A 71,221-nucleotide genomic window follows, 5' to 3' on the forward strand; every position below is an offset into this window, starting at 1 on the left:
GCTGTAATTTCTGCAGCGTTGCAGGTGTGCCAGAAGATCTTATAAACCTATGTTGCTGACCTGCCCAACCAGCTAATCTCAGTGGGCGTGCCCCTGGCACCGAGCTAGCCCAAATTAATTGAACTTGCTGCAGTCCCTGTCATGATAGCGGTTGCTAATTGGTGTCTACATTCTGTTCTATAACTACTAGTACCTAATAATTACTATATAAGTGCTGCTCTCAGATCTGTGTTAGTGACACACCTGCCTCTCTAATACAGGAACACGGCGGATCTCGACCATAACGACGATCGGCCAGCCGATGTGGCCGAGCGGTTCTAGGCGCTTCAGTCCAGAACCACGCGGTTGCTACGGTCGCAGGTTCGAATCCTGCCTCGGGCATGGATGTGTGTGATGTCCTTGGGTTAGTTAGGTTTAAGTAGTTCTAAGTCTAGAGGACTGACGACGTCAGATGTTAAGTCCCACAGTGCTCAGAGTCATTTGAACCAAAACGGCGATCGGATATTCCGCGCCCAACGGTACTGTTGTCTGTTCTTTTGATTGAGGTTCTTTTGTGATACCTCGTTTGCCAAGGAGTTGAGTATCTGAAAGGTATCGTCGGGTCTTAGTAAGGAAAAGGTCTCACAGTTGGGTAGTTATTATCGTAGTCCGGTTGGCACATCGTTGTATGTCGGGCACTCATAGATCACGTGATCAGGAGTGCCTTCTTCAGTGCCACAGTCACACGCAGATGTAGCCCGATTTCCAAAACGACATAAATATGTCGTATATGATCCATACCCTGTAAAGAAGTGCAGCAGACCCCTACTCGGTTTAAAGTAACCCATCTGTAACCTTTCCCTATCGTCTGGCAACAGTTGAAACCCCTCCGCTCTGTTTCCTCATTTTCCCATGACTCTTGCCATAATTCCTACCCTCTTTTGATTGCAAATTTGTCACCCACGTGTACCCACATAATCTCCCTAGTCTTTTCAATTTTCCTTTGGTTACCCAATAATGTGCTGCCTGTTCGTGGATTCCAATGCGTAGAGGACATAGCCCCATAAACACCAGCAAAGCCCCCCTCCCCCCCCCCAGGAGTTGTTCTGAACACCCCAACAGAGCTTAACACCGTATTCCGCTACAACCTCCTCACAGCCACGGCAGGTATCACCCTCATGAGCCTTTGCGCCCAATCTCTCACCCCATATCCTACTATAGAGGTTAATATGCTGTTGTGGTAAAGTTTAATTAAGTTGGGTGGCAAATGGAATCTTTTGTGCCCAATCTTAATTAGATTACTTAAAACTTCTAAAGATAGTTGGGCTACGACATCTGCATGGGCTTTGTTGTTCCATTTTTCGTCTGTAATTACTCCTAACTATAGAGCCTCGCGGCGCTGAAGAGCTGGTGTCCCCTCTATCCTCACAGAGGGATTCCTAATTGGGCTACCTTTAAGTAGTAAATATGTCGACTTATTTGGTGTGATCTTCAGTTTGGATTTGTGGCACCATTCAGCAACTGATGTCATGGCCCGTTCCACTTTAGGTTCTAAGTTCTCATGGCTATGGCCACGAACCAGCAGGAGGAGGTCGTCTGCATAGGCTATCACGTCTAGTTTTTCCAGCAAGGGCTCCATATTTATATCCCAAAGGAGTGCCCCCAGGACAGAGCCCCGTGGACACCCCTTTGTGATCTTTTTACTTATTTTTCCGCTAGCGTTGGTAAGCAGACCTCCCTTTCCTCACAGTAGCTCCTCAGACAGCCACAGAGCGGCCCTGGACACTCCTCTCGCAAGCAGGAGAAGATCGAAGGCTACTACAGGTTGTCAAAGGTGCCACTGGTGTTCACCATGATGCCCACCATATACTTATGCGCGGCCGAGCTGCAGACCCCAGCTGCCAGGGCGATTGTGTCAGATGCCAGTCGCCCCAGCCGTAAGCCAAACCTGCCTGTCGCTCATCCCACACAGCACCCTGTGTGCCGCCAATCTGTCAGATAATAGCCTTTCAAATATCTTCCCCAAAACATCTAGAAGACATATTGGCCTATACGGCTTGGCTTCCATTGGATTTTTTTCTTTTCCCTTCTTTACGATCACAACGTTCGCCTTCTTCCAAGTTTTTGGAAATTTGACAAGCCTCAAATCTAGTAAGAGGTGCACTTAGCTGAGGGACGAGGAACTGCACCACCTCCGCTACAATGCCGTCTACCCCAGAGCTTTCCCCCTTATGAATTTTTCTTTCTCAGTGAAGGGGCACACCCCAGTGTTGTTGATGTACTCAGCAATATCATCCACGTGGATCTGACGCTGCATTTGTGTGTCCTCATGCTCGTCATCATCTGGCAGGAGAGACCGAAGGAGGACTTCTGCAGTCTTCTGCCAGGAGTCTGTCACCTGGCCGCAGTCGCTGATGGACGACAGAACTGTAGGAGGCCATATTTTTTCCCTGACCAGTTTAAAGGAGACTCCCCAAGGGCCATTGGCTAACTGGCTCTGAGCTCTATGGGACCTAACATCTATGGTCACCAGTCCCCTAGAACTTAGAACTACTTAAATCTAATTAACCTAAGGACATCACACAACACCCAGTCATCACGAGGCAGAGAAAATCCCTGCATTAGCTAACTGACGCAGCACATATTTTTCCCAGCTCTTGATCCTTTCCTCCTTTAGTTCCTTCTTGAACCACTCTTTCGCGTCACGATACCTTTGTAGCCGGAAATGCTTTTCCTGCCAGATGATACTTCACTGATAGTACCTCATCACCCTTCTTACAGACTGACACATACGTCCAAGGTCGGCAGTCCATGCGGATGGGAATGCCACAACGTCTCTCGTTCTGGTTGGTACAACAGCGTTCACCGCTCTGACTATTGATCCCACCAGCTCCTCGGCATATCTACCCACATTTTCATCACCTTCTGGCAATGGAGGAACTTCACACTCCCGAGCTAGGCGTTCCCAATCTGTTTTGTTAAACTTGAATTGAACCTCCCATCCCATGTCCGAGTGGAACTCCTTGTCACTTAGGGTGAACAAAATCAGGTTGTGGTCACTTGTTGTGACCTGATCAAGGACTCTCCAATTCCTAATAGTGCCAATGACACTGGGTGTCGACAGAGTTACATCTGTGTTGGTTCTAAAGCCACCTCCACCCCTATAGATATGGGGATTCCCAGGCCTATTTGCAGCAACTAGTTGTGAGGCCATTTTTAGTTCTTCAGCTCTCTCACCATTTGCGTCTCGAGTGCCACTGAACCATAGTGGGGATTTAGCATTCCTGTCAGATGTTACAATAACTTTGCGCCTCCACAATGCCATGGTGACTAATGTGAGGTAATCTACGTTATCTTTAAAATTACCTCCATATTGGAAGTACATATTTGCAATGTAAATGAGTCCAGCAGGTGACTGAAGCTCCACCACCTTGCAGTGGCTGTTCAAGAGTCGTGACAGGACTGTGACATGTAACGCCTTATTAACTACAATTAGAGCTGCTTTTGGCTCATCCCCGTTGCTTATTATCTGCCAAGTGGCAGCCATAGAGGAAATTTGCCCAGCTTGGGAGTATAGCTCCTGCAGGCAGATTACATCCAGCCTCCACTCCTTCACCACCCTTCGCAGTTCCTGCATCACCAAACAACTGTTGTGTGTATTTACTTGTCCAAATGTTTATTTTGGGATGCATTATGGGACACACGTGTGCACATTGCACTCAGGCCAGTTCTTTTTCCAGTCTAACGCAATACGCCTATTAGCTAGTACGGACTGTATATAAATTTCGTCTAAGTCGAACCTTTCGCCTCTTCTTTCAAAAACTTTTTTAACAAGGTCACGTAGGGCTTCGAAGTCAGTGGGGAGATTCATCGACTTTAACTGTATTCTGTCCACAGCCTCCATTGTCGAGAGGGTGATGTTTCTTCCATACCTATGTCCTGTACAAACGACATGTCGTAGGCCAGTTGACAGGACATCCGGCTGTTCCAAGTGCGAAAACTGCATGGCGTGCTGTAATTGGGGTATACCCTTCTTGTGTCTGCACCCGGAGCTCGCACTTGTGGCACTTCCTGTACTGACACCGTCCTAGTTACAGTGCTATCTTGAATTTGTTGCTGTGACTGTTTCATGTGCGCAGGTAGGGTACTGTTGATTGCGCCTGCTCGCAAGTGGTTGTCCAAAATTTCGCTGCGCTGAATTACCACTGGCCGGCCAACTGCCACTGGACGCCCACATGTCTCTCGCCTTCCTCTGTCTGGTTGTGTCCTCAGTTGTGGGAGGAGGAGACGCTTGGAGGAGCCTGAGCCACTGGCTCGATCTGAATGCAAGCGCCCACTATTACTGCTCTTCGAGCTCTCACTTCTGACAGTGACTTCAGAAAATCTTTAAACTTGCATGCCCTCTCACCATCTCTCCTCCTTTCGTTGGGGGACTTCCCCTTCTTTACTAGCCTGGTATCGATGATGGCAGCAGCGATAATCAGTTCGAGTTTTTGTATGTACATTCTTTTGGGAAGAGGTCTTTGTGACGACGGCCGTTTGCTATTGTGATACAGTAAAACACCTATAGCCATCCTTATGATTTTTATTTTGTTGCAACCAGTTTCAACGCTTCAGTGCGCCATTTTCAGGCTGTTGTTGATGCCGTACGGGTTGATATGATCCCTATTATTATCACACCAGTTGCCAGCATAACTGGATACGCAGATAATGTGTCAGCACTCCAACCATCACATAATGGCAAGATTGAAGTGCTGAAGGGATTTGGTATAGATCCTGGTGTGTTTATAACAAAAGCATTTTACACCATCGACGAGAACAAGTCAAGAAAGCTAACAGATCAGTGTCTTACCTGCAAATACAGTATTTATAGTTGGAGTGCTGACACATTATCTGCATATCCATTTATGCTAGCAACTGGTGTGATATGCAGGGTGGTCCATTGATAGTGACCGGGCCAAATATCTCACGAAATAAGCTTCAAACGAAAAAACTACAAAGAACGAAACTTGTCTAGCTTGAAGGAGGAAACCAGATGGTGCTATGGTTGGCCCTCTAGATGGCGCTGCCATAGGTCTAACGGATATCAACTGCGTTTTTTAAAGTAGGAACCACCTTTCTTTATTACAAATTCGTGTAGTACGTAAAGAAATATGAATGTTTTAGTTGGACCACTTTTTTCGCCTTGTGATAGATGGCGCTCTAACAGTCACAAACATATAAGCACGTGATATCACGCAACATTCTGTCAGTGCGGACGGTATTTGCTTCGTGATACATTACCCGTGTTAAAATGTACCGTTTACCAATCGCGGAAAAGGTCGATATCGTGTTGATGTATGGCTATTGTGATCAAAGTGCCCAACGAGCGTGTGCTATGTATGCTGCTCGGTATCCTGGACGACATCATCTAAATGTCCGGACAGTTCGCCGGATAGTTACGTTATTTAAGGAAACAGGACGTGTTCAGCCACATGTGAAACGTCAACCACGACCTGCAACAAATGATAATGCCCAAGTAGGTGTTTTAGCTGCTGTCGCGGCTAATCCGCACATCAGTAGCAGACAAATTGCGCGAGAATCGGGAACCTCAAAAACGTCGGTGTTGAGAATGCTACAACATCGATTACACCCGTAACATATTCCTGTGCACCAGGATTTGCGTGGCGTCGTGTACAGTTCTGCCACTGGGCACAAGAGAAATTACGGGACGATGACAGATTTTTTGCACGCGTTCTATTTAGCGACGAAGCGTCATTCACCAACAACGGTAACGTAAACCGGCATAATATGCACTATTGGGCAACGGAAAATCCACGATGGCTGCGACAAGTGGAACATCAGCGACCTTGGCGGGTTGATGTATGGTGCGGCATTATGCGAGGAAGGATAATTGGCCCCCATTTTATCGATGGCAGTCTAAATGATGCAAAGTATGCTGATTTCCTACGTAATGTTCTATCGATGTTACTACAAGATGTTTCACTGCATGACAGAATGCAGATGTACTTCCAACATGATGGATGTCCGACACATAGCTGGCGTGCGGTTGAAGCGGTATTGAATAGTATATTTCATGGCAGGTGGATTGATCGTCGAAGCACCATACCATGGCCCGCACGCTCACCGGATCTGACGTCCCCGGGTTTCTTTCTGTGGGGAAGTTGAAGGATATTTGCTATCGTGATCCACCGACAACGCCTGACAACATGCGTCAGCGCATTGTCAATGCATGTGCGAATATTACGGAAGGCGAACTACTCGCTGTTGAGAGGAATGTCGTTACACGTATTGCCAAATGCATTGAGGTTGACGGACATCATTTTGAGCATTTATTGCATTAGTGTGGTATTTACAGGTAATCGCGCTTTAACAGGATGCGTTCTCAGAAAAGATAAGTTCACTAAGGTACATGTATCACACTGGAACAACCGAAATAAAATGTTCAAACGTACCTACGTTCTGTATTTTAATTTAAAAAAACTACTTGTTACCAACTGTTCGTCTAAAATTGTGAGCCATATGTTTGTGACTATTACCGCGCCATCTATCACAAAGCGAAAAAAGTGGTCCAACTAAAACATTCATATTTCTTTACGTACTACACGAATATGTAACTAAAATGTGGGTTCCTATTTTTAAAAACGCAGTTGATATCCGTTTGACGTATGGCAGCGCCAACTAGCGGGCCAACCATATCGCCATCTGGTTTCCCCCTTCAAGCTAGACAAGTTTCGTATTTTGTAGTTTTTCCGTTTGACGCTTATTTCGTGAGATATTTGGCCCGGTCACGATCAATGGACCACCCTGTATAAGCATTGTCTCTCATCTCAGTTTTAGAAAAGAAACATATCTATATGGCCATCATATTATGTATTAACATGTAGCACTTTGAGATGCACTTGATAACGGCTTAATGTGAAGACCGAAATCGGTCGCGTGAACTTCATGAAGTTCTAAAGAAAAGCAACTGTAGCGGCCTTTCATTAAATGTTCTTCACATGTCGCATGATGATTCTCTTCACAAACATCTGTTTTAAGTTTTACAGTTCCTTCCTCTGTTGATGTTTGCAGCCTTCCTGATCACTGCTTACTCCCACGCTACCAATAGAAAAATGATTACACCAGCGATAAACTGTACCACAGTCCATTGTCAGTTCCCTACAACCTTCATTTCGACCAATGTCGACTTATGTCGTGTTTATGCCTCGTAGAATTTCGATATTAACGTACGATCTTTTTTATTCATGAGTCTCAGTATGCAAGACCCGAGAACTTTCTATTTCGGCAACAGGATACTTAACAAAGCCAGAACACTGTGAACGAAACAAAATACTTACTTCTTACTCAAGAATTAAACTGAAACATACTAGTTATTGTTGGAAGATTTAACTTTTGTTTTGTCAACCTGCGCATTACTTATGAAATTATTCCCGCATATTGCTCCCCACTGGAGGATACCAAGTGGTCTTGAGTATTTAATTCGCCGCCTAGAGTGTCCATAATGAGGAGCAATCGACGTTGGATAAGATATCCACGATGGAACAACGCATTGTGATAGGTGCACGTTGTATCTTCATTGTGTTGCAGGTACCAGAGACAGTAACGTACGAACAACGTACACTGATAAGTTGGTAATATAATTTTTCTGTGCCATTACACCATTAGCAATAATTTTGATATTTTTGAAACCGCTTGTCTATTGCGTGCTCCACTCTTGTCTGTAACAGGTAAAGGCTTACACATGTTTTTCAAGACAAACTCTATCTTTTCGCCTTCTAGCTACTGTTCTTCTTAAGACGCATACTGTTACGTCACGCGATAAGAGAATCGTGATCTGAGAACAGGTATATTGCAACTCATACAAGACGTGATTCACGATGACTGTTTGCATGAGTGTAATGTAGAACGTCCTGTGTAGATAACCATTTTTTCTTGCCAAACAAGTCGTAGATTGCATGAGGAATTTCAGACACACATCGTAAGTCATGTCTATTTTGAGATGGAATACGCTTGTCTTTAAATCAAGACTCTCTTATGTCCAAGACGTAAGAGTCGGCGTCTTACGAACAAGAGTGTCTCGAAGGGTAACGAACAGAGTAAGCCTTCCAACATTTATGTAAGCCATTCGACATACACCGTTGTAACATCTAGAATGCGTAGCGTGTCCTCCAAACTACTTGATTCATTAGAAGAATTCTTGCTAGATAAGGTCCACTGAATAGTCACGCATGGCGAGTGTGTCCACTAAAAACTAATTGCACATTCTCCAGAGATTTGCCGGCCGGAGTGGCCGATCGGTTCTAGGCGCTACAGTCTGGAACCGCGCGACCGCTACGGACGCATGTTCGAATCCTGCCTCGGGCATGCATATATGTGATGTCCATAGGTTAGTTGGGTTTATTCTAAGTTCTAGGGGACTGATGACCTCAGAAGTTAAGTCCCATAGTGCTCAGAGCCATTTGAACCATTTTTTTCCAAAGAATTGTGAATTGACTGGCATTATTATCAATACACAAGTCAATCAATTGACAGATTGCCCATCATTGTGGGTGTTGTGTACGACTTCGTACACAACAGTAAAGAGAGATGGCCAACAGAGTCGTAAGAAAGCTAGATAGGAGTGAATAAGTTAACACAGCAAGCAGAAGATTTGCTTAACTTGTATTTCTCCAAGCGAGTGTAGACTCATTACAAATAATGTCACAAGAATTGGAGTTCAGCTATCACAATGTCAACAAGGAAGACACTCGTTCTACTAAGCATAGAGGATGGTGGCATAGCGATGAGACTCCTATGTGCGAGTGGACTGAGAGGCTGCCTTAGGCCATCCAATATTGTTGTGGCTGAGGGCGCTCGTAGTTCAGAGCAGAGCCGCTAGAAGCGTGAATCAGCGGACGCACACCACTGGGTCCGGCCGATCCTGCATGACAACTATCAGCGTATAATGTTGTTGTTGTTCTGGTCTTCAGTCCTGAGACTGGTTTGATGCAGCTCTCCATGGTACTTCATCTCCCAGTACCTACTGCAGCCTACATCCTTCTGAATCTGCTTGGTGTATTCCTCTCTTGGTCTCCCTCTACGATTTTTACCCTCCACGCTGCCCTCCAGTACTAAATTGGAGATCCCTTGATGCCTCAGAACATGTCCTATCAACCGTTCCCTTCTTCTGGTCAAGTTGTTCCACAAACTCCTCTTCTCCCCAATTCTATTCAATACCTCCTCATTAGTTATGTGATCTACCCATCTAATCTTCAGCATTCTTCTGTAGCACCACATTTCGAAAGCTTCTATTCTCTTGTTGTCTACAAGGATAATGGAATGTAGTCGAATTAAGTCGGGTGATGCTGAGCGAGTTAGATTAGGAAATGAGATACTTAAAGTAGTAAAGGAGTTTTGCTATTTGGGGAGCAAAATAACTGATGATGGTCGAAGAAGAGAGGATATAAAATGTAGACTGGCAATGGCAAGGAAAGCGTTTCTGAAGAAGAGAAATTTGTTAACAACGAGTATAGATTTAAGTGTAAGGAAGTCGTTTTTGAGAGTAGTCAGTGGATAAAACAGTTGTGGTATAGAGTGAGAGAAGACATTATTGTTAAATCTTACAAGAAGAGCGGCATAATCACCGCTTTCGCGGAAATGAATACAATCTTACATATATGAAGAGGACAACGATGATGACGAAGAGCAAGAAGAAGAAGAAGAAAGTTTAGATGGCGATTTTAAGGGATTTTGAAGATCAGTTCGGTTTTATGAACTAAATATACTTTTTTAGTCTGGCTTTGCAACGTAATAATAAAAATGATAAAAACGTTATTTTTTTAAAAAAATGCTTAAAAATTAAGGTGCGTCTTACAATCCGTAGCCTCTTATAGTCAGTAAAGTACTGTAATTCTCAGTATGTTAAACACAGAACAAATCTTTCACTTTGCTGCAGAGAGAAAGATTCATATCTTGCCTTACAAACTGAGAATTTTTGTTAAATTATCGATAGATAACAATTTAGTTTGTTCTACAGTGTTTCCACTGAACAAGACAACTTCGCTTACTCTGCAGGGAGAAAGAAAACAGTCTGCCAGATTATCTCCAGGCCATTTCTCCACAATGTCCTTTCTTCCAAGACCACACTATCACAGCAAGGTATGCGTGAGAGCTTCTGTGAAGTATGGAATGTAGAAGAGAGGTGAAACTTCCTGGTGGTTTCAGACTTGTATGTGACTGGGACTTGAAGTTGAGACCTTCCGTTTGGCAGCCAAGTGTTCTACCAACAGAGCTATCCAAGTAGGACTCACGACCTGCCTTCACGGGTTTACTTCCACCAGTGCCTCATCTCCTAGTTTCCAAACTTCCCAGATTCTCCTGCATATCTCGCAAGGGTAGCACTCCTGGAAAAATGGATAAAGCCAAGACGTGGCTAGGTCACAGCCTTGGGGGGATTGTTCTCAATATGAATTTATTCTAGAAGAGATTTATGCAAAATTGCAGCTGGAGGCCGGGTCATGAATCGTGCCAGGATAGCTCAGTTGGTAAGAACATTGCCCACAAACGCCATGGTTCGAGGTTCGAGTCCCAGCCCCGTACAGATTTAATCTGCAAATGGTGTAGAGAATATTTGCTCTCCATGTATGAATACAAGGCGATACACATAAATAAGAGGCAAAATCTTGTAGCTCTTGTTTAGGGTATTTGTCAATTGTGTAGTACTGCGAATCATGGCTGTGAGAGATATCTGAGTCCCTAGTGCGTTGACGGCAAGGGATGGAGTGTAGTGATGCAAGCTACTTGACTACAGTCCCTTGCACCAGTAGCTGGATGATGTCACAAACCCTCCACGATGTTTTATGGCGTGAGGGCCTCTGACACTGTTGACAGTGATAAATGGTTTCACAGTCTCATTTCTTTGCTTTTTCTATAATCGTCCACGTCAATACAAATATAACATTACATGACAAAAATTCACAGCAGAGGAATACTCATGACGCAGTTTGCTGAGGCACGAAGAGAGGCTCTATTTCAATAATTGGTTGTATTTTATCAACAACTGTGAATACTAGACACGGTGTCTGCGTTTGAACAAGGGCCTTGTTTCGCATGCAAGTGCTTGAAGGATGTCACAGCAGGCAGACTGGTTCATTGGCAGCGGACTACCACACTCGCGCTAGGAGAAGTCGTATCAGCTTGTAGGCACAGCTGGTGCCGACGCTACAGCCTGAACTATCAACATAATTCTCCTACCACAGCAACAACGAATCTGCCGAGGTGCTGCGCGTACTCGTGCACTGGCAAACGCTGTCCTTGGTCACTAATAGATATTGAAATCCTTGCATCATAGAAAGAGATTCTCAACCTTGCATAGCGATGATAAGAAGGTACAAAGTTGATTTCTCACTGCGGTCTGCACTGACTCATTCGGCTGGGCTTTACTGACTCCTATCTAAATAGGAAGTGACTTGTTCTACAACTGCTATTTCAAGAATTATCAAAACTAGACATGATTGTCTTAATGGGATTTCCCCGATCGTTCTTAAAATAAAAATATGGCATTTCAGTCTTTGATCGCTATTTTTTATTTTCAATTACCGGTGTCAGGCTAGCTGCCCATCTTCAGATCTGTTAGACAAAGTTAAAATGGTTCAAATGGCTCTGAGCACTATGCGACTTAACTTCTGAGGTCATCAGTCGCCTATAACTTAGAACTAATTAAAACTGCGACAGTAGCGGTCGTGCGGTTCCAGACTGTAGCGCCTAGAACCGCTCGGCCACCCCGGCTGGCGATTCCTCTAGCAGATCGTCAAGGTGGGTTCTTAAGTTGAGTGAGTTCATTCGTAAACCTGGGAAGAAATACACAAGCGAACATACTTTGAGCTACAATGTCACAGGGAAAAGTGTGAGTGATCGGCAGAGAGCTCAGATGACGCAAATTGTCAGTAATTTTTGTCTCAGCCGCAGTTCATGACGCATGATGGCTTGGTGAACAAGTCAACAAAATGTTGACTGTGCGTAGTGCTGTTGTCACTGAGGAGAGAAGTGTTGCAACAGGCATGTGACCATGTGTTCTCGGGATATGTCGGTCGAAGTGTGACGGATAGGAGGGTAGACGAAAAATTTTGGTGGCAGATGAAAAAACATGATGTGGATCACTATGTTCGAAACTGCATACTGTGCACACAACGGGCCAATCTTAGCAAAAAAAAAAAAAAAAATACTTTCCAAAGGTTGCCAGAGGCATCAAAATCTTACCCGGTCATGATTCACTTCACACTTCACGATTCTGGTTATTCTACAGTCGCCGGCGCCTATAACTGCGACGCTTTTTAGCATCCTTGGATGACGCTTCCGGACACGGGTTCCTACTCAAAATATTATGTACTCACTCTCCTCTGCAAGTCCTAGAAGTTTGTAAAGGGGAATTTCCGAACACCCTGTATAAATACAAAACTAAAGCCAACACAGTCTAACATCGAAATGTTCATGTTTACGTGAATACTTAACACTTAACTACAAACCAGGCAGGACAGATACGCTTGAAAGAAAGATAATTAAGAAATAATGGGTGCAATAAAAGGACCAGAGAGTTAATGAGATATACCATATATACGGAAAATATTGGAAATAGTAGCAAACTGAAGGATCATCCTCTTTGAACACCTCACCAAATTAGTCTGAATGGACTAAAAAAATAAAAGTTCGTCCTATATATATGGAAAAATGGACTTGAAAGGAGCATATAAGATGAACATCAACAAAAGCAAAACGAGAATAATGGAATGTAGTCGAATTAAATCGGGTGATGCTGTGGGAATTAGATTAGGAAACGAGAAGCTTAAGGTAGTAAATGAGTGTTCCTATTTGGGGAGCAAAATAATTGATGATGGTCGAAGTAGAGAGGATATAAAATGTAGACTGGCAGTAGCAAGAAAAGCATTTCTGAAGAAGAGAAATTTGTTGACATCGAGTATAATTTAAGTGTCAGGAAGTCGTTTCTGAAAGTATTTGTATTGAGCGTAGCCATGTACGGAAGTGAAACATGGACGATAAATAGTTTGGACAAGAAGAGAATAGAATCTTTCCAAATGTGGTGCTATAGAAGAATGCTGAAGATTAGATGGGTAGATCACATAAATAATGAGGAGGTATTGAACAGAATTGGGGAGAAGAGAAATTTGTGGCACAACTTGAGTAGCAGAATGGATCGGTTGGCATATTCTGAGGCATCAAGGGATCACCAATTTAGTATTGGAGGGCAGCGTGGAGGGTACAAATCGCAGAGGGAGACCAAGAGATGAATACACTATACAGATTCAGAAGGATGTAGGTTGCAGTAGGTACTGGGAGATGAAGACCTTCCACAGGATAGAGTATCATGGAGAGCTGCATCAAACCAGTCTCTGGACTGAAGACCACAACAACAACAACAACATCTGGAAAAAAGAAGCCAACAGTAGCATGGGTTACAGAAATAAGAAAATAACTAGAGTGGAACAAAATCAGAGAATAGGAAAAAAAGACAACCCATTTTAAGAATAAAATACTTGATTTACAAGGTTTTCAACACAGAAAAAGTAAGGAAGCGCGGAAAATATTTACAGAAGAAAGAAAAAGACGACATGAGAAGAAGATGAAGGGGTACTGTGGGAACATGAAGAAGTGCTGAAAAAATACGAAACATGAAGGAGGAGGAGACATTAAATTTGTGACGTGATCTTAATCAGTCAACACAGAGATTAAAAGAAAGTAGTAGATACTTACTAGGTACGAGGCAACAATGGATTTCTTTGGAGAAGCTGTTTCTTACTTTATTTTATTATGTTTGTTTATAGCCTGACTATGGACAGAGAGTATACTGCATTTTAACGATAGTTTAATGTTAATATACTTGGTTTCTAGCCGCTACTACTCTCGGTTAGTGTTTACCTTCGGGTATCTCATACGTTTTCTCCTCCAATAATGAGATCCACATAATAGTGTTTAGTAGGACAGGGTTAGTTCGTGACGCTGCTGTGATTCAGTCGCAGGGCCGGAATTGTCAACGCCGCTGAATCTTGACTACATACGTTTCCGTCAGTTATCTTATCAGCAACACTCCTTATGCGCAGCTGCATTGTCATGCCGTATTTACGTGTGCGCCTAGTCAGGTGCTCTTTCTCATAAAAGAGGGGACGACAACAACAGTGATACGACTGGCGGGCCTGTTCGACATTGTCTGCAGAGGTAAGAGAATTTCCTAGCTATATTGCTGATTTTGTACTCACGAGGTGGCACTAACCTGCATAGTATACGCCAACATCATGTCAGCAATAACGCATTCTAAGTCCAAATGGAAAATCTTGTCCCGCGGAGTTGTTCTCATGCCTAAATTCTGTCATAGGGTACTGTTCTGAGACTATATTGTGCAGCAATGTCGTGCCCTTCCTCCGTCAGATCCGTACAGTGAGTTGTAATGCATTACGTAAGGCAATACCGATTTTTTGTAGTGATGCGTGTGGGAGTCCCAAAAGACTGTGTACAGCTGGTATACAGGGTGTTACAAAAAGGTACGGCCAAACTTTCAGGAAACATTCCTCACACACAAATAAAGAAAAGATGTTATGTGGACATGTGTCCGGAAACGCTTACTTTCCATGTTAGAGCTCATTTTATTACTTCTCTTCAATCACATTAATCATGGAATGGAAACACACAGCAACAGAACGTACCAGCGTGACTTCAAACACTTTGTTACAGAAAATGTTCAAAATGTCCTCCGTTAGCGAGGATACATGCATCCACCCTCCGTCGCATGGAATTCTATGATAGCGCGTTGCTTCTGACGAGCATCAAGTGTAGCAGCCATCTTGAAACATGCTGTGACGGCGCCACTCACGGGAACAGATTGAACTAAGTTTTAAAACAAGCGGGAGGATATATCTACACACTGTAAAACTTTCACACATGCAGAATGAAAACTGTATTTTTACAAAAATAGTGTGCATTTCCTTTGGAGAGACCCTCATATACAGGGTGTTACAAAAAGGTACGGCCAAACTTTCAGGTAACATTCCTCACACACAAAGAAAGAAAACGAGAGAGTGGGAAACATCCACAAGAGGTTGAAACAGGTGTATGGAGATGCTGCTGTCGATCGCAGTGCAGTTAGTTGGTGGGCAAGCAGGTACGTGATGAAAGCGGGCACGGCAATATTGAGGATTGTCCTCGCAACGGCAGGCCTCGTACTGCACACACTCCAGGCAATGTGCAGAGAGTTAACAAATTGGTAACTGCTGACAGACGCATATGTGACGACACTGAGTAGTGTTCGACCACATCGGCAAAAGCAGGATGTTTTGCTGTTGCACGACAATGCACGGCCACATGTCAGTCAAAAAACCAGGGAAGCGATCACAAAACTCGGATGGACAACACTGAAACACCCGCCTTACAGTCCTGACCTGGCTCCACGTGACTATGATCTCTTTGGGAAACTGAAAGACTCTCTTCGTGAAACAAGGTTTGAAGATGGTGACTCCCTTGTGCACGCTGTCAAACAGTGGCCCCAACAGGTTGATCCAGAATTTTACCGCGCGGGTATACAGGAGCTGGTTCCAAGATGGAGTAAGGCAGTTGAGAGGGATGGAAATTATGTGGAGAAATGAAAATACTGTTCCTAAAGGATGTATCTACACACTGCAAAACTTTCAAACATGTGGAATAAAAAATGGATTTTTAAAAAAATAGTGTGCATTTCTTTTGGAGTGACCCTCGTACTTGGCTGTGTAGATGAGAAATGAATCAGGAGAAATAAATTTAATTGCCCTGGTCTCTGTAACAAATCATAAAATTATGTTTTGCAACATATGTAGAAAACGACATTACTTTTCAGTAATCTATGTAATCTATAAACTAAAAAATGTATATTTGTTTACAAAATACCCTGTAGAAAGTAAAAGTTGTAGCGGAAATTTAGGCGAGTATACACTGATTTGCTTTCAAAGTGTAGTGGTCGGCTGATGTCGCTTTTTGGCTAAGTAAGTGCTATGGCGAATTTATGGGCACGGGAGCCGTAAATAAGTCAACCGATGCGCCCTTTTTTACTCCTCTTTACTATAAGCTGATACAATAGTGATTGGTTTTTAATGGACCGAGACACCGACAATGTTAATTCTTTTTGCACCAGTCGATACCGGCAATGTTGTTTTATCGACAGTCTGGGGGCAAGTATACTCGCCGCGTAAGACAGCATATTTACTTCAGTAATAAACGCCAGGCTTAGCTCTGTATAAACCGAGGATCCTGAAATTTTTTTGTCTCCCAGACCGCACACATTTTTTTTTTTAGGTACACCCCTTTCCCTTTCATATATTGAATTATTTTCAAAGTCGTCAACTTCAAATGCGTTTTTGACAGTTAAGATGGTGGTACTCACTTTCATAGGTTCTAGTTGAGAAATGTAGAGTTTCCTTTTTGTGTAAAAAGTTTGGTAACCGGTTTGAAACCCCTTGCCACAAGATATGAAGATGGGAAAGCTATAAAAAACTTTCTCTGATAATCCATAATACAGGATAGGTAACAAATACGTTTCTCTGAAGCCGGAATTGCTTGTATCTTTTTACAAATTGTAAATTAAGTTCTTCGTTAGCGATTATTCGGATTAGTTCTTGTTGTGATATAAGATCCATGTTTCCAATATCACTGTATGGACTGATAATCCACTGTCTTTTTTCCATAGTAAAAAACCCTCAAATCTAATTTCAACGTCTGTCTGAAGAGCATTTAAATGTTGAGCATATGCTGAGACGTCATCATTCTGCCAGTTCGTCTGTTCTACATTGGGAAGCTGGGAAGATTCGTGCCGTCCAGTGTTCTGCTCCATTAGTTTAATTCTGTCAAGAACAGCTGATATAATGGATTTTGTTTTTATCACATTGAGATTGTCATTACGTAACTGCAGGTAAACCCAACTAAAAACATTAAACAAATTTGTTAAATAAGAAATGTGTGAGATTCACTTGATGAAATTTTCTTAGAAATTGAAGCTTTAGCATCTGAAAACTCGAAAACAGTTTCAAAAAGCGAGAAAAGTCTTGTCACACATAAGTCTTTTGACAGCCATTGTATTCCAGTGCGAAGGAGTAACGATGAAGCTATCGGCATTTTCTTCACATAACTGCGCAAACAACCTGGAATTCAAAGCATTGCTTCGAATTTTGTTTGCTGTGTGGATGACAAATCGGCGAGATTGATGCATTCTGACACTCAGATGTTTAGCAACTAACAGAATGACGCATGTACAGCAAATATACCAGGTTAATTTGGTTTTATATGGCTTGTAAATGCACAGCACCGAACAAACATGGCAGGTGCTTCATCAGCTGTCACTAATATTACTCGTATATTTAATGAAGGTATCGCTTTTTCCATGAAATAATCTTCCAGACATTAAACACTAATTCATCTTTAGCGACTGTTGTCACAGTTCTCGCAAATACGAGTTCTTCGTGGATTTCTTGGTTCACATCAAAACTACGTCAATAACTATGCTTCAGTACCAGGTAAAGTTGACTCATCCAGTTGTATGGAGGCATGGGTAATTTGCAGATAACTGTATAACATGCTTCCTTTATCATAATTCATGTCATAAACATAACTGTATTGTTGCCCAAAGAAATTATTTGGAGTCCGTCACAAGTAAGTTTTGCGTAGAACATTTTTCAAACCTCTTGAATGGCTGCCAAAATTGTTCCCTGACAATATGGGGGTTTCAAAGTTTTGCAGTTAGTAGCAAAATATTGTAAGACGCCCGCAAGCCATCATCATCTCTTTCTTACATCAAAGCGAATATACTGTCCACTGACGTTTGAAAGTATTTCAAACCTGACTTGGCTTTGTTAATGTGACACTTCTCAGATGAAACTACAACTTGGATGGTTTCTTAGCGTCATTAATTAACACTTTGTTGCATACAAGGCACATAGGAAACTACTTGTTCGACAATGGTGGAATGAAGGTAAACTTCAATATTAACTGATGGGAAAAAAATTGAAGCACCAAAAAATAATTAAGGTGGAGTAATGAAATTTCGGCAATAATTTTGTCTAGGTAGCATATTTCCCACAGTCCGGCCACAGAGGAGCATTCCCCCGTAACTCAGTACCATCAGGGCCTGGAGCAACTGAATTACATTCTCTGCCAGGGTTTCTATTACCTCTCGTTGTGGCTTTATATGAGAAATGTCCTGCCTACTATCCTTCCCACCCCTCCCACAGTTTATTCTGCCGTCCACCGAACCTACACAATATACTCGTCCATCCTTACACAACCCCTGCTCCCAATCCCTTATCTCATGGTTCATACCCCTGTAATAGACCTAGATGCAAGACATGTCCCATACATCCTCCTACCACCACCTACTCCAGTCCTGTCACTAACATCAGCTATCTCATCAAAGGCAGGGCCATCTGTGAAACAAGTCATGTGATTTACAAGCCAAGCTGCAACCACTGTGCTGCATTTTATGTAGGCACGACAACCAAAAAGCTGTCTGTCTGCATGAACAGCCACCGACAAACTGTGGCCAAAAAACAAGTGGACCACCCTGTTGCTGAACACTCTGCCAAACATGATATCACTCATCTCAATGACTGCTTCACAGCCTGTGCCATATGAATCCTTGCCACCAACACCAGCTTTTCTGAATTGCGCAGGTGGGAACTTTCCCTGCAATACATCCTACGTTCCCATAACCCTCTTGGCCTCAACCTTCGTTAGTCACTGTCCTCACCCATCCAGCCCCCTTCCTGTTCCCATTCCAGCACTAAACAGCCGTCATTTCACTGCCTCACCCAGTCTTTTAATTTCTTTTTATTTCTCTCCTTTCCGCCACTTACCCCCTCCCCCCCTCCGCACCTTCTCTCCTGTCCTTCGTCTAAACTGCAACACTTCAGTGTCCGTCACTCCCTCCATACTATCTCTCCCCCTTCCGCCCCAGCCTCCTCCTTACCCCCACCCAGTAGCCACTCCCATCATGGACTGGTGCTGCTGCTCGCAGTGTACTTTCAGCTGTCTGAGACTGCAGACGTGTGTGGAAGTTACGTTTGCGTGTGTGTGCGTGTGTGTATGTGTATCTACTGCTGACAAAGGCCTTAATGGCCGAAAGCTATAATTATGTGAATCTTTTTGTTGTGTCTATCGCGACTCAGCATCTCCGCTATATGGTGAGTAGCAACTTTCCTTCTCTGGTATCGTAACATACTTGAGTGATTAACATTGCAAGATCACAGGTTAATGTAAGTGAAAGATAAGCCATTCCAAATGTGAAATGCTGGTACACTGACTATTGGTGTACTGACAGAATGCTGAACACTAGAATGCAAACCTGAATGCTGGATGTCAGTTTGTGGGATGGAGTTCCATGTCCGGTGAACTTGGTCGGATAATACAGGGACGGTTAAAGCTGTTTGTTGATGGTGCTGGAGTTATCGTCCAATGATGTTCCAAATGCGATCGACTGGAGACAGATCTGATGATCAAACAGGCCAAGATACCAGGTCTGAACTCTGTACAGCATGTTAGGTTACAACAGTGGTATGTGGGCGAGCACATCCAGTTGGAGTACACACCCTGGGATGCTTTTCATTAACGGCAGCACAGCAGGCCGAATCACCAAACTGACGTTCAGACTTCCAGTTAGGGTGCGTGGGATAAACACGAGAGTGCACCTGCTGCCATACAAAATCACACCCCAGACCATAACTCCAGGTGTAGGTAGAGTGTGTCTAGCATGGAGGAAGGTTGATTGCAGGCCCTCATGTGGCTTCCTTCCAACCAAAACACGCCCATCGCTCGCACGAAGGCAGAATCAGCTTTCCTCTAGAAGAGACAAGACCGCCACGCTGCCCTCCGACGAGCTCTCACTTGATACCACTAATGAGCAAGTGCTAGTGGTTAGTGGTCAGTGAAATGCACGCTACTGGGCGTCTGACTCGCAACTGTCCTTGAAGTAATCGATTTGTAACGGTTCGTTGTGTCACTGTGGTGCCAACTGCTGCTCAGATTGCTGCTGCAGATGCAGTATGGTGCGCAAAAGCCATACGCCGAACACGAGGCAGCAGTGGAACGTGGCCATCCACAGCCCGGTCTTCTTGCGTCCGTACATTCCCGTGACCGCCCCTGCGAGCAATTATGTACAGAAGCTACCTTCTTGCCAAGTCTTTCTGCAATATCAAAGAAGGATCGTCCCATGTATCGTAGCCCTATTACATGACCACGTTCTAACCCGGTGAGGATGAATCTGTGCCGGCCGGGGTGGCCGAACGGTTCTAGGCGCTTTAGTCTGAAACCGCGCGACCGCTACGGTCGCAGGTTCGAATCCTGCCTCGGGCATGGATGTGTGTGATGTCCTTAGGTTAGTTAGGTTTAAGTAGTTCTAAGTTCTAGGGGAGTGATGACCTTAGAAGTAGTGCTCAGAGCCATTTGAACCATTTTTTTGATAGATCTGTTGAGTCAAGGGCATTCTTGACTAACATCAACACACCACGTCCAATCCCAAAAGTAGCTAACACTCACAACCGATTTAAAGCAAATCTGATCTGCATCTTCATAGTGGTGCTACTAACGCCATTCTTATGAGGATTCCATGAAATTTGAATAGATGTCATCTTTCTGATGTAGAAACACACCTATCAACTTTCGTCAATGTTACAAAACTCCTTATTGGTTTTTCCGATTTTTTCCGTCAGTTTATAACCGACACTGTACTGGCTACATTTCCTTTTAGATTTGTTAATTGTGGGCTAAAATTACGGTATTTAAGCAAACATGATAAAGCATAGGGCTCAAAACCAATCCTGTCAACCTCATGCTATGATTGGCATGTCTGTATATTGCTGGTACAAGAAACATATTAGGAAGTTGCTGAGAAAGCAGAGAATTTTGCACAGTCGTTTTAAACGCAGTCACTGCCCCGCTGACAACATAAATTATGCGAAATGAAAGCAGCTGTCAGAAGGACAGTGACAGATTCTTTTAACGAATTTGAAAGCTGTATTTTATGTGCAGATTCTAAAAATGACCCCAAAAAATTTTGGTCGTACGTAAATCTATGAACGCTACAAATAATTAAATACCTTCTCTTGCTGACAGTACGGGTAATGTAACTGATGATGATTAACAGAAGGCCGAAATTCTAAACTTAGCTTTCAAATACCCGTTAACGGTAGAGAACTGCAGCACCATTCCCCTTTAAATTATCGAACAAACGCAAGGATGGCTGACATAGTGTTTAGTGTATCTGGGATTGTAAAACAGTTAAGATCCTTAGGGGCCAGGAAGGCACTTCCGGTCCGACTAGCAGTGCCAAACCTACAGGTCAGTGGAGTCGCTGGTCCATTGCTAGAAATAAGGGAATTCTGTAATGAATAAAAAGCGGGTTCGCAGGTTAGATTCCTGAAGTGGTCAAGGGCTCCCTCTTGCTCCCCTCCCCCCCCCCCCCCCCTTCGCCCTGGTCTCCCACCCTTGCAGACGCCTATGTATTGGACGCATGTTCACCACGCAGCTATAATGCAATTGTTTGAATGTTGCGACTGCAGTTAGAAATGTGTCGTCGTAGTCACGAAGAACATTGGATTGTGCCGATTTGTATCTGACAAGAGTAGGGAATGGTTCAAAATGGCTCTGAGCACTATGGGACTTAACATCTGAGGTCATCAGAACTTTGAACTACTTAAACCTAACTAACCTAAGGACATCACAAACATCCATGGCCAAGGCAAGATTCGAACCTGGCTACCAGGGGAGAGGGTCGTGGAGAGGAGCAGAGTGTTGTATGGTTGCAGAGGTGATTTCAGGCGCCTAAAGGTTCATAAAAGGCACTGGAGGCCTCCCAAATTCTGGATTGGCAGAAGTCTGTAGAAGTTGACCGTCTTTGGAATGCTCATGTTTTTTATCCAGCCACTGCCAACCTCAGTGATATACAGTGCTGCCAATTCATTTTCGACTACGTCCCTGCAGGACATGTGGAAAGTCCCTACGTTCACCTTGAAAGTCCTTAGGGAGGAAAAAATTTCTACACTGACAAAAAAAAAAGCTAATCACTTATTGGGTGGTAACATTTCCACTTTATTAACAGTTCTGTACACTGGATGGTCACTGTTTTTAAACAATACATTCACAAAGTTATTTGCGAAGCTTGCTGGTGCTAGCGTTCTGGGCAATTTTAGAATCGTCGGAAACGTCTTTATGAGCTCAGCCACATGATCTTTTGTCGACAAGAATAGTGAACGCTGAGCAAATGTTGCCGCAGTTTTATTTCAGCGGCTTTGGTGCCCTCTTCCAGCTTAGGACATGCAATGCTTGTAGTGGTTGATGCACCCAAAGTGAAAGCACTGATTATTTATTAAATTGTGCGAATCAAGATTTGTGTGTTGTTTCAGAAAATCGCTTCTTCCAACATACGCTTTGCAACGAATGCGATAACTGTCCTTGGGATCTGCAGCTAATCACCCTTTAAACTGTTCTTCCTCTTCCCACACTTCCCTAAATATAGGGTGGCCATATTTTCTTCGGACAAAAGTGGGACTTTCATACATTTTCTTGGCCAAAAAGTGGGACAATTTTCATTTCTCGTTAAATATCACTTTTAATGCTAACATTTCCTCTTCATCTGCAAATATAGCCTTCACTGATGTGTGTGTGTGTGTTTGTGTGTGTGTGTGTGTGTGTGTGTGTGTGTGTGTGTACAAAACCAATCAAAGAATGGAAAGACTGGAAATAAGTACATTTCAAGTTTTCAGAAATTTAGTTATTAAGAAATGTAACATTTATAACACAGAATGTAGAAAGACATTCAGTAACTATCACTACAAAAAAGGTTCTTAGTGAACACAAGGAATTTATGGTTTTGTGGGTTCCACACTGCAATCATATTTCTTCGAAGATGAAATTTCATGCAGCAACTCAGGTTTGCCTAATAGGCATGAATATAAGTCAGTGCAACTGTATTTACTGAAGTTTAAACAGTTCAGTAAAATACACTTAACGCTCCTCGCCGTAAATATATTTCTCTCATCTGTCCGCTGTGACGATAGTAAGCTGAAAACTCTTTCAACATTTGCATTGTGGGCAGAGAGTGAAAAGAAGTACTGTGCTATTTTAAGCGATTCTCTGAACTGTTCATTACACTGGCGAGATCTGAAAAACCTACACCATTTTTCATGTGCCATCAACTGATTCCATTGTTCACTGTCCACTTGTTCCACTTGTTGTTTTACAAATGACTGTATATGAACTATTTCATCAAATAAGAGGCTGTCATTTACTAGAATGCCCTTTTCATTTAGCCACATTAAAGTATTTTCAACTTCTGACCATTCTGGTGGTTCTGTGAGCATCATCCTTGAGAGTACAGAAAACTCAACTATTCCCTGTAACCACAGAGGATAAATAGTCTACTGAAGCATCATAAAACGTTGATACTGCTATGTCAAATTTCTTAACAGACTGGTCATCACAATCATTCAGCAGTTTTTTTACACTTAGTGGTACAAAATGTTCATGTTTCCTTGAATTTAAACTTGTCAAAGCTTTATTTAAGACTGCTAATACTTCGCATATGGAATTATTCTGTTTCTCAATGCTCAGAATGGATTGTTGGAAAACACTCATTTGTGAATGTACAAAAAGTAAATAACATTCATTTATAGGATCAATGAAAAAACTATTTAAGATTGCAGGGCACTTTGAGTTAGACTGTGACAAAAAGTAAGATTTCAAAGGTTCATACATTTTCAAGATCTTTTCTATGGCTGGCAACAATGAAAGCCACCTTGTTTTGGAAAAGGAAAGTAAATTTTTATAAGTGGCACCAACAAATTCACAGAATTCAGTGAGTTCTGCAACACGAATAGAAAAAATATGAAAATGGTTGTACAACTTCATGACAATGCAGTCAATGACAACAGGTAAAACATCACAAGCACTTTGAAGTGTGTTTGAACAACATGTGCTGGACATCCTATGCCAACAATGTTAGAGTTTTTCAATTTTTCTTTCAGATGTGTGAAAACATTATTAGCCTCTTTCATCATTAACCCCCCCCCCAAATTACAGTTAGTATTGTGTGCCTCAAATGCAACACACTTTGAGTGATACTGAATGACTGTATAACATGAGAAAGATAATTGGAAATTGTTTCGGACTTTTCGTTCTGTAATTCATCAAGATCAAGCAATTTCGTCTGCAGTCCAGAAAAAGACTGAACTATCACAGGAAAAATTTTCTGATGCCCGTGGTTGCTAGCATCAGTAGATATTGAAAAGTATTTTGCACTAATATGGCTACGAAGTCTTTCGCGACGTATTTCCTGAGTAAAAATTTCTCGGTGTACATGCCGCGTCAAATCAGGATAAATCTCCAAGCTTTCGACCACTACCTCCATGGTCGTCGTCAGGGCTAAAACTGACTGTTCACGACAGTCAATGACAACAGGTAAAACATCACAAGCACTTTGAAGTGTGTTTGAACAACCTGTGCTGGACATCGTGGACTGTCGTGAACAGTCAGTTTTAGCCCTGACGACGACCATGGAGGTAGTGGTCGAAAGCTTGGAGATTTATCCTGATTTGACGCGGCATGTACACCGAGAAATTTTTACTCAGTATTTTGCACTGTTTACAGCAGCTATTACCTGTTTCTGGGAATGTGGAGCTATAACATAGTTGATAATTGCTTCACACTTTGTTCTTCCACACGAAACATTTTCTGCAATCTTAGAATCAGGAAATTTTTGGTTGTTTAGTTGAACACTGCAGTAATGAGAACGATAGCTTTAGTGATGTTTAACAACATGGAATGACAGGGTTGCTTCTGCTGCAGCTACGTTTTTCTGTTCCTGTGTATTTGAAGTTACAAAATATCTTGTCATTTTTTGCGAGGAACCTGCCGATCGAAGATTCTTCCTGTATTTCTCTGATTCCATATGATGCTTGAGATCTGCAGCACCACCATGAGACACGTTTACAGCACAGTTACATACGTAACAGTTTGCTGAACAGTCATTGTCTGTAGCAGTGAAGCAAGGAAATTTCCTCTGAAGCTCTTCCGAAAACTTTGATTTTCGTTTCGGCATCGCCACGACGTGCTAGCACTTCACGAAACTGATACTGAGTGCTGACAACAATGGCAAGGAAAAGCAAAGAAAATAAGAGTACGCAACAATTATAGTGCTTAAGCTGTACATTATCAGGGGCTACCAACGTACGGAATGTCAGTTTCAGTTGATAGTTTATGAAATCGACACTCAGAAAATATTTTACCCACTTTGTAAATGTCTGAAAATAATCCTTGAAATTCGGGACATATTGCTTGTTTCACAAAAAAAAAAAAAAAAGTCGGGACAAATTGCAACTTTCCAGTGCGAAGTAGTACTAGCACCACTAAGACATATCATGTAGTGACCAGGAACTGAAATCAACAGCCTCCCCACTTCCGTCATGTTATATTACGGTGCAGAAAATACTTTCTAACACCGCCTATCGAAACGTGTCTGCCAGCACTTGGGTTGAGACAACTATGTCACAGAAAATGAGTAGTGATACTCTTAATCACCTACTGATGTAGTGTATTACTTTTAGTTTATTCGTTTTGTTTCCTTTTTAACAGACTGGTTGAACATTTCCGACGACTCGCCATGGGTGTGTTTCTGGAATCATGGCTGAGTGAATTCCTCGCTGTCGCCCTGGTAGTGGTGGCGGGGGTCTACACTTGGTACTTTCATCGCTACAGCTACTGGACCAGGAAGGGCGTATCGCAGGCACCAACCGTGATCCCATTTGGTAATATGGCGAGAATGTTTCTTGGACTGACTCGTCTCGAATTCATCTTCTATGAGCTCTACAATCGTTTTCGAGGTACTGTGGAGCAATACACGTCTGAGCTTCCTACTTTTTATATTGTTTCCAATTTTATTTTGACCGCAACTTTATTTACTAATACAGCATATGTTTCCGCCTACCGTTAATGGCTCACACATTTCAGACCAAAGGTACCTGGGAGTATATCTCTTCAGCAAACCAGGTCTGTTGCTGATCGACCCAGATATCATTCGGCTGGTGTTAGTCAAGGAGTTTGATGCATTCTCCCACAGAAATGTTAACTTCGATGAGAAAGATCCACTGAATTATCATTTATTCAACCTGAACGGAGGCAGATGGAAAAGACTACGAGCTAAGATGACACCTGCCTTTACTACAGGAAAGCTGAAAATGATGTGCCAAGTAAGTATTAAAAATGCAATTTTGCAGTGAACACATAATGTGTTGTGGGGCGATCATTCTGTTGTAGAATAGTTCAAAAGCCAAGATCGCTTAAGTACTGTTTACTGGGTAACGGGTTTCAACACACCAAAGGTGTCATCATCGGATCTGAATGTAGCTTAACATGTATAGATCATCTGGATATAACGATACATGAGGCAGACCAGCTGATATAAAATCATTGTCGCAGAAATAAAAGTTAAAACACAACTGCTCTCATGATCATTCTATTTCATCAGATGTATAAAACCGAAATCACAAGACTGGGCTGCCTCATGTATCGATATATCCAAATGATCTACACATGTTAAGCTACATTCAGATCCGATGATGGCACCTTTAGTGTGTTGAAACTGGTCATCTAGTAAATAGTATTTAAACGATCTTGGCTTTTAAATTATTTCTAAAAATGCAATTGTCCATACTACAGAGAAATATTGTTCACAGTTCACTAACACTCCTGTTATTTCTTAAAGTATTTAGTTGTAACTCAAAAATACGCCAATCCCTTATTTGTCGTAAATAATATAGTCCAAAAATGATTTTGTATCAACTACATTTTTGCGTGAAATATTAAATCTGAGACAGATTCCTCTAAGTAGAAGTATATGGTGACAGAGACCAAGGTCTTCTTCGCTAGCGCAAAATGTCAGTCGAAGTTTGTGTTTTAGTAGCTGTATCTATACAATTCACTAGCTGTTATTATAGTGTATTAGCTTTGCAGCTGTGGAAACTAAGTATCGCCATGCACTAATAGTGTGACAGATGAACACTGAAGGTCGCCAGATTGCGTCGTTGTGTACAGTGGAGCAGTGCGCTGCAATAATTAAGTTGGAGGCAATCAGTCATGTACCTAAACTTACCACTCAGAAAAACCTGTTACCCTTGCAATTTGATTGTTGTGGTAAACTACCACTCAGAAAAACATGTTACCCGTGCAACTAGATTGTTGTGGTAATGAACTCAGCCTCTGTGATGCCAACTGAGGAGCTATTTGATCAAGAAGTGGCGGCTCTGATGACGAAAGCTGACACAACTGGGAGAACGTTGTACTGACCCCACGCCCCTCCTTATTCGCATCAAAGACTTCTCATGTAACAGAACCCATTACGTTGTCGTTCACCAAAGACAAGAATATCTTCAAGAATCCCCAGGGCAGTGTGACAGTGTCAGTATGTGGGTGTTATGTTGACGAATTGCATAATGGATTGATCTGACAAGTACCCTTTGGCTCCTGCAAGAAGTGATTTACACCCCACACTACTACAGAAGTCAGACAGACACTCCTAACGTACCAAAAAGAAATGCCTGAAAAACTTTCAGCAATAAATATCTTCCGGAGTAGTCTGCTGTAAGGAAAAGACACAAAAATATTCTATTTTCTTACGTAACTGGTGGGATACTTGGGTACCGTAGGATTGCTAGTTAGTGTAGGAAAAACATTAAACGAACGTAAAATATTATTTATTGCAAAATCTGAGAAAATCAAGTGAAACTTTTATTTATAAACTGATACACAAAGTTCCGGGTTCTTTTCGGAATAGGTTACCTCTTATGGATAGGAATCCTGTTAATGAAATTTATACACAAAGTGTGGGAAAGCTCTTTTATCCCTTTTCTTTACAAATGTTCTTTACTCAGCAGAATGGTTGAGAGCCGTGCCTGGTCAACTTGAATAATTATCCGATTGAATTTTTCAGAGTACGGTCGAGGCTGTCACGTGAGAAATATAATGGAGTGACGTGAATGAAGTTTGTTATTTCTAATGGAGGAAAGATAGGGCTCGCCTATGCTGTAGCGCACAATACCGTGAGCTGCGACGACTGCTGCCTACGTCGTTCGCTGCTGAAAAATAACAAAACTATCTCTTTCTATCTGGATTGACCTTGGCCAGTCGAACTCTCACTACGACTTGATAAAGTCAAAGACTCCTATCTGCCCCTAGTCTAACTATTGGCGTGGCACACCAGTCAGATAACCAGTCCATCGCGATTCCACTCAATGTCTGCTTGCAGGCACTAACTAATACTCGTCTGTGTTCACTCCGCACATTAAGTGTAGTGGCCAACACAGTGAAGACTCATTATGAGTATCACTTCGATTTGCTAGCTACAGAGGTGCTCTCTCAGTGCAGTACTGAGTAGAGACCTTGTTCCTCGCACTCTGCTTACAATCACGTACGCACTCGCCCCTGCTACATGTTCCCGCTTCAAGAGCGTCACCGGAATGACTCCTCTGCACACAAAAAGCGAAAGGGTATATCATCCGCTGTCTTTCCCACATTCCTCCGGCTCATTTCATCAGAAATAGTCCGCCAATCAGCGTTACTCTTACAAATGGTAGAATGGCGCTCCGTTTAAGCCGACCAATCCGGGAATATATAGCATCTGCGTTAGGCATTATTGTGATAACTCTGAAACTGCACACTAGGTCCACCAAAAATGCATATACTGGGGCTCTCCCAACGAATACAGTGGGTTTTGCTTTTAAGGTGAACACGCAGGCCATTATCCCTTTCCTCTGGCAAAAACTGTTTTAGTCCCTGGGCAGTACGCCGGCCGGCGCAGCTGCGTGCTTACACACCCTCCTACGGACTTAACAGCGCGCTGGTTGCCCCCGCTGAACAAAAACTCGTGTGGCCGTCGTGTCTTGAATGTTTGTGTACACCAGCCTCGACTTTTGAATCTCGGTGCACAGTTGCGATTTATTTATTAGATTTGCATATCGATTAAATGGAAATATGTAAAATTGACTATATAGTATCGAGTTTAGTCTCGAATGAAATGTCTTGATACGCAGAATACGATAGTCAGGTCGGAATATGTAAGAAATGAACGTCAGGAGACCACGCCACCTTACAATGGGACTGCTATTATTTTCTGTATACATAAAATATCTGACGGACAGGATGAGCAGCAGTCTGTGGCTGTTGGTTGATGATGCTGTGCTGTATGGGAAGGTGTCGTCATTGAGGGACTGTACGACGATACAACAATATTTAAAAAAATTCTAATAGGTATGATGCATGACAGCTTGCTCCAAATGTTCAAAAATATAAGTTAATGCAGATGAGTAGGAAAACAATATTCGAATACAACATTAGTAGTGTTTTGTTTGACACAATCACATCAATTAAATACAATAATCTAGCAGTAATGTTGCAAAGTGATATGAAAAGGAGTGAGCATGTAAGGGGCAGTAGTAGGGTAGGTGAATGATCGATTTCAGTCTATGGGAAAAGTTAATAGGAAAGTGTGGTTCATTTGTAAAGATGTTGTACATATATTTAAATATGACAGCAGAAAGATTCTACTGCTGCTGCTGTTGGCCTCTGCTGTTGCTGCTGCTGGTGCTGTGCGCGGAACACGAACATAAGGTAAGGGAAATTGGAACTAGTATGCAGACATACACTCGTCTTTCCTTCGCTCTGTTTGCAGGTGGAACAGCAAAGGAAAGTACTAGTAGTAGTACAAGGTATCCTCCAGCATGTGCCACACGATGGCTTACGGAAGATGTATTTAAATCTAGTTATAGCTTTGCTTGCTTTAAGGGGTATATTTCGAATTATGGACGATTACTTTTAGGCAAGTTGTAGGTAGTTTTAGGTTACTGTTACTTCGTTTTCTCCACACCAGTTCCTTATATACTTCAGTACATTGCAGGTTGTTACATTGACTAAGCAGTAGGTTCGTTATGAGTATACAAATACGATCTCGATAATCCCTTCTTGTTGCCACACTGGTTGGCCCACTATCCGCTCATCGCTGGGAACAACCCTGTTCTTTTCACTGGATCCTCGTACATATTACCATTACAGCCAATGTGCCCTTTGCGAGCCGACAGGCACATTACTCATTCGAATTTACTGAGCTGCTCTATTAAGTTTACGACTCATACATTTGTTTCTTCCAAGAATCAACTTCACTGTAAGTGTGTTCTGAAAAATAGAAATTTATGGTCACACAAGAAGGCGCTCAGCCATGCTTAAGTATACGCTGTTTGCATGTAAGCTTAAACGCTTACTGCTGTTACACTGCTATACACACACCATGCAAAACTGACTCATTCGGTTCATTCCTTTCGTGCGCTGCCATTTTCAAAAACATTAGTGTATGTACGATGCAAATGGTTGTAGCCAGATTATCGCCGTATTGTTAGGTATACAGGGTGATTCAGAAAAAGGTTTACAGTCTGACATGGCACACTGGGCACACAACAAGGATTCATAACCACACATGAAGCGGGGCTCGTAAACGCCACGAGGGGGCGCAACCGCCACGTGTGGGCTGGCGTAGTCGGAGACTGTTTAATTGGTCCGTACATTCTCCAGGACCGACTTGATTGTCGCATGTATCTCGTAATACTGCGAGAGTTCTTGCTAGATGATAATTCCCTGCCTATTAGCCGCCGAATTCGATTTCAGAATAATGGAGCCCCTGCGGTTTTCAGTAGACAAATGAAGGAACACCTGCAGGCAACCCTTCCCAGCCTTGGATCGGTCGCGGTGGGCCAGTCACATGGCACCGCGATCACCCTATCTGCCCTCAGTCGATTTTTTCCTGGTGGCGTGGATCTCTCAACAACCTTATGTGTGAAACACCTGTTACGTCGGCGGGGAACCCACTGGGCAAGATAGCAGCGGCAGCTGGATGTCTTCGAGTTACAGCAGTTAGCTTTGAGAGAGGGCGTGGTTCAAAGTAGCATCAAAGTCACGCGTGTCTCGATTCATCTTGACAAAACTTTGAGCATCTATTGTAATGGGTATCCATTTGTAGAATTTGACTAAATAACTGCAATGCCACTCAGTAGCCCGAGATGGCCATTGCGATCACTAGTTGCTATGTGATTACTAATCCTTGCCGTATGTGCGATGCATCATGTCGTTTGTAAACTGTATTTTTAATCACCCTGTATACTGGGAAAAAATTCCTATGACCACTATTGCAGTCATTGGTCTCTTTTTCCTTGCAGACAATGCAAGACTGTGGGCGCCAATTGGTGGAGGTGTTGGAGGAGCCAGCGAAGAAGGGCCAGATCCTGGAGATGCGAGAGGTAGCCGCCAGGTTCACCACCGACATCATCGACTCCGTCGGTTTCGGGCTCGAGAGTACTTCTCAACGAAACCCGGATGCAGAGTTCCGCCGCTTGGGACGAAAGTTATTCGAATTTTCGATTAAAAAGAGGATTGCTCGGCTTATGTACAGGTTCTTTCCATTTGTGGCTAAGGCGATAAGGTGAGTTGTTTAAAAGTGCATTTACTCTTTAAAGCGTATTACATTGTAATGATACGGAGCAAAATCCTGTCAGCCCCATGAGGCTTCACGCTAAAACAGTTTAACACTGAAACTTCCTGACAGATTAAAACTGTGTGCTGGACCGAGACTCGAACTTGCGGCGTTTGCCTTTCGCTGGCAAGTACCCTACCGACTTCTTTTTCTCATTTTGTTCGTTATTGTTCGTTGCACTTAGTCGGGGCCAGATGGCCAAATAGTAGTATTCAGACATTTTTACTTAGCACTATTATTATTTTGTTTTAATATCGTTATTCTTGTAGAATTTTTCCCTTAGATAGCATACTGCTTAGTTATTACTAACACATTGAAATAATGTTAAAATGTTATGTGCCTAATTCTTACCAATACATGTGCAACATTCGGTCTGTTATTTATCTATAACAGACCAGAAGAAAGTAACAGATGATTCAAATAAATAAATTCCGTATACCGCCCCAAGTGTCACAACCCCATGGTGATAGCGCTGCGATACTAACACTAGTCAGTACAAAAATGGTTAGGTATTTATACGCTCATGGGCCGCACTTAAACTTTGCTATGGATTGTGGCACACATACTAAACACATCCGTGTTTGCTGGTTTGGAACGGCTTCCACCTTCTTCTGCTCTTCCACTTAAATGTTTGTGTCCTATCTTCAGCAAAGGCAGGTGTGCATACACTAACACCGCACAGAGCCGACTGCCTTTATACCGACTTCCACCCTCTACCACCTGAAACGTTGTTATATACTGCACTACTGGCCTCAAATTTGATACCATAAGACAGCATTTGTATGTATACTGGATTTCACACTTTTCCATATACTTTGTGTGCAACTATTCCAAACGACAACGTTAATTTTCCTGCAAATATCCATGCCTTTATACTGATTTCGTCTGCTGTGTACTCTACCATACCTGTTATCTGCACTAAACAGAAACATCACTAATGCACATTAGTGGTCGTTCTACCTATGACAGAGAACTGCAGCTATAATCATTTACATACCCGTGTAGTTGTATGAAGTTACATTCCCATTTTAAAAAAAGCTCTTCTCCATCAGAGAAAATTGGCAACTATATGTGTATTACATCAAATATCATGTACATTGGATTAACGAATGCTGAATACAACAAAAGCGATCGATGGAAACTTTTATCGAATGGGCGACAACGAGTAAAGTTAGAGAAAGTGCCTTACTTTCGTTGGGATTTAACCTTACTACTTACTTCATGACTTTGAATGTGTATACGTACTTTCCCAACTTTCAGGTTACAAAGAGGCGATAATGAAGTCTTCAGATACTTTCAGGAAGTGGTGCATAAGACTGTGGAGTACCGCCAACAGCACAGCATTGTCCGCAATGACTTCCTGCACCTGATGATGCAGCTCAAGAACAATGGATTCATTGACGAACAAAGCAAAACGGGAGCCCAAGAAATTGATAACTGGAGTAAGTATGAGGACACAGCTCGATGGGTGTGAGGACAAACAAGTTAACCACTTCTACATGAGGCTCCTGAAAAGTGATTTTATTCGCACACAGCTGAAGGTTTGAATCGCGTAAATAAAATATCCACGGACTTATTTTTAAGTTCTTATAGCAGAAATGGTTTTCCAACGATAGAACCAATGTGTGGATACACATCACAAAAGGAGAGATCGGGATAGTGCCTAATTACAAGACTAGGGATGAACGTTTTGAATGCTTCACATCGTATATGTATTTAAGAGTAACACTAACAAACAGACTACAAGCAATCGTATTATTGTAATTTTTCATATTTATGGTACGTTAAGTTCAGAACGTAAATATCAATAGATCGAAGCAATTAGAGACAAAGTCAAATATTCTCGAGAAAATCGACATTGAAATTTTCCGAGTAAGTTTAATACTCTAGAGTAATGTTGGTATTCCGGCAGGCAGTGTGGCTTTCTTGTAGAATGTTTGCCTGCCTTGCGAGGGGGGGGGGGGGGAGGGGCAGGGCTTCATTCTAATACCTTGCTGGCCAAGGTAGGATATGACAATTACGAAGACAAGCAGAAGAAGCTCTCTTCGTGTGCGAGAGGGCAGTATCTTGCTGAAATGCAGGCCCCAGATGGCTTGCCATGATGGCCAACAAAAAGGGGTGTAGAGTATCGTTGACGTCCTCCTGTGCTGTAAGGGTGCCGCGGATCACAACCAAAGGGGTCCAGCGACACTAAAGAGTCAAAGGAAATTGGCACACTTGCGATATATCCTGTAGGGACCCGTGAGCACGCAGGAGTGCCGCGACACGACGTGGCATGGATTCGAGTAACGACTGAAGTAGTGCTGGAGGGAACTGTCACCATGAATCCAGCATGACTGTCCATAAATCCGTAAAAGTACGAGAGGGTGGAGATCTCTTCTGAACAGCACGTTGCAAGGTATCCCGGATATGCTCAATAATGTTCATGTCTGGGGAGTCTGGAAGTGTTTAAACACATAAGAGTATTCCCGGAGACACTCTGTGGTAATTCTGGTAGTTTGGGGTGTCGCATTGTCCTGCTGGAATTGACCAAGCGCATCGAAATGCACACTGGACTTGAATGGATGCAGGTGATCAGACTGTACGCTTACGTACGTATCACCTGTAAGAGTCGTATCTAGACGTATCAGAAGACCCGTATCGCTCCAACTGCACACGCCCCACACCATTACAGAGCCTTCTCCGTCTACAACAGTCCCCTACTGACGTGCAAGGTCCATGGATTCATGTGGTTGTCTCCATGCCCATACAGGTCCATCCGTAGAATTTGAAACGAGACTCGTCCGACCAGGCAACATGTTTCCAGTCATCAAGAGTCCAATGTCGGTGTTGACGGGTCCAGGCTAGCAATACAACTACGTGTCGTGCAGTCATCAAGACTACACGGGTAGACCTTCAGTTGCGAAAGCCCATGTTTCATTGAATGGTTCGCACGCTGACACTTGTTGATGGCCCAGCATTGAAATCTGCAGCAATTTGCGAAGAGTTGCATTTCTGTTACGGTTAACGATTCCCTACAGTCATCGTTGGTCCTGTTCTTGTAGGATCTTTTTCCAGCCGCAGCGATGACGGAGATTTCATGTTTTATCGGATTCCTGATATTCACGGTACGCTCGTGGAATGGTCGTACGGGAAAATCCCCACTTCATCGCTGCCTCGGAGATGTTGTGTCCCTTTGCTCTTGCGCCGACAATAACACCACGTTCATACTCACTTAATTCTTGATAACCTACCATTGTAGCAGCTGTAACCGATCTAACAACTGCGCCAGACACTTGTCGTCTTGTATGGCTGTTGCCGACCGCAGCGCCGTATTCAGCCTGTTTACATATATCTGCATTCGAATACGTATGCCTATACCAGTTTCTATGGCTCTTCAGTGTATGTAAAGACATGGCTATCCAGACCACCACTCGGAGTTGTCGGGCCGTATGGCGGGCGACAGTCAGGTTGGTATCCCACCACTAACACGTCTTCTCTGGTCATCGAGGGTCAGAACGAAGCGAAACTCGTCACTGAAGACAATTCTACTCCAGACAACGAGATTCCAGGCTCAAGACGTGGCTGGAGACTCATTGGAGAGCTGTGGGATACCAGACTGAGTCTCGGCCGCCATACGGCCCGATAACCAAGTGTGATGGGCTGGGGTGCTGTTTCATTTCATGTCAGGATCCATTACAGCACAGTCGTGCGTCTACGATATTCTACGACCCGTTTTGTTGGCAAACCATCCTGGGCTTAAATTTCAGCAAAATATTGCCTCTCCACACAAGACAAGAGTTTCTACTGCTTGTCTTCGTGCTTGCCAAACCCTTGCCAGAAAGGTCACCTAATCTCTCCCTCATTGAGAACGTTTGGAGCAATGTGGGTAGGCCACTACACCATCTGGAGATTTTGACGATGTAACCCGACAGTTGTACAGAATCCGGTGCGATATCCCTCAGGAGAACATCCAACAACTGTGTCATGAGCCGGCCGGTGTGGCCGAGCGGTTCTAGGCACTTCAGTCGGGAACCGCGCGACCGCTACGGTCGCAGGTTCGAATCCTGCCTCGGGCATGGATGTGTGTGATGTCCTTAGGTTAGTTAGGTTTAAGTAGTTCTAAATGCTAGGGCATTGATGACCTCAAATGTTAAGTCCCATAGTGCTTAGAGTCGTTTGAACCATTTGAACTCTGTCATGAATTCTAAGCTGAATGACTTCTTGCATCAGGACCAGTGGCGGACCAATGCGATCTTGTTCAAATTGTGAAGCTGTCTCTCTCGAATAAATCATGCACTTTTTTCTGAAACTGTAATCCTATTTTGTCTCTCATGTACTTCGCGTCTACTAATTTCCATCCCATTCGGATCATTCCTTCGTGGTGTGTCGTTATTTTTGTCTTACAAGGAGACGGCACGACCGTGGGGTCCGGGATTTGTCCGAAATTTTGTGTGGTGAAAGAGGACCCCTAACACCTCACGTCGTTAAAATATTAGGACGCACTACTCGTAAAATCCCGAGAAAAATGGATCCAAAGTTTCTTAGGTGCCGTATGAGTATAAATTGTTAGTCCATTGCTGAGCCGCCGTCTGGCCTACATGGTTAGCGGTCGGACTCTTCCGCCAGAGGTCTCGGGTTCGATTCCTCCTCCGGCACTTCTTTTTTCCTTCCGATGCTTGCAAAATTGCAGCGCATTGTTACAGGAGAATCGTCAAATTAATTCCCGGGAAGACTGTATAAAAATTCATTCTATTATTCACGATCAGTTATCGTCACCGATATTCCGAGACATGGTTCAATATTCCTGGTTTGCCTCAAAATTATCAGAAACTCAAATCATTTTCGTAAATGTTAATGGGGCATATTTTTGTACAGATTTATTGCAAACGCCCTGTGATTGTAGAAAATCAGCTTTTATATATTGTGCAAGATGTCGCAAAAATTATTGCTTTGTTTGTTTTTACGATAATTACCACTGCGGTTCTTGTTTATAATTATTATATGTATAAAAATTGAATGTTTCCCAATCGAATTTGTTATTCTGATTACAAACCCAATGATTTTCCGTATACAGGGTGAGTCACCTAACATTACCGCTGGATACATTTCGTAAACCACATCAATTACTGACGAATCGATTCCACAGACCGAACGTGAGGAGAGGGGCTAGTGTAATTGGTTAATACAAACCATAAAAAAAAATGCACGGAAGTATGTTTTTTAACACAAACCCACGTTTTTTTAAATGGAACCCCCTTAGTTTTGTTAGCACATCTGGACATATAAACAAATACGTAATCAGTGCCGTTTGTTGCATTGTAAAATGTTAATTACATCCGGAGATATTGTAACCTAAAGTTGACGCTTGAGTACCACTCCTCCGCTGTTCGATCGTGTGTATCGGAGAGCACCGAATTACGTAGGGATCCAAAGGGAACGGTGATGGACCTTAGGTACAGAAGAGACTGGAACAGCACATTACGTCCACATGCTAACACCTTTTTATTGGTCTTTTTCACTGACGCACATGTACATTACAATGAGGGGTGAGGTACACGTACACACGTGGTTTCCGTTTTCAATTACGGAGTGGAATAAAGTGTGTCCCGACATGTCAGGCCAATAGATGTTCAATGTGGTGGCCATCATTTGCTGCACACAATTGCAATCTCTGGCGTAATGAATGTCTTACACGCCGCAGTACATCTGGTGTAATGTCGCCGGAGGCTGCCACAATACGTTGTTTCATATCCTCTGGGGTTGTAGGCACATCACGGTACACGTTCTCCTTTAACGTACCCCACAGAAAGAATTCCAGAGGTGTAAGATCAGGAGAAAGGGCTGGCCAATTTATGCGTCCTCCACGTCCTATGAAACGCCTGTCGAACATCCTGTCAAGGGTCAGCCTAGTGTTAATTGCGGAATGTGCAGGTGCACCATGATGCTGATACCACATACGTCGACGCGTTTGCAGTGGGACATTGGCAGATCATTCTGTAGAAACGCGATGTATGTTGCAGCTGTTTGGGCCCCTGCAATGAAGTGAGGACCAATGAGGAGGTCGCCAATGATTCCGCACCATACATTTACAGTCCACGTCGCTGTCGCTCTACCTGTCTGAGCCAGCGAGGATTGTCCACAGACCAGTAATGCATGTTCCGTAGATTCACTGCCCCGTGGTTTGTGAAACCCGCTTCATCGGTAAACAGGTAGAACTGCAACGCATTCTCTGTTAATGCCCATTGACAGTATTGCACTCGATGATTAAAGTCATCACCATGTAATTGCTGATGTAGCGACACATGAAACGGGTGAAAGCGGTGACGATGCAGTATGCGCATGACACTACTTTGACTCAGTCCACCGGCTCTCGTAATGTCCCGTGTACTCATGTGTGGGTTCATGGCAACAGCAGCTAACACACCAACTGCACCCGCTTCTCCTGTGACGGGCCTGTTACGGACCCGTTTGCGTGCTACGACCATACCTGTTGCATACAGTTGGCGGTAGATGTTTTGCAATGTGCGCCACGTTGGAAGCTCTCTGTCCGGGTACCGTTCTGCATACACCCTGCAGGTTTCAGCTGCATTTCGTCGACACTCGCCATAGATGACTATCATCTCCGCCTTTTCAGAGTTCGAATACACCATCGTCACAGTTCCTACAACACTACACTATCACAGACGTCTGGTAACACGGTGTACTACAGTTGGTCTGCGTGCGGAGACGAATGCAGAATAACAATAGCAGCAAGCGCTACGTGCGGACACTGCGACAGCTAGACCAAACCACAACAGTGCACTACAGCCACACTCGTAAACACGGTCGTCATCGTAAACATGTCCCTGCAGATGCTGCTCGCCGACCGTGGCCCGTGTTTGTTACAACACGCAACTGAACGTCGGAGGTTTCAAGCGTCAACTTTAGGTTACAATATCTCCGGATGTAATTAACATTTTACAGTGCAACAAACGGCACTGATTACGTATTTGTTTATATGTTCAGATGTGCTAACAAAACTAAGGGGGTTCCATTAAAAAAAACGTAGGTTTGTGTTAAAAAACATACTTCCGTGCATTTTTGTATGGTTTGTATTAAACAATTACACTAGCCCCTCTCCTCACGTTCGGTCTGTGGAATCGGTTCGTCAGTATTTGATGTGGTTTACGAAATATATCCAGCGGTAACGTTAGGTGACTCACCCTGTATACTTTACAATGTAAAATGGAAAACCCACCGCCCTGAATTGTGTTGTTGGACAAAAAGAAAATAATTTTTATTGAATAATGTTACTAATTTGTTAAAGATAATGTAGGTTTGGGAAACTTTCTGAATAATTGGTGGAATAACAAAAGAAAATGAAACAGAAGAAAAAAAGTGCCAGAGGAGGAATAGAACCCGAGACCTCTGTGGTAAGAGTCCAAGCCCTAAACATCTTTTTTTTATAAAAACATTTATTAAAAAAACAACGTTACACATTCCAAATACATACTGAATTATACATACATGAAGTTATTTAAACAAAACGGTTTGATCATTTCAATTACCAGAAAGAATTAAGCTAAATATCAAGAATTTTTTTTTAATTCATTCAAAGAAGTAAAATCTGCACTTTGAATTACATGAGCTCCAATCTTTACAGAAGCATAATTAGTTCTGTATGATGAATATCAGCAAGTTGGTGGGATAATTTTAAATATAAAAGAATTTAATAGTCATATTAGACAATTTCTGAAATACTTGAGAATGGCGGAAAGGAGATATATAATAAAGTTGACTAGCCTTCCAACTACATTTTCTGGATATTAATTGAATTTTAATTATCTGAAGTGATCAGATCTATATAATCAGTCTTTCACTGCAAAACTGACTTCCACATCACAATGCAAAAATGAACAGGGCAATGTGCCAGCCATTGAATATTGCATTTATCAGATAGAATCTTATGGTTTTAACCAATCGATAAGGACATTTCTATAAAACTGTCTATTTCCAAATTTCTGGTATAAGCCAATAGTGCACCTTTAAAGTTTTGTGTTTTGACACTATTAGACACACAATCTCAATGTCACATAAGTTCTGTACATTAGCTTATAAATTTCAAAAACTACTCTCTGAAGTAGAAAAAGCACACATCATAAATATACTGTAACATCTTAAATAGTATCCTTAAGGTAACTACAATACATCACTGTCAACACAGTCGTCTTTTTTATATTAACCAATGCCCATTCTTTCAAATACAATTTTTAACATATTACCAAACTTTTTCTTGTGGTTCGAATACCTTCTAATTTTGTGGAACTCACACAGCATGTGTACCTTGAACTCTACGATGCTATCCGATCCTAATTTGTTAAGGACGTAGTTAACAAAATTTCCCAGCAACCAGTACACAGCGTTATTTTTTGCTTCTGGGAAATAGCGTGCTTCAGGCCTGTGTATCAATGACAGCGATATGTACTCAGGGGATGTTCTTGTAATCAGAGCTATTTGCTCGCGGATCCACTTCCAACTATTCATGTAACCACTGCAAGTATATCTATGAATTACTGTGTCAACTAGATGGCATTGTTGACATAAATTTGTTTCACAGAGTCCGATTGTGTGCAGTCTTTCATTGATGCTAGCTATTTTGTTAACTGTCTTGTACCATGACGTTTTTATATTAGACGTGAGCACATTAGAACTAATGTTTTTCCAAATCTCAGTCCACTCAATGTTTGGAAACTGTCGTTCTATTTTGTTCCTTCCTTCGCTTTTCTTTCGTTACCGCATTATGACTCTCGATGTTAAGTGGCGGGGCTGCCTGAGTTCGACATTGACATAACTAAACTCAACATAGAAAATCCTTACGTGCCGTAAGCGACTGTTGATATTCTGCACGTCAATCGGGGGAAGCAGGCTTGGAGGTTTAATGATCTCGAAAAGTTGGCTGGTTATACTTTCTCGTGTGTCTCTTATTAAATTAACTTGCCTTTTGATAAAAAGAGCAGAGGCTTTATCCGTTATATCAACTAATCCTAGTCCACCATTTTTAGGATCTAAAGTGGCTACTTTAGCAGGTACTCTGAACATTTCATTTCTCCACAAAAAGTTGGTGATTTTGGACATTATTCTCCTCGCTATCATTCTCGGTATTGGAAACAGCTGGGCAGTATAATAAGTCTTAGCAAGGATGCATGAGTTGATATACTGTGTTCTTTGAACTTGGTTCATATATAGAGTTAAATTCTCTACAATGGCTCCTTGCACTTCATCTGCTGCAACTTTCCAATTTAAAGCCGTCATTTTCATAGGGCATGCTGTCAGGGTGATCCCAAGTGTTTTATGTTGTCGGACTAATTTTGCCCACTCGACGTTGATATTATCAAAACCTCTGAGATTTAACATATTACTTTTTTTTCGTTTGCATTGGTTCCAGATGCTCTACAGTACGAATCAATCACTGTTGCTAGCGTGGTTACCTCGTCATTATTCCTTATAATGATCACTATATCGTCAGCATAGGCTCTTATAACTGTTTTATTTCCTGATAATGTTAAGCCTTTTAATCTAGCATGGACATGTCGGAGGAAAGGTTCCAGCGAAATGGCGAAGAGTGACATGGACAGAGTACTTCCTTGAGGAACACCTCGTTGTATTTGCATCGGCCTGGATTGTTGACAATTCACCGCTATTTTAGCATTTATTCCAGTTGCTATGTTCTTAATCAACTGTATGACCCTATCGTTGAAACCTATTTTCTTCAATGTCTGTAGAAGATATTCATGATTTACTACATCGAACGCTTTATAAAAATCTAAAAACAATAAAGCACACTTTATGTTTGTTACAGAAGTTATTGCAATGATATCCCTGAATTACGCTAGATTTTGGAAAATGGTTCTGCCTTGCGCACAGTTCTGATGTTGACTTACAATTTTATCTGTAAGGCATGAAATTCTCTTGTTTATTATTCTAGCTATTAATTTATAATCAGAATTCAGCAGTGAAATTGGACGAAAATTATTTAAATCTTTGTTTCCATTATTTTTTGACACCAGAACAAATTTACTCTTCTCAAACTCAGTCGGAATCATTTTACGCTGAATAGTCTAATTTACAATGTCCGTGATTTTCGCACCTACTATTGGCCAGTAACGGATGTAAAACTCCGCTGGCAGACCATCCGGTCCTGGGGATTTTTTTGGTGGTGAGGCGCACACGTCTTCTTCACTGACAACCTCGAGAAAATTTTCGTTGTCATCTTCTGTCAGCTGTGGGGCTAGGATGTCAAGGAATTGTTCCAAGGAAGCATCACTACTTTGATGTTCAGAATATAGCTCGCAATAATAGCGATAAATCTCGTCCATGATATCCTGCTCGGTTCTGAGAATCGTACCGTGTTTTGTTCGAATTTCATCAATAAAAGTCCTTCTCCCGTTTTTTGTATGTTTCACTAAATGGTATAGGGAAGTAGTTTCATCTTCTGACACCGAATTTGCCTTCGATTTTATTTTCAATCCTTCCATTTGACTTCTCTTGATATTAAGTAACTTGGCTTTGACTTTTTTGATGTCTGCTATCCGAAGTGAGGAACCTGCTGAGACTTGATCATACAGATTTCTCAAAACGGAATAGTAATACTCTATAGTGCATTTCATTTCCCTTGCGCTCTGGGCACTGTATTGAATAAGAACTTTCCTCATCTTTGGCTTTGCCATTTTAACTCACCAGTCAATAGCAGTGGCATATCTACTACGGGCTCGCAGGCATATTGCCCATGTTTCTTTAATCAGATCTTCTAAATCATGATTTACTAACAAGGAAGTGTTCAAATTCCACTGATTCTTGAATCGGCGAAACGGCTATCTTGTTAGATTTATGCAAGCTAAGACACTTGAATGGTCTGCAAAGTACGTAGGAATGGTTTCTACTTTTGTCTCGGAAGTTTCAAGATTTTTAGAAATATATCACTATCAATCCTGCTACGTGATGTTGCCGTGACATAAGTGAACTCAACAGTGGAGGGGTATTTGATTTCCCATATACCCTTTGATTCTAAACCAGTAACTAGTTGTTTTAGTTCACTTGAGAAATTAAAATTAGGTAATTGATCTTTTAGATTTAAAACACAATTAAAATCACCTCCAAGTAATAACTGTCTTGGCAATTTCCTTAACAAGTATATCAGGTCATCTTTGAAGAAACGTGCCCTGTCAGCTCGATGAGAACTTCCTGAAGGGGCGTAAAAGTTGATGATAGTCACATCATAGATATTTAGTCCTATTCCCCTTCCGGATTCAAGTCGTTCCACCTCGCTTACTGTAATCCCGTCCCTCACCAAAATAGCTGTTCCAACACTTGTTTCGGGAGACACATTTATGTAACTGACAAAACCGGGAATTACCAAATCCGAAATTAGAACTTCTTGTAACAGGGCAATATCAGTCGCCGATTCGTACAAAAATTCCTTAAGGGCCGATAATTTCAAACCGATCGTGATTTTATTTATGTTTATAGTGGTGACAGAATAAGATTGCGTCATTGTGCTGTCACTATGTAGTTGTTTCGATGAACTAATTTAGTTTCCTGTGGTTCAGGGTTCAGTTAAGCTGTAACAGTTTTCTCGGAAGGCTGAACATGGAATAACACTTCAATCAGTTTATTAGTTACTGTCCCGTTTTTTTCTACTTCTGATGTTTTCTCTTGTACCGCAAGCAGACTGATTTCCTGGTAAACTGTCTGATTTTTCCTCCAGTGATACGTGTACGACCGTTTCGGACTGAACATTCTTTGGGCTTGGGTCGCCCCTACCGGATTTTCCCTTCCCTTGGTTACGAGCTACATTCTCATTTGGCTGCGTCGATATTTTACTTCGCGGCTTATCTGGAGCAGCAGCAGACGCTTTAGCAATTTCGGTTGCCGGCGCCTGCCCTGAGGTGTTGACCGTGATTTCAGTTTGGCCACCACTTCCTCGTTCATTATTAATTTCACTCACTTCCTGATCGAAGGAAACAAATGGAGACTGCAGTTTTGCAACCTCTCCCTGAATTTGTTTATTAACAGATAGATTCTGATCTTTGCAATCGGCTACTGCACCTGTTGTTTCTTGCAAATTAATGCTGCTTACACCCCCTTCATTTTCTGGTACAGTATGTGCATTAGCTTTCTGTTCATTAGTTTCCATTCACATTTTGCCTTCAGGTTCCTCTGCCTCCTCATCGCACTGTTTTTGCTTGCGAAGTGAGGGAGTGGGACAAGACAGCTCGTCCTCTGAACATCTATCAGTTATCTCCAGAGGTCGTTTTTTCGGTTGCGTTTCAGTTTCACGAGTAGTGGCAACAGGGTTTCCTTTTGTTGTTAACGGGGGAAATTGACTGTTATCGTGAAGGGAGACATCAGCTTGGCCCGCTGCGTTAACATCCTCAACCAGTTGTTCCGGGCTATTCTTTGGTAACAGATCATTTAAGGTAAGCTTCTGACGCGGTACCAAATTACTTTTAAGAACAACAGTTCGCCGCGGACATTCCTGTCTGAAGTGGCCGGTTTCGTTACATATATGACATGTAGCTTCCTGACCTGTATAAACAATTTGTGCCTTATACCCACAACCAGTTACGTGAGACGGAATATTCGTCTTAACGTCCATCTCTACACAGGGGACCCCGTTAAAACACTGCAGTTTAAAGCGAGGCGACCATCTTTTATTTGCAATTGATTTAATGTCTCCGTAGTTTGAAAGAGCTTCCTTAATCTTATCATTTTCAATTTCAATGGGAAGATTCAAGACACGAACGGTTTTGTAATGAATGTCCGCTCTATAGATGGAAACCTTACTTTTATAACCATTTCTATGCACAAAATCTACTTCATAGCCCCACTTTCGTAACACTTTATCAACAGTCGAAGCACTGATTAACTTGACAAAAACACAGTATTTTTCCTGATCCAGTTTCCAGGCATGGACGGTTTCAGAATTTGGACCAATTACCTGTGTAATCCAGTCATCTATTTCCAGGAATGTCGGCTGAACAGGACGGGATTCCTTGTCAAAAGCAAATACCAGAGTATTCTTCCTAAGGTTTGTAGCCATGGTTAATCCAGCGAAGCAATTTCGGTTAAACAACCGAAATTCAAAGTATCAGCAGCAAGACCAGAAAGAGCGATCAGATCACAAGGAACAGGAACGAACACGGAGATTAACGGACGGACGCAACACCTACTCAAAGGAAGGCCTCGGCGCTTGTTCGTGACGTCACGTGAGCTAGGCACGGCGAACGCCAGGTCTGTTGCAGGCATACTCATAATGGAGGTGTCTTCCTCTCTGACACAGGAAAATGTGAAACTATTGGCGGTAGTTGACCAACACACATTGTTCTGAGAGATTTCTGCAGTCAATTAATTGTGCAATTCATTACACTTCTTAATAAATAGTGTAGTCCTGAACTTCAATTTCCACCTGTTTTAAGGATTGACATACAAAATCAACTTCATGGTCCATGGTTCTCCATGGTACTGCTTTACTTTATTTGTAAATCTGAGGAAGTTACGTTTGTACTGGGTTGCTTTTACAAGAACCTGTGAACATATTGGTGCTCTTCTTCAGGTATCTTGGTTGACTATGGGGTGAGGAGCACTGAATGTTAATGAAATATCTTGCGATTGTACACGTTGGGGGAGGGGGTAGGGGACAGAAGAAGAGGCAAAAGAGAGATACTTGTATTATGAAATAAAAATTTTTTATCTTATAAAGTTTCTCCTTTCAGCTGCAAGAGTGCATATTTATCTTTTCTAATGTGCATGTTTAAAAAAGTTTAAGCTCAGCAATATTTTCGATGTATGAAGCTATTTTGTTTCCTGTTTGGAATTCCTTTCGTTGAAAGCGACTGTAATCTAATGACTGGCAACAGTTGGACATTTACACATGTAAATTAGTTCACATTTCCAGTGACGATGTCAAACGAAAATAAATAAATAAATAAATAAAAGAAACGAGTTAATTGTAAGGGGGTTGGGGTAAGTTTCGATAACAATATGCATCAAGTAAATATAGTTACTTGAATGTAAAATTTCCGAAGCTTGCAATGGGGCAAAGGATCTTCTCATATTGATCTACGTTTATTTCAACAGGATTCAGTAATACAGAGCTATGATCTTCATTTGTAGTTTTAACATAGTAAGAAAATCTTTCTTCTAAATAAAACTGCAGAATCCAAAACAATACCAAACATTTTGTCCAAAAATAAGAGATTTATAGTGATAAGCACGCCCAGGCGTTTCTGCCTGCAACAGACCTGGCGTTTGACGTGCCTAGCTAACGTGACGTCACCAACAAGCGCCGAGGCCTTCCTTTGAGTCGGTGTTGCGGACGGCACTCGGCGAAGCACAAGTACAGCGATGTGAACACTGAAGTACAGCGCAACAGCTAACAGCGGCCACTCGCGAGCGCGGCTGAAACGGAACTGACCCCCGACCCCACGCTCGTGCTGTCTCCTTGTTAGAGTGAATAAAGAATTTCAAAATTCCGATCGTCATGTGGTCTCCTTGTAAGTAGTGGTATGAAATGGGAGGATAACTTAAAATTGGAGTTGCAGGTTTGTTAGAAGAGGTCTGGGAGGGACCGGTGGACCTGTGTAGGAAATCGCGTACATAATGCTAGTGCGACCAATTATAGAATATTGTGTTCCAGTAGTTTGACTGTTTATCAAGTAATCATGACAACAGACAACGAATAAATTGGAAGGCTACGGCAAGAAAGGAAGAATGAATTGATTGTTGGTGTTAATAACGATCATCCTCCTTTACCTCCTGTGCATTACTGCAGATGACGTGTCACTGAGCACATTTGTTCTGTGCGTGCAGTACACGTGAGGCGCCTAGTTGTTTCCACTGCAGTGTGTGGAATACGAAGGTTCTGTTATAGGTCACTAATCTGCTGTCTTCAAGTTGATGTCCCCAGCGCAGAAAACTGCACGCAGGTCGTAGGTTCTGTATCTTGAGGCTGAAACTGACTTTTAACGAGGTTCTGTTCTGAAATAATGTATCACTTCTTTGGGATGCCACTCGCGTATTTTAATATAACAACACCTTCTGATACAGCAAAGTACATGATCAAACACAATGTTTACGAAAGGTACCTTTACACTATTTGTGGCACCTGTCTGTGGCTCATGACTACCGGAGAGAATCTTTTAATACTGCATACTGGCAAACACATCCTGCCACAGACAACATGACTGTACATCTCGACTGCCTAATCCAGAGTCACGAACAAGAACTTAAATAAAAATTGGAAACGCATCCTACGACAGACAACATGTCTGTTCTTCTCGACTGCCTAATCCAGAGTGACGAACAGCCCGAAACACTTCGCGCGCCATACCAGAAAAGGCGTGACCTGAACTCTTCCGAATTGCTTCGTCTGCAATTTCGTCAGTCTTTAGTTTTTATTTTAAATTGTTTTTAATAATTCTAAAATGACTGACTGATAGTCAGCTGTTGAGAGATATTTATATTAAAAACTAAAGTCATTCCAATGAGTAGTTTAACTAATAATAATAACTATACTGTAACGTTTTGGCGCCCTTGCTCCGAACACAGAAGCCAATCACAGAGCAGTAGCATTATGCAGGCGGTCTTTCTCACGGGAATGGTACCGAACCCAACATCTGTCACAGGTACCTCACACCACATTTCGTCATCTATATACTTCTTGCATCTCCACTGCTCTGGAGCCTAATATGATGGCTGACTAAGCCATAAATATTACAAGACGCGGTCCAAGGATCGTAGCAGATCGGTATAGCTGATGCGGAAGTGTACCGGAAATGATGAGTGAATCTAAGTGGCAATCATTGGAAGAAAGGTGACGTAGTCTTTAGGGAGCCCAGTTGGGTACATTTAGAGAAATTGTGTTCGAAGATGCACGAATAACTTTTTTTGAGAAGTCTATCCAACCTACGAGGTGCATTCAAGTTCTAAGGCCTCCGATTTCTTTTCTAATTAACTACTCACCCGAAATCGATGAAACTGGCGTTACTTCTCGACGTAATCGCCCTGGAGACGTACACATTTTTCACAACGCTGACGCCATGATTCCATGGCAGCGGCGAAGGCTTCTATAGGAGTCTGTTTTGACCACTGGAAAATCGGTGAGGCAATAGCAGCACGGCTGGTGAATGTGCGGCCACGGAGAGTGTCTTTCATTGTTGGAAAAAGCCAAAAGTCACTAGGAGCCAGGTCAGGTGAGTAGGGAGCATGAGGAATCACTTCAAAGTTGTTATCACGAAGAAACTGTTGCGTAACGTTAGCTCGACGTGCGGGTGCGTTGTCTTGGTGAAACAGCACACGCGCAGCCCTTCCCGGACGTTTTTGTTGCAGTGCAGGAAGGAATTTGTTCTTCAAAACATTTTCGTAGGATGCACCTGTTACCGTAGTGCCCTTTGGAACGCAATGGGTAAGGATTACGCCCTCGCTGTCCCAGAACATGGACACCATAATTTTTTCAGCACTGGCGGTTACCCGAAATTTTTTTGGTGGCGGTGAATCTGTGTGCTTCCATTGAGCTGACTGGCGCTTTGTTCAAGTAAGGAAAACGTCGCCATTTTAAGTATTTAAAACAGTTCTCATTCTCGCCACTGGCGGTAAAATTCCATCTGCCGTACGGTGCTGCCATCTCTGGGACGTATTGACAATGAACACGGCCTCATTTTAAAACAATGCGCATGTTTCTATCTCTTTCCAGTCTGCAGAAAAAAAATCGGAGGCCTTAGAACTTGAATGCACCTCGTAAATGACATGGAAGAGCCCTGAAGCAGAACTGGAAAGATGCGTCTGTACTCAACAGACGAAGCGACCATAGGCTTGTATCGTTTGAGCAAAGTTTTTCTGGGAAATCTGGCTCTTGAGAATACGTGATATCCTCAGAAGTACACGACCTCGCAGAGGAAATTACGACAAACATACAGATTGCAGCTAATGATGTCCCTCTCCTCAAATCTGAAAGGAACAGTCGAACTTCAGTTAATACCGTTCAGCTCATCAAAGAAGGGAAGACAGTGGACGGGGATAGAGTAGACTATACAACTCTTGATAAGATAGTTCTGAAGGAAATAAGAAACTATCTGAGGAAATTTATCAATAACTTGGTCTTGCAGACGATTGAAAACAGCCGAAAATAGAAAATTTTAAAGACCAGCAGGAACATATAAAATTATGAAACACAAGAGCAAGAAAGGAGAGATACTCACAGATGGACATAATATTACTAAAATTATTATAGATTTCTACCACCTTCTGCATGCTGCGACGATTGAAAGACCACATGAGGAAGAAGAAATAGCCCTAAATTATACACAGAAAGAAACACTGAAAGTAATCGCTGCTACTGTTGAAAAGGCGCTCAGACGAATAGAAAACAAAAAAAAAATCCCTGTGGAGGATTTGATGACGAATGAAATGCTGAAACTAGGTCGAAGCTGTCTGCAGGAAGGTGTGAGGATAAATGCATCAAGTCTGGAACAATACCATAAAAATGGAAAAATGAAGTGATGCTACTCTTTCAAAAGGATGATAAGGGAAACTTGGATAACCACCGTCCGGTTAGCTTATCACGTCTTTAGAAAATCGTGATTAAAACTGTAACAAACTGTCACACAAGAGAATTAGATTTCTGGCAACTTATTGAGCAAGTGGTTTTTCGGGAAAGTTTTTCGTCTATGGGTCAAATCCACATTATTCGCCATCTCCTCGAAGAAACAACTGAGTTTAACACCAGGTTAGATTTATAGATTATGGAAAATATTTGGGAAATAATGAAGGCCAGTATAAATACGAGGTAGACAGAATTCCTGAAATACGTCTACGAACAGGCAACAATGGCAGAGTGGATGAAGACTTTATTGCCAATAAGATCCCATTCGGCAAAGAGTTCGCCAAGCTAACACCATTTCTCCGAAACTGTTCACCCTTGCATTGTAGAATGTATTCAGATCACTAGACTCGAATAGCAGAGGAATAAAATCGATGGCTCATATATGAACCGCCTGCGCTTTGCCGGTGATATGCTCATAAACAAAGATGTGGAAGAACTAAAGGCTGTGATCCAAGAACTAAATCCTTCTTTTTCAAAGACTGGCAATAAAACAGAAATACTAAGCCCATACAGACAACAACTTACAGCCAGAAACTAGTCTACTGAAACTGTTCATGAACTCATCTACCTTGGTCAGAAAATTAAACCAGGGAAAACTATCAAAATGCAGAAATTCCTCGCAGAATAGGAGTGAGCTGAGCAACAGTACAGAAAGTAAGATTTATTCTGACCAACAAGGATGTCCCAAATGAGGTCTATAATATGTGCATAGTACCAGTTTTATCCTACGGTCTGGAAACTATGACTCTGACTAAGGCAAGTGCCGGTAAACTACAGCGCACACAACGACCCATGGAACGACAGGTTCTAAGGAGTCAGCCTCTGGGGTAGGATTCGATCAGGGGACGTTCGAAGAATGACAGACGTCACAGAGAGAATTGCAAGACTGAAGTAGCAATGGAGCGGGCACGTAGCTCGACAATGTCGATCCTTAGAACTGTTCACTGGAGATCCTGAGATCACAAGATGGGCACTGGAAGACGCGAAAAGGGATGGCTTGAACACGCGAGGCTGGTGGCTGTAAAAAGGTGGTAAGAGGTGGATCAAAACCGAAGACAATAGAAACGTATGGAAGAGGCCAATATCCGTCAGTGAATTGAGATACATTGAAGAAGAAGAAGTATTCGAAGATAACTGCGTCCATTAAGCTATTACCAAGACGTATCTCGCATAAGAAACACACACAAAAAAAAGCGAGATTTGGATGCATACAGAGGAATTAAACAGCCTTTTTCCCCCTCGCTCAATACGTGAATGGAACAGGAGAGAAAATCGATAAAAGTGCACGGCGCAATGGCTTATGGAGTATTATACAGATGTAGAACAGATTCATACTTTACTATTAAAATGCACAGTTACTTATTTTACAAAACATCTCGTGGTCGTGCGGTAGCGTTTTCGCTTCCCGCACCCGGGTTCCCTGGTTCGATTCCCGGCGGGGTCAGGAATTTTTTCTGCCCCGTGATGGCTGGGTGTTGTGTGATGTCCTTAGGTTAGTTAGGTTTAAGTAGTTCTAAGTTCTAGGGGACTGATGACCATAGATGTTAAGTCCCATAGTGCTCAGAGCCATTTGAACCATTTTTTAGACACCTTACACAAAACATGTTGTTGTTGTGGTCTTCAGTCCTGAGACTGGTTTGATGCAGCTCTCCATGCTACTCTATCCTATGCAAGCCTCTTCATCTCCCAGTACCTACTGCAGCCTACATCCTTCTGAACCTGCTTAGTGTATTCATCTCGTGGTCTCCCTCTACGATTTTTACCCTCCACGCCGCCCTCCAATACTAAATTGGTGATCCCTTGATGCCTCAGAACATGTCCTTCCAACCGATCCCTTCTTCTGGTCAAGTTGTGCCACAAACTTCTCTTCTCCCCAATCCCATTCAATACTTCCTCATTAGCTATGTGATCTACCCATCTAACCTTCAGCATTCTTCTGTAGCGCCACATTTCGAAAGCTTCTATTCTCTTCTTGTCCAAACTATTTATCGTCCATGTTTCACTTCCATACATGGCTACACTTCATACAAATACTTTCAGAAATGACTTCCTGACACTTAAATCTATACTCGATGTTAACAAATTTCTCTTCTTCAGACACGCTTGCCTTGCCATTGCCAGTCTACATTTTATATCCTCTCTACTTCGACCATCATCAGTTATTTTGTTCCTCAATTACCAAACTCCTTTACTACTTTAAGTGTCTCATTTCCTAATCTAATTCCCTCAGCATCACCCGACTTAATTCGACTACATTCCATTATCCTCGTTTTGCTTTTGTTGATGTTCATCTTATATCCTCCTTTCAAGACACTGTCCATTCCATTCAACTGCTCTTCCAAGTCCTTTGCTGTCTCTGACAGAATTACAATGTCATCGGCGAACCTCAAAGTTTTTATTTCTTCTCCATGGATTTTAATACCTACTCCGAAATTTTCTTGGGCGATATTCCTTGATGGCACGGTGGTTACCGAACAGTACGGTAGGTTTCGGACGATGGATTCATTCTCATTATGCAGTGCGACCCTGATTTCGACAAGATGGGACTCGTGGAAGACGGAGCTGGACCCCAGAGGCCACTGGCATAGGCCTCGATTGGCCGCCATATTATCCGGATCTGAGCACATGCGACTCAATTTTGTGGGACTATATTAAAGACAAGGTGTACAGCAATAACCCCAAAACCATAGCTGAGCTGAAAACAGCCTTTCAATAGGTCATTGACAGCACCGATGTTCCGATACTTCAGCGAGTCATACAGGATTTCGCTATTCATCTGCGCCACACTGTAACCAAGGAGCCACGTGGGCTTAGCCGAGCGGTCTGAGGCACTGCACTCATGGACTGTGCGGCTGGTCCCGGCGGAGGTTCGAGTCCTCCCTGGGGCATGGATGTGTGTGTTTGTCCTTAGGATAATTTAGGTTAAGTAGTGTGAAAGCTTAGGGATGATGACCTTATCAGTTAAGTCCCACAAGATTTCACACACATATGAACATCATAGCCAAGGATGGCAGGCACATCGAACATGTCATAACAGAAACCCGAATATGTGTAGCGACGTTAGATGTTGAATAAAGTGTGTGTGCGCTGTAGTTTGTAACTAATTTACGTTTCTTCATATAGTTCAATAATTGTCTCCCTGTAGCTAATTAAGGCCAGCGGAGCTAGACTCAAAATGAAGTCTGTAAATTACGTCTTCTGTAGTACGACATTAAGAGACGGTAACAACCGAAATTCTGTACATACAAAACCACGAATCTGGCTTCGTAACGATTGAAATCTGTTTTTAATTCTGACGGTCTGTCGTACGGCAGAAAAACAAAATATTTACTAGAATTATTTGTCATGCAGCTGTCAGTTCCTTTCAAAAATAAAGTTTTCTATCAACTGTTTTATTAAATAAAGTAGTTGATGATTAAAACGCATTTCTAAAGTAGTCCATCGCTGTTGATTTCACCTGATGAAAACAATGGTTGCCTGTAAATCTCTCATTGTGGAGCACTGCCTGTTGTGCAGCAGTGACTTCACACACAACGGTAAACGTGAACTACCATTTGATAAGTACTGCGGTTTAGAACATACACAGCCACTAAATACCACAAAAAATTACAGTGAAAAAACTGGCACGAAAAACATTTACATTTAGAAATAAAGACGTAATTACGGGCTTTTGTGAGTGGATAGCTCCATAGAAAAGTTGCATGAGATCTCAGCTGCTTCGACTCTATCAAAACCGTCTAGCAACCGACTGAGCATTTCTCGTCCTGCGCTGTTAAAGCACTGCGCTGTGTTAGTAAGATGAACTTATTATTATTACATACAGTAACTGAACTAATGGCACGACTTATTTTCACAGAATTTACGATCGACGACGTGGCGGCACAGTCAATCCTGTTTTACGCCGCAGGATTCGAAACATCGTCTACCACCATGAGTTTCGCGCTCTATGAACTGGCTCTCAATCAAGATGTACAGAAGCGGCTGCACGAGGAGGTGGACGCGACGCTGAAAGAGAACGCAGGGCAGTTGACGTACGAGGCCATTTCCAGCATGAAGTATCTGGACAAGGTCGTCGCAGGTGAGTTTCTGCAGCCACCATCATAACTAAAACTGACTGCCTTCTTTTCATTTCCACACAGGCAATCTTCATTTGGAGGATGTAACAGATTCCACAGAACTATCCTGAAGTAATTTTTTTCACTCTGTAGCCCACTGTACGCTGCTTTTATATTCCGTAACAGTTTAAAATTGTGTTCGAGATCCGGACCTGCCCCCAGACTTTGTCGATACCGAATGCGATAATCAGACTTTGCGTTGCTAGGGAAAAAAAAACATGTCCACGGCTGAGTACTGACACAGAAGTTTCATTATATAGCGTCTTTATTCGGTTATCTGGTAATTTGTGCAGCGTAACTCGACGTGTCATTGGCTCAACAAGTCGTTGGAAGTCCGCTGTAGAAAAGATTGAGCCATGCTGCCTCCATCTCACATCGTTATGGAGCACTGTCCTAAGTGATAAGTTCGTTGTACGACCCACATTGATTTCTGTGGTTATTTCGTGCAGAGTTGCTTGGCTATTAACACTGACAACACTAAGCAAATGCCACTGTTCTCGATAGTTAAGAGAAGGGCGTCGGTCACTGCATTGGCCGCGGTGAAAGGCAATGTCTGTAATTTGGCATTCTCAGCACACTCTTTACGATGATGCAGTACTGAAGTCCCTAACGATTTCAGAAATGGAATGTCCCATGCGTCTATCTCCAACAGACATTCCGCATTCAAAATCTGTTAATTCCCTTCGTCGGTCTGCAATTACGTCGGAAACCTTTTGACATGAATCACCTGAGCTCAGATGACAGCTCCATCCACGCATCTTGTGTACGCGATACTACCGCCATTTGTATACGTGCTATCCCATGAATTTTGTCACCTCATTGTAAAGTGCGAGTTATTCCAGAAGGTGTGATCGACAATTTAGAAATGAAACGAAGAAACTTAGAAAAGCCTCGCTTCTCTCGGGGCTGCCAAAGTTGTTTCAGTGTTTACCTTTGACGAGAGCGCCAAATGCAAATTCTCCTGGTAACAAAGATTTCGATTGTTGAGTAGTTACTGAAGATTAGTTAACCAAAAATCATTAGATTCATACTGTTCGTGCACGAGTAGATGATATTAATGCCGAAATATTAACAGACGGAAGTTCTGAAATCTTTGCTGTGTCACATTATTATTTTGACGTTTTTCCAGGAGAAAACAAGGAACCGCTGCACTGCCAATGCCTGATTTGCAAATGTTGCTGTATTGCACGATAGCGGTCAGAATGCGGCCGAGGAAGAAGGAATATTCAGTGGCGTTGCGTGAGAGAGTGGTATTGCCCCATTCACAAGGGAGAAGCTATCGACAAATCGTAGCAGAGGTGTCTGTTAGCTACACCACGGTACGAGCCATCATTCATAAATATAAAGAGACTGGTACAACAGTGAATAAGTGTCGTCCTGGACGTCCAAAAGTGCTTACAACCCGAGAGCGTCGCCGTATCATCGCACTTGCTCGGAAGGAACCTGCTACAAGTGCACCAATTATTGCTGAGGTTTTTCATACAACGTCCGACAAGACGGTTGGTGTTGAATGAGGCTGACATGCGTGGACGTTCTCCCAGGAAAAAGCTATACATATCGGAAATTAACTGGCAGAAATGCCTGCAGTTTTCCAAGGACTACATCAGCAAGCCGATGGAGTTTTGGAACACTGTGATATTTAGCGACGAATCGAAGTTCAATGTGTTCGGAATTGATGCAAGAAAGAAAGTTTGGAGTAAGCCGAGTACTCATCTCGACATCAAACACATGCATCCCACAGTCAAACACGGTGGGGGCGGTATGGTGGCGTCCGGCGTTGGAAATCTAGCTGTAATCAACGGTACAATGGATTACATGTGATACACCGATGTGTTTCGAGGTAATTTACACGCTAGTGCACAGACGTTGGGCCTTACTGGGGGGTTTCATTTCCACCAAGACAACGACTCAAAACATACCGCCATGAAAACCCGGGAGTGGTTACTGCACAATGCCCCCAGAAGGCTTCTAACACCACCTCAAAGCCCTGATTTGAAACCTATTGAGAACCTGTGGGCTCATCTTGACACACAAGTCAGAAAACGGCGTCCGTCCGGTAAAAACGACCTGGAGAAAGTGCTCCTGGAGGGATGGTCGAAAAGTACCCCTCACATCACCCGGAATTGAATACAAAGCATTCCTAGGCATTTACGTGCTGTTGTAGATGCTAAAGGGATGCACACTATCTATTACAAGGTAAACATCTATGAAGAAAACGAACACACTGTCCGATTCATGCGCGTGTGCCAATACTTTTTTGGATGCAGAAAAGCGATGTTTATTTTCATAACACTGTATGTTACTTTACGGACAGGTGATTTTGACATATTTGTAAGCTGTGTGATGGAAGGTGGCACGTGTCTGGGTTCTGTTCTGAAACATATATTTCGCTTAACCTACAACCACTAAAATGTAACTGTGCCAATGCTTTTTGGTGCAATTGTATATTGTTTTCCACAGAATTTATAAATCCATTAAAAGCTGTTATTTGATCAAGTGCGGATGACATATTTAACTGACAATGCGGAAGCAGGAATAAACAAAGAGTAATCGATTGTAACAATGTCCAACACCCCGCAGGCAAGCAATCTCGAATGGTTATCACCGACCGAAGTTTCCACTTAAAAGAGCTCATGTATTTCGTGGGTGTTGCGAGGCAGATGATAATGCTCTAATTTTGTTCAATAGTGAAACCAAAAAAAATGGAAATAACGTATCTCATCACAACCAAATACATGAAAGAGTTTAGACCACGTTGAGCTACTTATTTGGATAGTGATTTACAAGGTGTACAACTTTGCTTCTGTCGTTTGCCGATAGGTGGCGACAACGGTAAGTAGCGGTAGAAAGAAATCGATCGCAGACGTCAGGCAGCTAGCTTGGACCCCGCTCAACATATGGCTCTGAGCACTATGGGACTTAACATCTTAGGTCATCAGTCCCCTAGAACTTAGAACTACTTCAACCTAACTAACCTAAGGACATCACAAACAGCCATGCCCGAGGCAGGATTCGAACCTGCGACTGTAGCGGTCTTGCGGTTCCAGACAGCAGCGCCTTTAACCGCACGGCCACTTCGGCCGGCTTTGCTCAACATAACCTCATTGAAACATTAGTCTACTTGTGTCTGCGTCATAAAGTTGTACTTGATGGAAAACGTCAGTTTCCGAGCCTAATTCTCGTCATTTGCGGGAGATGTTGCTGTTTTGTTTCAATGTGAAGAAAACAGCAGCTGAGTCTCATCGAATGCTCTCAAGTACGTATGGTAAGCTATTAGTGAAAGAACGTGTCGTGAGTGGTTTCAACGCTTCAAGAACGCTGATTTTAACGGCGTAGACCGGCACAGTGGTGGAAGAGAGAATGTTGTCGAAGATGCAGAATTGGATGTATTGATGAGTGAAGACTCGCGAAAAACTCAAGAAGAACTGACACGATTACTTGGAGTGACACAACAAGCCATTTCAAAACGTCTCAAGACTATGGGCATGATTCAGAAAGAAGGAACATGTGTCCCCTGTGAGTTGAAACCAAGAGACGTTGAAACGGCGTTTGTGTTTGTGAACAGTTGCTTCAGAGGCAAAAACGGAGGTTTAAGTAGTTCTAAGTTCTAGAGTATTGATGACCTCAGAAGTTAAGTCCCATAGTGCTCAGAGCCATTTGAACCATTTGTAGACACATGATTGAAGATTGGGTCTGACAGTGAAGCGTGCCCGGACAGCCTAAAAGTAGGGCGATCGCTCACGATAAGCAGGAGATATGGGTTCGAGTCCCGGTCGAATACAAATTTTAATGATTCTCCATATTCGCACCTGCAAATACGTTCCATGACTCTCATTCGAGGTGATCGACGCGACAGAATCATGCGCCTTGCTGCTCAACTGTACTTTCCTGTTGGTCCTGCTGACACACTCATCTTCCAGTTGGGGTACTCAAATGTTTGTGCCCGCTAGGCTCCTCGCTGCCTAGCAGAAGACCATAAAGAGCGACGAAGGACCATTCCCTGTACGTTACGACACTGATCGTGACACGTGGTCTCTGACGTCGACCGCTAGATTGGCAACATGCGGGCATACATGCCGTCAAGTAAGGTGGCTTAAGGCCATCGCATTGAACGGAGAGTATACGTTTTTGTAGCCAAAAGCGTGGAGAATAATTGGCGTATTGCAATCCTGAATAAAACCAGGTATTTTTAGAAAAAAACGTGTTGCATTACCTGTTCAGCACCCCTCACACAACGAGCCTATCGAGGACTGAGTTAATTCATACTTCACCCGATGTTAAAACACGTCAAAATAAAACAATGTAATAAAAAAAATGTTTTCTGGCTAGGGCCTCCCGTTGGGTACGCCGGTCGCTTGGTGCAAGTCTTTTGAGTTGACGCCACTTCGGCAACTTGCGTGTCGATGGGGATGAGATGATGATGATTAGGACAACACAACACTCAGTCCATTAGCGGAGAAAATACCGCAACTGTAAGAAAGACATAGTGGCAGCGCATGTATGTAACACTTCGTTTTGGTTTTAGCGGAATCACTGAAAGACTTACAATCTATAAATTTGTAACAACTGTTGACGGTGTTAGTTACCTCATTTCCTAAAGGCTTTCTTTCCGTTCCACAGAGACTCTTAGAAAACACCCACCGGCAGCTGCCACTGACCGGAGATGTGCACGCGACTTCCAGCTTCCTGATGGTGGACCTCTTATTGAGAAAGGAACGCCTGTGTTCATCCCGATTTACGCCCTCCACCACGACCCCGAGTACTACCCAGAACCACAACGCTTCGACCCCGAGAGGTTCTCAGAAGGGCAGAAAGCAGCGAGACACCCATATGTGTACATGCCGTTTGGTGAGGGTCCTCGGAACTGTATAGGTAAGTCCTCAGACTCTTAATATGGGTGCAACAGACATGTAATGCGAAAAATTTACGATAGTCTCTTTATAACTCATCAGATTCATGATAATAATTTTTTTTCTTCTGTGGTAGATTGATAAGCAACGTTGGTTACATTTTCTTAAATAAGTGCATTTCGTTTCGTAACTATCGTGATTTTGCAGTTGTCTCTTTCCCCCAACGAGTTTCCTTTGGAAAATATTCTTAGCCCGATTAGTTGTACACGAGGATTTTGGAAATCTACGTCAGACTCATGCGATTGGACTAATTTTTGTCTTCCAGGAATGCGGTTAGGTCTTCTTCAGGCTAAGATTGGTCTGGCGTACTTGATGTCCAAATACGAAGTTCGTCGATGTGAAGAAACCACGGTGCCTCTTCAGTACAGTACGTGGTCCGCGGTTCTGATGTCCACTACTGGTATACAGCTGAAACTGGCCCACAGGAAGTAACCAAAACTACCTCACTGGTTGCTCTCAGCCTTCTTTCAGACTCTTTGTCTGTCTGTGCAACATTTTATACTATTTGTTTTGTAAACATTTTATTTGTGGTCGGAAACGATGAAGAGACAATAAATTATTTCATTCTACCTACAAAATATTGTTTATAGTAAATTTTTTGTTCCTCTGTTGCATACTTAATCAACATTTCCTGCAGTGCAAGGAAGGTTCAAAACTTTTAGTCATTCTTTGACACGCAGATTCTTCGGAGAAAATGAAGTGTAGTTAACAATAATGCGACATTGTTGGGGGGCCGTATGTATTCGAAGTGACCACTACTAGGAACGATACAACGCCATTGTCGTCCCCTGAGAAAACTGCCGATGTGACTGGTACGACGACTCTTCTTGACCATCTGACGCATCTTTGTAGCGCCTTCAGTATTTTTGGTCTCTTTCTATAATCTTCATTCTTCGGCATTCCTCATTAAAGGAAACTAAAAGGAGTTGGATACTGAGGACATGCTGGCTACTCAACTGTACGTCCTTGCCTTATCAATTGTATGTGTAAAGTGTCATCCTAGTACACTCTGGCATCATGAAATTACTAAAGCAAAGCACCACATTCTTGTAACGGTATTTAAAATCTCTGTCCACAGAGAATTGCTTTAAAAATTTACTGGCATTTTTAGTAGAATTAGCTTATATGTAGTAAAATAATGACTGAAGAAATTCTGTAAATCTCAGTTGAAGGGAACGTGAAATGTTGCGAAAACACAAATGCCATATGGTGCAATAGAAAAAATTGACAATGATCACTTTTTGACAGTCAGAAAATTCCAACATTACAAAGAACATTTATACATCAATTCCAGATATGTTTACCAGTGCATTGCCCACTTAGCCATAAACTTGACTTCATTTGTGGTCATATGGAAGGTGCAATAGCGGAAACCATGCAAAGAGTCGCTGCAAACAGCCGTATGAACAATTTAAGAGTGCATTCTTGGAGCGATACTGGTCCACGGAAAACCAAAATAGGATAAAATATGAATTGCTACAGAAGGAGTCATTCGCAAATTCAGGAGAAAAGAAGCCAGTTAGATTTTTTTAAGAAACGGCAAAAAGGAATCAGTGTTTAGACAATCCGTACAGTGATGGAGAACTGATACGTATGTGCACAATGAAGTTACCATTGCGTTATCAGCGATCATTGGTTGGTAGAGCAGGAGATAATATACAGGAATTTACAGGGGTGTTAAGACAACCTGAAGTCATCTTCAGTGAAGATGACGCATAGAAGCAGCGTGCAGTGAGACAAACTAACGGTAGGGGGAATAATAGCAGCCGATTGGCCTTCAATAATGCTTACAATGGCAATAACAATGTTGGGAAAGGTAATCGTTTTGGGAAGAATTGTAATCACCCATCGGATAATAATAGCTAATATTTTGGCAACTCACAGAGGTCAAACAATAACTATGGTTTTGGTGAGCCGCGGAATTACAATAATGGCTTTGGTCCCAGAAAACATGGTGGTAACTTTGATTCACGATATGATCACCGTGCAAACGAAGCAGGAAGATTTAGATGTTTTCCACCACAAAACCCAAGTTATTCGGGTTTAACTGGGATGCTAGAACGCAGAAAGGTTGGGAGAATCAGACTTCAGCAGGACAACACACGCTAAATGAACCGGTGCAGGAAGTCGAGTTGAAGCCACCAAATCCTGGTAAATCACAGAACTGACGAGATGAACGGTACGAAGACCAGTCACAAGCGATTGAGTCGCCAAATGAAGTTGATTTTATAATTCAACATATAAATAGACTTAGCTTTAATCAGCAAGATTCTGAAATAGGTTTTGAGGGGTGATCAGATACAAATACCAGCATGCTGGGAGACAATTGTCTGCGACTTGACCGATGATGAGGAACAAGAGTTGTTAATACCTAATATAGGCAGATGTACAAAAATTGATGATGACCAAATTGTGAAGGACGTAGTTCATTTATACGAAACCGAGAGAGAAATGGTATGCCGAGAGGATAATGCACCATTGGCAACAGCATTATTGATACCCAAGCCGGAATTAAATTCCCTCCTGTACCCAGAGTATATCATCAACACCTAGTAAGATTAGCACTGAGCAATAGGAAGGCTACGGTGTTAAAGTTAGTTCTTTTCGATACACAAAGACCCTATGGAAGTAAGTAAAGTAGTCCGCAATAGCGCAGTCGAGTTGATTAATCCAAAAACAGGAAAATCATTAGGTTTACACCATGTGAGTGATTTGAAATTCTACAAGAGTAAAACAAAAAAAATATAAACCCCACAAGGAAATTTAGTTGTATTAAATATCCAGAAATCAAATAGTAGGAAACCTAAGAAAATGCACACAAATAAAACTTTTTAATTTGTGTACGTCTCATTTAAATAAATAGGACTACTTTCGCAGTAGGTTAAAAGGATAATAGTGAAGGAAAAACAATAAAGTAAGAACTAAAGTAACTCCTCTGCAAACGAACTGTGTTCTGGGGAAACAGTAGAAAGCAAGCAGGAAGATAGAGATCGGCATGTGGATAGTGTGACGAAATAGTAGTAAATTCTCTCTTACAAATGGTAGTCTGAAGAAGAAAAAAAAGAAGTTGATTTTTGTGAACAAAAGGAAGTCATGAAGTAGGAAGGAAGTAAAGAATTAGGTAAGAAGGAGATAATCATTTCTGGTTTGTTCCGTCGAGGGCGGTGAACATATAGTTGAGGAGATATTTTGGGGGAAAATGAGAAGTACATATGATTTGAGGAAAGTACCACAAGCTGATATTACAATGGATATATGAGGGAAATAAGTATAAAAGGCCGTTTGGAGGAAAGAATTAAGAGAGAAAATTGAATTATTAAGCTAAGCGAGAAACGTGTTATTTCGTGGAAGGAGGCAGACAGAGGGATGTAAGTTTACCCAAGAGAGGATTTCAATAAGTAAGAGTATGATGGGGAAGAAACGAATATAAAAGTGTACTGTTTAGAAGAAGGAGAAAAGGATAAGTACAACTGAGAAATATAGGCTCTAGGACAATGAAATAGAAAAGTTGCGGGGGCGCGGTTTTTGTTTGTCGTCGCCGTTCGTACTGTCTCACCTTAATTGTACACCTACTTCACTAAGCACGTGAAATTGCTATCAAGTCCGAATTTATTGTTTTTAACTGCTCTATCATTCCAAGTTCACATTCAATACACCATAATTTCACATGGGAAAGCAGCCAGAATATCTATGAATCCGACCCGATTAATGTTCGATGTGACATTCACTGAGCCACTACTATAGCCAGTTAATACATTTGGTCGAATCAGTGGTCTTCAATGTCTGAAGTGCTCGCCTAAATATTCCATAAAGAATAAGGTATGTGCCACGTGGAATTTTCACAATGACCGAAATATCACTTGCTCATAACACATAAATTAACTAATTCAGAAACATCTAACTTTACTCAAAACGTTCGTAACTCAAACCTCCTTAGTTACGACTAGTTATAAACGCAATGAACTCAAATAGTTCTTCATTTTACATGCAGTTTGCACACTGACATCTAGCATAGTCTCACACGTACTGCAGCTAGCGAGCGACCCTCTCGATGCCCCCTCACTCTCCGCCTATCTAACTTTCTCCGCCCAGGAGCAGCTTAATTCTGATTGGCTGATGGTCTGAGTGACCATTCAGAACGATCCTTCTAGATCATTGTCGTGGCAAAAGTTGCCTGAGCCAATCACTAATCAGAAAATCATTTACGTCATTCCAATGCCAATTTCTAATATAATATTTAATAAAATTGACCGAAATACAAAATAATCATTAAATTAATTTAGAAACATATTCCACTTCTAACTTTTATTCTGGCTGCTTTCTTACAAAAGCAAGCACACTTCGACATACGTCATCAGCATTGTGGTTGCACCACAATTTTCCCACTATTCAATTTTATCGGGTTAGACGTAAAACAATATTAAGTTTCTTATGTATACCTCACAGACACTTTCTCATTCATTTCCTTGTATACACACAACAAAATACTAGCAGATAATAATTTTGAATGATTTTTTTTTACACTACGAAATGCAGAGTAATTAAAGTTTCGGAAAGAAAAATTCCAATTAAGTGAGTTTATACACTAAGATCTCTGGTTATGGCTTTAGATGATAATAACTGACAAACAGCTAATGTTCCTAACTGAGTTTTGAAACGTAAGTGTCGATTTTTTGACTTTTACGTAATTTTCTCAGTTTCAGTAACTATAATAGATAAAAATCTGGTATTTTAACAGGTTCTTCGACTTAATAACAAAAGATACTATTCCACGTTTGAGCAAAATCGGATGATAATTACTACAGATTATTTTGATTCGTAGGGGGTATGAATTTACGTTCCTATTAGATATTACTAGAGACCGTTCTCACGGCCAATAGCGTCAGCTGAGCTGTGAGTCATAGCAGAGAGCTAATCCTGCAGCCACCGTAACACACAGTTGCGTACTATACTGTACAGAATTTTATCTGGTAATAGCTTGCTACATTACACAGTAGCAATATAGCGTATTTTGAAGTTATGTTACAGCTAATGCCGAAAAGAAGATATTGAGAGAAAAAGACGCTGGAGTTGGAGTCAAGGTGCGAAGTTTTCATGACAATTTGAGGTACCTGTAATTAGAAAAAAAAAGAAAAAGAACTTACTAACACACTAACCTTCATCACCATCAATTCCGCTCTTACTAGCCACCGTGACGCAGATGAGGATACCATAATCTTTATACTAATAAAACGTTTTACATATTATTGGGTTAAAAGATTTAAAATAATAAAAACGGCAATAGGAATTTTTTTTTTGTATAGTTTAGGTAAGGGCTTCTGTAAAGTTTCTAAAGAATTTAGTGTTTCTAAATCTTATTATGTATTTTAAGGGAGTAAACGTTCTGATAAGCTAGGTAATAATATCATGTAAACTTGTGAAATTTGAAGATATAAAAGAAGTAAGATAGACAAGTGCTTGGACAATATTGTATTATACATGACGCAGTCAAGCACGATGCAGTATCATTGTGTCCAGAGCGACAGCATAACTGACTAGAGCGGTTAGGCGTGAGACGAAGGGACACTGAGTGTGGGTGCCTGGTACGTCAGATTGCGAGATGACGAAGGAGGGTGCCTTGGTCGAAGCAACAGCCCAAGAGAGATCTACAATGCATTCTACATACGATCAACATGTGCCATGACGCGAACTTTATTCATGTGAAAGACACATACAATCGTTATAACAACTGTTTTGCGAAAGTGTTAGGTACTTAGCACTTCTATCGCAAACTATTTAGAACAGCATAAGGAGAGATGATGCATGACCACCGAACCGAGATGGAGGCGGACGTATTACATCAAGGACGAGGAGGTATTTAAATTCTCTGGAAAAAGAAGAGGCGCGTTTCGGTAACTCGAGGTTGAAACGTCTCTGTGGAGTCGTTTCATAGACGCTTGTCTCACTGGATTCTGTGCATCCTATTCTGTCCACCGCCTGATTGCGGTTTAAGTTGAAACGTCCCCTTAGAAAAATTTATACACGACTGTGCTCAAACTGACACAATATTTTTAGCGCAACGCAATCTGACTTTCAGAAATCCCTACAAAAGAATGGCCCTGACTAGCATTAACCTATACGTTTCACAAATCACTTACCTCACAAAAATCTTGGTTACTCGAACTACTGAAATACAGCGAGCACCACTACTGCCAGCTAAATAAAAGATTCAAACTACGGAAGGCACTAACTACTGATAGGGATAGTTAGCAAATGAAAGACATTAATAGAGAACAAACAATGTATTTACCTTAATAGTCATAATATATATAGCAGTTCATGACAAATTACAAAACTCCGCCATCTCTCTCCCCACATCCACCACTGCTGGCGGCTCACCTCCAACTGCGCAACGCTACGCGCTGTTAACATCCAGCTGCCGCTGCCCAACACTACAATGGCAGACAACAATGCAAACTAGCCACAGACTGCACACAGCACAGCCAGTGATTTTCATACAGAGCGCTACGTAACATTGGCAATAAGAAAACATAAACAGCCTACTTACATAGCCCTCATGCTCCCCACAATAAATTTTACAAATTGTTTTGGGCAGTGGCCAATAATGATTTGAAAAAATTTTTCATAATTACAATAACAAAGAAATCAAATGCACACACTTATTGATACAATGTTGGTCAAAAGCTAAAATTTTCTCACAGTCCATAAAGACAGTCCTGATCATTCATCACAGTAAAATATCAGTGTTTTTTTAAAAGTCTGAGCAGTAAAAGAAAATGCACATGGAAGTAGTGGATTTCCATGCAGTCTTGAAGAAGTAGTGTCCTTCCAACAGAAAGACAGTGCTGACTCTTGACATGCAGACAGGTAATGGGCCACAACAGAGCAAACCCACAGCAGAGTCAATCGAAGTTTTGAAGAATATTGGTAGGTAGGTCATCACAGAGTAGACCCATTGTAGTCCTGGTAGAGATTAAGGTACTGGTGGGCCACCAGAGGTGCAGACCCACTGTAGACCTTGTAGAAATCATGGTATTGGTGGGTCATCAAAGATGCAGACCCACTGTAGTCCTTCTAGAGACGGCCAGCAGCCATCTGCTGTGATTGTGTAGGTGCTCAATCACCATTGAAGAGTCTTGCAGATAATATAGTAAGTCCATAAACCACCACTTGTCCACTCACAAAAAATTTGTTTGAAATGTCTTTAGAACCAGCAATGCTGTTATCCAGTCCCTTGCTGAATTATCAACACACGTGCAAACACTAACAGTCCCTACTTCTCACATATTTTCCATATACTATGACCAACAGAAACGTGTGCAGTGAAATGTAACTTAATTTGAAGAACTGGTGTCTATACAATTATAAATTTACAACATGAAAATAAAATTAGAAAGGTACAAAATACATCATTAAAGAACATAACAATACAGATAACATTTGTAGTACAGGCTTTACAAAATAATCGAAATAACATATCCATCAGAGTTACAGTAATTATGACATAAGTAAATATATAAAATAATGAGAATAGTTTTCGAAACATTAATTTCACACATGAACATAGAAACAGAACAGAATTGTAAACAACTTTACATAGAAAACAACATATTATTAATGTAACTTATATTTGAGGATAACAGTATTCCTCCTCATAGTGAATATAGCTTAGTACTAGAAAAATTCTACATCATAAATCGTATTAGCTAAACACATAAAGACAGGAAAAACATAAATACACAAGAGTACACACACATATAGCGGAATAATACAAAAGGAAAGGACAGGGTTTGTTTTACTGCAGTATTTTGCAAACAAAACTTCATTTACTTCTTGGAGATCTCCCTTCATTCATCATTATTCCCAAACAGTCCTATCTATACCTGCTTTCTATATTCTATTCATATTTCTTTCAATATAATTATTTCTCAGTGTACAATACTCATTTTGGCCCAAATCTTTTTCATATAACTTCGCAACGCATTCTTTACCTATTCTCCATAGTCAGTTTCTTATATAGTCTACCCCTCTTAAGCTAACTTAAATCTACTGAGCTCAGATGCTAAACTAAGGGCCGAGGCAATGCAGCAGCACAAAACAATTAACGCAAACAGCAATGAAAAAAATGGAAATTTGCAAAGCAAGCTACAGTAAATCTAAATTACCAAGCAATTCACATTACAACTAATATGAGGCAATGCACAGCAAACAAGAAAAATAAATCTGGCTTAGCAGAGTAACACAAATTGAAATTCAGTAGCACTATGCCTGGTAACCAACAACAGAAAATGAAATAACTTATACCTAAACATGACAAAGCTCAAGCAGAAAAAATAGTACACTAAAAATGGCCATGTCTAATACCTATGTCACATCTTAATACTAGAGTGATGCATCACAATTTATTCTACAAAAGAAATTACCAAGTACTTGAAAAGAAAATTATGAATGCAGTTCCTGTGAAGGTAAATGTCGTTTTGTGCTCCCTCATTTTTTTGAAAAAAATTATTATTTACTCGATCTGTAGACAGAAAATATTTATATTAGTACATCTATAAAATTTTATTTTAACCAATGCTGCAGTGCAGCTAGAAACTAGATATCAAATGAAATAAGCAACTATGTACAAAGTAAAGCATAAGAACATCATTCAGTAGTCATTAGGCATTTCATAAGTTAGTAGAAAAATCTCTCAACTAGAGAGACAGTAGTCATAATCAGGTGTATAAACATAAAAATATTTCTCGTCATTTCATTAGGCATTTCAGTAAATCATAAATTAAGAGCTCCACAGTGTAATCATATGTTATCAAGTTCGACCGTGTCGTTTTTCCGATGCTTTCTACAAAGGAACGTCAATAGCGAGGATAATGGCCTCCCTTTTTTTTTCCACCTGTGCCTCTGGAAGGCACACGCTAATGGCTTTTTTCAAGGCGACTGTCGCCCAGCTGGGTGCCCACGACGCATTAGGTGCAGGTGGTCACTTAACTTTCTTACCGAAATATTTACGACACCAGTTTGGATTACAGTGACAGTCTCATATAAAAAATTTCACTGGTTGAGAATTTGTGTTGCAAATGTGTAGAAACAAAATCCTATGAATATAACAGTGTTCAAAACGTTTTCGTCGGCATTGTGATACATTCATGCATTAACACACATTTCATAACTCTTAAAGTACGATTCTTGGTTTCCAACAACCTTTTTCACAAATCAGTGTCCCTAACCACTACTCATTATTTCTTACCTTATTACACATATACGTATTTGTAGACATTCTTCAATATTTCATTATAATAAATATGTAGCATAATCAAATTCCTCATATAGCATCATCTCATTGATCATAAACATACCTCAACAGCATAATACACATCGTCGTCATAATAATAACATCATAACACCTCAGTCAAATCTCAAAAACGTCGTAGCTTTTTACAATAATGTCAAAACCTAAAAAAAATTCTCTGCTCATGTCAGTAGTGTCATTTACCTCAAACGTACTTTAAAAATCATAATCCCATACCAAATACATCATTCAAAGCTCTCATAGTATCACTATGGTTAAGAAAAATATGAGCATTTCACAAAGTACATACAAAATACAATTTCATAAGTGTGAAGTTATCCAACTGTGTAATTACGTAAACATCTGTCACTGATGTAGTAAAAAAAAATGTTTATCTCTCAGTTAAATGATCAGATAGCTGTGTAATTCTGTGTTAGAGAAATATGGTACCGATGTGTAAAGTTGTATAAGCAAATACCATATTAGCTAGGGCTCCTTGTGCTTGCCAAACACATGATACACAAAGTAAGCGTGTACCCCCCTGAGGATTAATGTAATTATACCCTCAGGTGTTACAGATTACAGCAATGAAATGAAATGTATCACTGAAAACCTTTGTATCATTGTACTTCAAATATATTGAAAAATAAATGTTTTAAGTACAAAATTAATCACTCAAATGCGTGTCCTGTAGCGCTAAATGTGCGTCTTGCTGTAAGATAATTCTGTGGAAGTGTCGTACTTATCGTCCTCCGAAAGCTAAGTTCTGCAGAAGTTAATGTACTTACCTCATGATAAACAAAAGTGAAATGCTTTATGTATAGATATCTTAGTTATTACGCTTATTACAGCAATGAAATGAAATGTATCACTGAAAACCTTTGTATCATTGTACTTCAAATATCTTGAAAAATAAATGTTTTAAGTACAAAATTAATCACTCAAATGCGTGTCCTGTAGCGCTAAATGTGCGTCTTGCTGTAAGATAATTCTGTGGAAGTGTCGTACTTATCGTCCTCCGAAAGCTAAGTTCTGCAGAAGTTAATGTACTTACCTCATGATAAACAAAAGTGAAATGCTTTATGTATAGATATCTTAGTTATTACGCTTATTGCCATGATGAAGAAAGTACTGTGCTGTAACGTATTGTTGTGCTACAGAAAAGGCAGTCTCATTGTAGCTATACCACAAAAGTTACTACTAAAACATATTTTACTTTCCAGAAGAATTCAAAAAAACTGTGCAGATATAAAGCAGATACAGCACAAAAGCAACAATGTAAATTGTGTCACACATTAGTAGTGTCGTGATATAATTGTGTAGCTGTCAAAGAAACCAAGTGCTAAGTCATCTTTAATCCCACAGAAAGTACTTCAAATAAAGAATGTCTTTTCAAGTAAACCAAAATGTTACATGAAAATCTCATTAGCAGTGCCGGTATATGTTCTAAGTATGTGAGCCTTGTAGTCGTTCCATAATCGTGCAACTAACAAGCAAGAATGTACACACACAATAAAACTGTGACGTCTGTTCACTATAACAATGCATTCGTCATTTCTGTTTAAATAAGTTCTCTTGGTTCTTGATTGGATATTTAACTTCAAACATTGTTGTATGTTAACAGATTCTAAGTCTGACAAAGCATATTAGTAATGTGAAGCGAAAAATTTTATGGCAAAGACTAAGTTAAAAAGCAGATTATCTTTCAATAAACGGTTTTACATGTGAAATGTGGTGTAAACCTTTACTCTTCCTAGTACGCAGAGTTTCAACTTCAACGCAATTATCATGTGGTATACGTCGGATTTTGTAAGGCCCATTGTAAACTAGAAAGAATTTGTGACTCAAGTGTTTCTTCTTATGTGACAATGAATGAGCTTTAATGAGAACTTTCTGACCAATATACAACTTCTTTGCATTTGCTTTACCGTGTAGTTTTCTCCTTTTGTCTGCTGCAGATTTTATATTTTTAAGAGCCAAATCAATTATGTCTTTGTGTCCAAGCTTACGTGTATTCGGGAAAGGTACAAGCTCTCTGATTCTGTTCGGTGGTTCTTCATTCTTCAGTACAAGAGTAGGTGGTAAAGCAGTGGAGTCGTGAGGCATTTCATTCAGCACGTTTTGAAATAAGTGTAAATATCTGTCCCAATGCTGATGCTTTCTGTGACAATAAAGTCAGCAAAGCTTATTGATTTCTTTCATAATCCGTTCAGACGGGTTACAATGTGGTGAGTACAATGAAATAAAAACAGGTTTGATTTTATGATTCAGAAGCGTGCGTGACCAAACAGCAGATCTGAATTGCGGTCCGTTATCTGAAATGGCTTTACTAACGTGTCCAACTTCACGTAAGAAATTTTTAACAAAGGCGTTGGATACAGACTGTCCAGTGGCTTTACGTAACGGAGTGAAAGAAACAAATTTTGAAGTAAGTTCAACAGCGACTAGAACGTACGAAAATCCATTGGATGTTCTGACAAGCGGTCCCAAGAGATCAACAGCAGCAAATTCTTTTAATTTGGAAGGAATAATAGGAAACAACGGAGCACGATGTGAGACAGTAGATGGTTTCGCCTTTTGACAAAGTTTACAAATAGACAAGACTCTTCGAATTCTTTTTTCCATACCGGTATTGTTAAAATAACAAGTCGTTCGAAGAATGTGATAACATTTTCGTGGACCAAAATGTGCGTAGCTGAAATGAATGTACCAAATGAGCTTATTAACAAAATCGTCTGGAATGCAAAGTACCCATAGCTTGTCATCAACAGTGCAGCGTTTGAAGAGTATGTTGTTTCTAACCAGGTAATAATGCCGAATCTGTGTGTGTGTCTTTCCATGCCATTTGCTCTTGATGTCTTTCCAAATCGGATCTTTATCTTGTTCATGAGCAATGTCCTTTAAAGATGTGGTGATGAAGTTTTCAAAGGCGACTTTCTGAATGTAAAGAATACTGAAACTTTTCTCGAGGTTGCCTACTGTGTTACTTTTCTCAAGCCCAGCCGGTGCGCGTGACAGTGCGTCCGCAACAATGTTCTCCTTGCTGGGAATGTAGACTATTGTGAAGCGGAATTCTTGCAGAAACAATGCCCAACGTTTTAACTTGTCATGATTTAATTTTGAAGACATAAGAAATTGTAATGCACGATGATCACTGTATACTTTTACGTGCTTACCAGAAAGAAAGAAACGGAATTTGTTAAATGCCCAAACGATAGCTAAAGCTTCTAATTCAGTAATGGAATAATTTTTTTCAGATTTTGTTAGCACTCGGCTAGCAAAAGCAATGGTTTTCTGAACAGTAATGTCATTTTCTATGGCTTCTTGAAATAAATGGGCACCAAGACCGACTTTAGAAGAATCCGTGCTAAGGCAGAAATCTTGTGACAGATCTGGATGAGCTAGTATTGGCGCGTTAAGTAACGCTTCTTTCAAAGAATTGAATTCCAACTGTGATTGTTCGTCCCAGTTCCAAATAGTATTTTTTCCAGTGAGAGAACAAAGTTTTGGTGTAACAAGAATTTGCATATTCAGAAAACGACGGTAAAAATTTACGAGACCTAGAAAACTGCGGACTTGTTTTTTTGTGGATGGAACTGGAATGGCTCTGATTGCTTCTAACTTTTCAGGATCCGGCTGAATGCCTTCAGAATAAATAATATGTCCCAAAAACCTCACATTTGACCTACCGAATTCAGACTTTCCCAAGTTAACTGTAATTCCAGATTCTGCAAAAAT

General features: G+C 41.6%; 1 protein-coding gene across 2 annotated transcripts; it reads left to right on the plus strand.

Moving 5' to 3' along the window:
* Nucleotides 1-19,032: 19,032 nt before the first annotated feature.
* LOC126484350 (cytochrome P450 6k1-like) lies at nt 19,033-58,674 on the plus strand. Of its 2 annotated transcripts, none has more exons than XM_050107811.1 (8): nt 19,033-19,169; nt 25,612-25,859; nt 25,987-26,225; nt 31,236-31,498; nt 32,810-32,991; nt 53,026-53,247; nt 57,905-58,156; nt 58,460-58,674. In XM_050107811.1, exons 2-8 carry the CDS (start codon nt 25,640-25,642, stop codon nt 58,624-58,626), a joined length of 1,545 nt encoding a protein of 514 aa, XP_049963768.1. In that variant the 5' UTR covers nt 19,033-19,169; nt 25,612-25,639; the 3' UTR covers nt 58,627-58,674. The 2 variants fall into 2 exon arrangements, with proteins under 2 accessions (XP_049963768.1, XP_049963769.1); XM_050107812.1 differs by having other exon boundaries at nt 53,077-53,247.
* Nucleotides 58,675-71,221: the final 12,547 nt, after the last annotated feature.

The sequence above is a fragment of the Schistocerca serialis genome, chromosome 6 (genome assembly GCF_023864345.2).
Source record: "Schistocerca serialis cubense isolate TAMUIC-IGC-003099 chromosome 6, iqSchSeri2.2, whole genome shotgun sequence".
Taxonomy (NCBI): Eukaryota; Metazoa; Arthropoda; class Insecta; order Orthoptera; family Acrididae; genus Schistocerca; species Schistocerca serialis.

Coding starts and splice junctions, on each gene's coding strand:
- LOC126484350 (XM_050107811.1), top strand. CDS start 25,640: ATGGGTGTGTTTCTGGAATCATGGCTGAGTGAATTCCTCGCTGTCGCC. Junction 26,226..31,235: donor AGCTGAAAATGATGTGCCAA/GTAAGTATTAAA, acceptor TTTTCCTTGCAG/ACAATGCAAGACTGTGGGCG. Junction 32,992..53,025: donor CCAAGAAATTGATAACTGGA/GTAAGTATGAGG, acceptor TTATTTTCACAG/AATTTACGATCGACGACGTG.